The sequence below is a fragment of the Elaeis guineensis genome, chromosome 9 (genome assembly GCF_000442705.2).
Source record: "Elaeis guineensis isolate ETL-2024a chromosome 9, EG11, whole genome shotgun sequence".
NCBI lineage: Eukaryota > Viridiplantae > Streptophyta > Magnoliopsida > Arecales > Arecaceae > Elaeis > Elaeis guineensis.
In genome coordinates, this window is record NC_026001.2 from 12,285,422 (window position 1) to 12,338,653 (window position 53,232).

Consider the following 53,232-nt stretch of genomic DNA (forward strand, 5'->3'; position numbering starts at 1 on the left):
GGGAGGCTAAGTTGGTAGACGAGGTCTCCGGCTCGGGTCCGAGCTAGGTCGGCCAAGAAGGAGGCCAGACATAAGGGCGGCCGTGCGTTGTCTGCGGCACGAGCGGGACGGCGTTGCCGCCGAACTCCAGGCGACGCGGAGCAGCTTCGGTCAGCTTGGAGAAGCTTGCCAAAGCTGAGGAGGACTTGTCGGTCGTCCAGGCCGACGCCGACATAGCGATGGCGGAGGCAGAGTCCGGCGAAGGACACGCTCGGCCGGGCGGAGGAGGAAGCAAGGTCGGCGAAGGGAGTCGGCCAGTCGGGCGGTGGAGGACTTCCGGGCCTCCGACAGTATCGGGAGGAGATGCTCGAGTCAGGCTTCGCCTCGTATCGGTGGGGTACGAGGACGGTCGGGATGCGGTCCGGGCCTTGTACCCAGAGCTGGACCTCAGCAGCATCGTCCCACCGGGGGCCGAGGAGGAAGCCACCGAAGAGATGGCCGACCAACCATCAGGAGGCGTCGTCGTGGCGGAGGAAGCCATCCCGGAGCAGGTGGCGCCGACTGCCAGTCCCCCACCGACCCGAAGGTCCAGCTTCAGCCGTCGACCCAGCGCCGACCATGGCCGACACACCGGTCATCCCCGATCTTCCGTCGGTCGAGGAGATCGACTCAGAAGGATGATCGGGCCTTGCCGACTTTCTTTTGTCTTTTCTGTTTTTGGAACACTTGTAATCGGGCTTCGACCCGACTTTGTAAATCTTACCTTTAACTTTGAATAAAAACTTCTTTCACTTTTTCTTTCGTCTCTTTCTTTCACGTGCATTGCCAAATGTCTTCGTGAGTCGCTAACTTATATAAGTCTCTAACCCATATAGGGTCGGTTAGGACGTTGGCAACTCATGCCGCCACGAAGGTGGAGTAGGTCCCAACTCTGGATCGGCCTTTGATAGTCAAGGTCGTCAGTCGGGCGCGTCTGTTGAGTCGGGAGCCGACCGAATGGTGGCAAGGTTCGGTAGTCGGGTCTCCACTGACGCGTTCAGTCGAATGTCGTCCGGCGCATTCAGTCGGGGGAACGACGATAAGTCGGATCCCGATGCCCTTGCATCGGGTATTCATGCTGCGCCTTTTGATATACGGTGGTAAGCCGAATATCGTCCGGCCGGCCGTGGCTCGGTCGGTAAGTTGTGGATGCGACTAAGGTCGCGTTGTGCGATAGACGGTGGTAAGCCGAATATCCTTCGACCGGCCGTAGCCTGGTCGGGAGTCGCGACGTCGGTCGGTAGGCATTTCGCCTCTCTTTGGTCGGGGCCCGATCGGCTTGTTAGCCGATGGTTTGGCCCGAAAGTTCGACCGTAGAAGGAGTGTCAACTCCCGTCCTTCTGGATGCATCGATCCTTGTAAGGGTCTGATTCATCATCGGCCGTCGAAGGGGTGTCAACTTCCGTTCATATGGGTGCACCGGTCCTCGTAAGGGTCCGATGTACCGTCGACCGTCGAAGGAGTGTCAACTCCCGTTCATATGGGTGTACCGGTCCTTGTAAGGGTCCGATGTACCTCGACCGTCGAAGGAGTGTCAACTCCCGTTCATATGGGTGTACCGGTCCTTGTAAGGGTCCGATGCATTACCGACGATAAGGCCGTCGGTTTCAGGCGGATACCAAGTCCAAGTCGGTATGTCGGGGCTTGGGCTTGGTGAGCTCCGTTCGTTAGTCGAAGAGTTAAAACTCCGAGATTTCAAACCAAGTTCGTATTCCGACTAATAATTACAAAGTTCATTGGTAATACAACTTCAAGTTGTCGCGTTCCAAGTTCGGAGAATGGGTTTCCCTTCAAGGGTCTCCAGTCGGTAGGCTCTCGGACCATAAGTGTCTGCTACCTTGTAGGGCCCTTCCCAATTTGGATCCAACTTCCCTTGATCCAGGGGCTTCGAGACCTCAGCCTTCCTCAGGACTAAGTCACCAGGTCTGAAAAGCTTTGGTCTGACCTTGGCTGAATACGAGCCTCTGTCGGTACGAAGCATCGAATTGGCTCGTTCGTAGCTCGGGGAGGAGGTCTAGGTCGGCCCTCCGACACTCGGAGTTGTCCGGCTCTTGATACCGCTCGACTCTTGAAGATGGCAATCCAATCTCGAGCGGGATCATTGCCTCCGTCCCGTAGGCCAAGCTGAAAGGCGACTCCCCGGTCGGAAGCGGGGGGGTCGTTCGGTAAGCCCACAGAAGGAGCCTAGCTCGTTGACCCAGAGGCCTTTGGCTTCGTTTAGTCGGGTCTTGAGTCTGTGGAGCAAGGTCCGGTTGGTCACCTCGACCTCGCCGTTGGACTGTGGGTGCCCGACTGAAGTCAGTCGGTGCTTGATGTGGAACCTGACGCAGAAGTCTCGGAAGTCCTGGTTGTCGAATTGTCGTCCGTTGTCGGTGATGATCGTATGCGGCAACCCGAACCTGAAGATGATGGACTTTTGGATGAAGTCCTCCATCTTCGCTCGGTGATCTGCGCCAGGGGCTCGGCCTCCACCCATTTGGTGAAGTAGTCATGGCGACAACTATGAACTTCTTTGACCCGACGCTGGGGGAAAAGGGCCGAGAATATCGACCCCCCACTGAGCGAAGGGCCATGGAGCAACAATGGAGCAATTTGACTGGCCGGTTGGTGTTGAATGTTGGCGTACTTTTGATAAGGTTCGCACCTTCGGACCAACTCGACCGCGTCCTTCCTCATGGTAGGCCAGTAGTAGCCCTGTCGTAGGACTTTGTAGGCCAGGGACTTGCCCCCCAAGTGATTCTCGCAAATTCCTTCGTGAACCTCTCAGAGAGCGTAGTCGGTGTCGGTCGGTCCCAAGCACCTAAGCAAGGGGAGGGAGAACGACCTCTTGTAGAGTCGGCCGTCCATGATTACATATTGTGAGGCCGACCATCGGAGTCGCTTGGCCTCCGCAGGATCCTCGGGGCCGATCCCGTCGGTCAGATACCGAACGATCGGATCCATCCAGCTTGGTTCGATTGTCAGCTGCTGTACTTCTTCGACCCGATCGACGCTCGACTGCTCGAGGGTCTCCACGAACGTCCGACCCAAAGAATCGAAAATCGAAGTCGCCAGTCTGGAGAGTGCGTCGGCACGGGCGTTCTCCGATCTGGGGATGTGAAAAATTTCAAAATACCTGAGGCGTGCCACGAGGACCTTTACTTTCTGAAGGTATTTGATCATGGTCGGATCTCGCACTTCGAATTCGCCCTTGACCTGCCCCACGATCAGCTGAGAGTCGGAGAATGCCCGGAGGCATCGACGCCCAGTTCCCTCGCCATCCTCAAGCCAGCGAGGAGTACCTCGTACTCGCTTGGTTGTTGGAGGCCTTGAAGTCGAATCGGAGGGCGTACTCGGTGACCACCCCATCCGAATTCGTGAGCAGGAGCCCAGCCCCGCTCCCCTGAGCGTTTGAAGCTCCGTCGATGTGCAGTACCCAGGTGGAGACCGGGTCTGGCTCGGAGACCGCGTCTCATCCCGAGTCTTCAGCTCCCGACCCTTGGTCGGTTGTCGGGCACTCGACGATGAAGTCGGCCAAGACCTGAGCCTTCAAGGCAGGCCGCGGTCGATACTGAATGTCGAACTCGCTGAGCTTCATCGCCCACTTTGCCAGTCGTCCAGATGTGTCCGGTCGGCGCAATATCGCCCTCAAGGGCTGGTCGGTGAGCACCACTATGGCATGAGCCTGGAAGTATGGACGGAGTCGTTGTGCGGAGACGGTCAGGGTGAAGATCATCTTTTTCGTCTCCGAATATCTGGCTTCGGTGCCGTGAAGCACCTTGCTGATGTAGTAGATGGACTGATGGGTTCGGTTCTCATTTTCTCGGACAAGGACCGAACTGATCGCCTCGGAAGATGTGGCCAAATAGAGATACAAGGTTTCCCCGACCTGCGGCTTTACGAGCAGCGGTGGGGAAGTCAAGTACTTCTTCAGGTCTTCGAAGGCCCGTTGGCATTCATCCGACCAAGAAAAACTATTTGCATGGCGCAAAGTTTTGAAAAATGGGAGGCACCTTTCAGCTGATCGGAAATGAATCGGCTGAGAGCGACGATTTTTTCGTTCAGCTGTTGGACCTCCTTCTTGGTGTTCGGATGACGCATGTCGAGGATTGCCTTTATTTTCTCAGGGTTGGCCTCAATCCCTCTTTGAGAAACGAAGAATCCGAGGAACTTCCCTGAGGTCACCCCGAAAGCGCATTTGGTCGGGTTGAGCTTCATTCGGTGTCGTCGTAGAGTGCGAAAGATCTCCTCGAGATCCCGAACATGATCCGGGACCTGCGCACTCTTCACCAGCATGTCGTCCACGTACACCTCCATGTTGCGCCCGATCTGGGCTTTAAAGACCTTATTGACAAGTCGCTGGTAGGTGCGCCGGCGTTCTTCAGTCCGAAGGGCATCACCCGGTAACAGTAGAGGCCCTTGGGAGTCACGAAGGCGGTATGCTCCTCGTCCTCAGGCGCCATCCAGATCTGGTTGTATCCGGCGAAGGCGTCCATGAAGCTGAGCAGTCGAAATCCGGACGTCGCGTCCACCAGCTGGTCGATCTTGGGAAGTGGGAAGCTGTCTTTCGGGCAGGCTCGGTTGAGGTCGGTATAGTCGATGCAGATCCTCCACTTTCCGTTGGCTTTTTGACCATGACAACATTGGCAAGCCAATCGGGATACGTAGATTCTCGGATGAAGCCCGCTTTGAGTAGCTTGTCCACTTCTTCGTCGATGGCCCTCTGCCTCTCTGGAGCGAAAGACCTTTTCTTCTGCCTCACCGGCCTCATCGTCGGGTCGATGTTGAGTCGGTGGGTTATTGTTTCTGGGGGGATGCCCGACATATCTGCTGCCGACCAAGCAAATATGTCGGCATTGGCCTTCAGCAGCTCCGTCAGTCACCGTCGTTCGGGTCGGGCAGTTGAGACCCGACCCAAACTCTCCGATCCGGATCTTCCGCTATCGGGATCGCCACGAGCTGCTCGACCGACGAACCTCGCTCTTCCTCCTCCCGTTGGTCCAGCTTGTCGATTGTCAGGGAGCCCCTCGACTCGTCGTTTTGAGCGGAGATCTGGAAGCATCGTCGTGCGAGCTGTTGATCCCCGCGCATCTCTCCGACCCCATTTTTGGTCGGGAACCGAATGAGGAGATGGTACGTCGAGACGATCGCTTTGAGGGCATTCAGTCCGGGTCGTCCAAGGATGGCGTTGTAGGCCGAAGGAACTTGGACGACCGCGAAAATTAAGTGGACCGTGCTTTGCCGTGGTTCGGTGCCGGCCATCACGGGCAGGGTAATTTCTCCCTCTGTCGTGACGGCTTCTCCGGCAAAGCCGATCAAGGGCATGGAGACCCTCTTAAGTCGGTCGGTTGACAGTCGCATCCGGAAGAAGGTCGAGTAAAACAAAACATTTATCGAACTTTCATTATCAACAAAAATTCTTTTTACATCATAATTCGCTATTGTTGCCGAAACAACGACAGCATCGTCGTGGGGAGTTTGGATGCCCCAACGTCTTCCTCCGTAAAAGTGATTAAGTCGTCCGGGTGCGGCTTTTTCGTCGGCTCCCCCCCACGGATGTCCCCGGGCCCAGCCGCTTGGAGATCATATTGATGACTCCGACCGTCGGCTGATTAGTCGCCGCTTCCTCAGTCGGCTTGGGTCGTCGATCGGCAATTGGTTGAGTCGGCGGGCCCTTCCGAAATTTATCGAGATACCCCCGGCGAATGAGGGCTTCAATCTCATCCTTGAGCTGGATGCACTGCTCGGTGTTGTGGCCGTGGCCTCGGTGAAATCGGCAATACTTCCGACGGTCGAGGCCCTTTGCCTTCAGAGGTGGAGGCCGTCGCAGGTATTCCTCCCCCTCGATCTCCATTAGAATCTGCGCACGAGGAGCGGAGAGAGGAGTGTAGGAGTCATACCTGGGGCGTGCCGGCCTTGGAGTCTGTTGCCGGGGTGATTTTTGGATTCGTAGGGGTGGTGAGACCCGACTATCGGTCGGGGGCTTGCTGGGTTCGGCGGGTTCCCGACCCTTCCTCCGCTTCTCCTTCGGGCCTCTGGGCTCGGCCAAGCGTCGGTCGGAAGCCCCTTCGTCCGCGCGCATGTACTTGTATGCGCGCTCCAGTAGCTCGGCGTACGTCCGGGGGAGGGTCTTGTCCAGAGAATAGGTGAATCGGGACACCCTCAGCCCCCGTTTCATGGCTGAGATAGCCATGTCTTCGTTGAGGTCTCGGACCTCAAGCGTGGCCGTGTTGAATCGCGCCACGAAGTGTCGGAGTGTCTCATTTTCCCCCTGTTTGAGGGAGAAAAGGCTGTCCGACGTTCGCGGTGGCTTTCGGCTGGTACTGAAGTGGGCCACGAACGAGTGCTCGAGCTGCCCGAAGGAGTGGATACTTTCCGATCGAAGACCGGAGTACCAGGCCCTGGCAGCCTTGCGGAGTGTGGCGGGGAAGCCGATGCAAAAAAGAGCATCGGTTGCCCCCTGGATCGTCATGAGAGCTTTGTAGCTCTCAAGGTGATCGATCGGGTCGGTGGAGCCGTCGTATGGCTCCACGTGCGGCATCTTGAACCGATTGGGAATCGGTTCGTCGAGAACTAGTCGGGAGAGAGGTTGGGCGGTCTGGAAGTCGACGTCGTTCGAAGACTTCTGGCCGTCCACCTGCAACTGCGCAAGCCGGCGGTCGATCTCCTCGAATCGGCGCTCGTAGTCGTCCGCCCGTCGGTGCTGGGAGACCCCAGGAGTGGAGTCTCCAGAAGATTCCGAAGGGGAGGCGGATGGCGTTCGCGGCCGCTTCTCCTTCCTCGCCCGTTCCAGCAGAGAAGGAGAGGGCTGGTGGGACCGTCGGTCATCGCGCCATGGCCGTCCCTCCTCCTCTTCGTGGGATCACTGTTGAGGGCGCTCGCGCGGAGGTGACGGGGACCGGCGCGGTCGTCGACGGCTGCTCCTGGAAGGCATCGGACGGGCCGCCGGCTGTTGCTGGAGGCTCTTGACTGCGTCCGTCAGTATGGTCATCTGCCATATGATGGCCGCGATCTGCGCCTCCGTGGTCACTGCGGGGCGTGGAGAGCTAGGCTCCGCCGCCGACGGTGGCGGGAGGCCTCTTCCCGACGGGAAGAGCGCCTCGCCGACCCGGTGATCCTCGATCGTTGGGCTCTTGTCTTCGTCATCGTCCCCCCTACCTGGTGCGCCAATCTGTTGCGGCCAATCGTCTCGTCGTCCGATCACCGGGGAACGGGCACCTGCAAAAATGAGAAGTCCACACTTACCGGAGGCGGCTCCGACGGGGACCCTCCGACGGTCAAGTCAGAGAGGTGACTGGGCAACAGTGAAATGAAGACAGAGAGCTCAATCGAGGGAGAGAGGGAGAGAGGTGCGAGCCTGTGTTTTTGGAGTCGAGAAGTGGGGGGAGCGGATCCCTTGCACTGTTGCCTTCCCCGATTTATATAGTGGAGCACGGTATGGCGCCGTCATTAATGGCGCAGACAAGTGAGGAATTGTCAACTCACTGTAGACTGTCAGAGTCGTCGTGAAAGTGTCATGTCGCCGTGGGGCTGTCAAATCGCTAGGGTTGACAATGCCCTCGGCGGGATAATGTCCCTAGATGGCCGTGCCGCATGCGGCTGTCAGGACTGACAAGCTCTGGCGGCTGTACGGCGATCGGAGGAGTCGACCGATCTTAGGTCGGTGGCCAGCTGAGTGGCATCGGGGCCCTCCGTTGGTCGGCGAGTCTTACGTGAGTCGGCCATCAAACCTCCGGGTTCAGTTGGTCGGGAAAGGTACGCCCGACATATCACCAGTCGGTGATGGGCCGCTAATTGGCCGGTGATGACGTCCGTCAGTCGGTTGGTCGGTCCCTCCGGCCGTCAGTCGGTCGGTCGGAAGGTCCCTCCGACCGTCAGTCGGTCGGTCGGAAGGTCGGTCCGGCCGTCAGTCGGTCGGTCGGTCCTCCGACCGTCCGTCGGTCAGTCGGTCCCTCCGGCCATTGGTCGGTCGGTGGGTATTCCCCAACAAGTACGTAAGTAAATAACAAGAAAACGGACCCAAAAATCGAGCTGATTTCTGTTGAGAGCTCTGTAATGTGAAGATAAATGATTGACAATAGAGATATATGAAAGTCTTTTGCTCAAGAAAAAATTTTTGGTATTTTGTATGCACAAGCACGAACCATTACAAATTATTGGTATTTTGTATGCACAAGGTTGTTCAAAGCACAACCTTGGCTTGAGTAGAATATAATCATTATGGATAACAACTATTAGAAGAGCTCAGCCTAATCTATTGCACTCAATATCCAGGGTGTTGGCGGAATTATCTTGTTGTTCCCTTCCCTCTCAGATATCCAAGGTGTTAACAAAGAAATTTATAGTCAAAATATATTAAGGAAGAAATTTGTAATCAAAAGATTTGATTTAATTAGCTATGATAATATATCTAATATAAATTTCGTATGCACTCAATATCCCTATAATAAGAAAATTATATGGTTCATCTAAAATTTTTTTTATAAACTTGTATGTAATTGGTAAAATTAAAAAATAATTTTCATTACATGTTATTAGTCAAATCTATCAAATCTAATTGTATGGGTGGCTGAGAAATCGAAGAACGATAGGATTATATTATAAAATTTTAGTGCAAAATCATTGACTTCTGCGGCGAAGCAGCACTACAAGTGGCACCACAGTGACATCAAATGCCATTATAGATCTGCAAAAAATGAATTTGAGAGGAAGAAGTGAACAAAAAGGGGACTTGTAACAATAAAAATAAAAATAAAAAGGGCAGGAAAGTCACATCATACACTTTACACTGCTACGGGTGATATAATTCTTTCCAGGAGTGGAAAAGTGAAATGCCTTGCGGACCCAGTAGCACCCACTTGGTTTTCATTTCTAGAACAAGCACACACGCAATACGCATGTAGGAGGGTCATTCTCCTTGAATTAAAAGCAAAATTAAAATCGAAATCGAAATAATTATAATAATTATATTTTTAATATATTTAATTTAATTTATAATCTAAATCAAAAATAAAATTTAAATTCTAAAACAAAGTAGATATTGGATTTCACGACATTAGGGTGGAAATATAATGACTCCTCCAGGGGAATCTTGCATTTCTGAATGGCTATATTTAAGCCTTCTAATTCTCAGATCATGTGATGGGATATGTCGATGCATAGTGCTAGCCCATCCTGGGTGGAAGCTTGCATGCTCCAGATTCCGCCAAAGAATAAAGAATTAAGAAAAGTAAGAGGTTGCATCTGCACAGTGAGCATGGAGAGGAGAGTCCCATCATGTACATAGAGAAAATTTAGGAATCTTTATATACATTCAGGCATATATGGACAGATTTGCATAAAATAAATTAAATTTAAATTTAAATTTAATTTAATCAAAATTAGATAATAAAAATTTTATTGATGATTTAAATGGTTGGATATGATCTACTATCTCAAAATTACATACACATTAAACATCATATATTTTGAAGATCCCTAACCTATACATCAAGTGATCAAAAAATATATATAATTTAATTTTATTTAGACTGTCTAATTTTTTACTACTTGATGCATAGGTTAAGGGTCTCCAAATTATATAATTTTTTATAAGTAAGTATTTTTGAACTAGTAGATCATATTCAATGACTTAAATCATTGATGTAGGACTCTTGTTATAGAGTTTTGGTTTGATCGGATCTGAGTTCAAATCCAATCAATCTGATCTAGCTAGCTCCTCACACGCGGTGTATATATATATATATATAATACAAAAATATAAGGGGATACAATGTATCATGCAATTTTTTTTTTAAATATAAAACTAAATTACTTAAATTTTTTTTTTTTTGCTTAATATGCTTTTTAAATCTACAAGACATATCATAATAATATCACGGTAATCTTTTGCTCGGGAAAAAATTGTTGGTATTTTATAAAAAAATTATCTGCAATTTTCAGAAGCTTGGCATCCATTCACGCCCTTCACCGGAGGGCCATTCGCAGGTCATTCAGCTATCCCGACTCTTACCCCAAATATCTTTTGACCGGGAGGACGATAGGATACTTTGGAAACGTGGAGGTAAAGGAATCAATTTCGTAATTTCAAGGGGCACAAGATATGACTTTACCACTTCTATTGGAAATCTACAATATGCTTCTGAAAGTCAAATACCTTTTATGGCTTTGCTGGAAAAAAAATTAAATACAAAGAACATGCTAGCAAGAAAAACTAGAAAAAATCTTAGAGGTTGTGTCACAACTCTGATCCAAGATTGCAAGTCAGGGATTGTTGCAACGACTATGCATATTTATAGAGATCTCTCCCGATAAACATGTACATAAATAATTAAATCTTAGTGGAGATAATTTAAATAATTAAAATCAAAATTTTAATTAATCAATAAATCCAATTAATAAATAAAATTTAAAAATTTTACATCATTGAAACTTGAATTAATAATTCTATAAAAGATAATAATAAATTTAAATCTAAGCTATATCGATACCATCGAATCTCTCTTCTAGTGTCATTCCTACAATAATATCCACATCCGCCACCAAATATTTGAATCTAAAAGAAAAGAAAAAATAATGAGCTCGATAGCCCAATAAATAATGAATACCTTAACTAAATACTTTATATAATAACATAAGATATAATAATCAAATGTACATTTTCATGAATTAGTGTAAAGATATAATCAAATTTATTTCAAAACATGAATTCAGTAGAGTCAATATATTTAAAATATTCATATACATAATCATAAATTCTATTTGAAATAAATTATATTCAACTTAATAGCCTTTAACTGTGACCACTCTTATACTTTGTGGCTAGACCCGAAACAGAACAATACTTACACCTTATGGAGTGGGTCGGCCAAATACCATATTTATACTCTTTATATATAGGGGTAGAAATAGAATAATAAGCTTAATCATAAGCAAAGTACTGGTGCATAACTTTCAATTGGCAAGAACTAAAATATAGTTAGATTAAGGGTCCATTTGGTTAGGGTATATTAGATTATAAGATAATTTGATAATTTTTGAGAATCATTTATCTGAAAAAATAATTATGGAGAAAATAACTTTTACAATATTTATTGGTGGAAAAATTACTTCAAAAAATGATACTGAAAAAAGATTACTACGTTTGATTGGAGGTAAATCTACATAAGAATATAACTAAATTTATAAATATATTTTTAATATAAAATAATTTTTTAATACTAGATAGTATTGTCATCTCTAATTAGTTTTTACGTAATGACTATAATCACATAGCCCTTTAGATAATAATATCTCCATCTTTTTTTTTTTTTATAAAAACTTTATTGAATGAATTTAGAAAGATATCAGAATAAATTCAATAATTACATATACAGCTTTATTGAAGATATTTTTGTCAAGTATGAATTACCACCACTTGAAAATTTATCAAATACCAATCCTCCTATGATATTTGTTTTATCTTCTCTCTCTAAAAAATAAGTATGGAACCCACCACTTTTTTACCATCTTTTATTTTTTTTTTATATCAAACATGGTAATCTGATATGGAAATCATTTTTTCATTCCAGATTACCCTCAACCAAATGGCAGTACAAATTTGATATATATCAAACTTCTTTTTTTATAGAATAATATTATTCATAAATCAATCAAAATATACATATATGATATAAGATTCGCAAACAATATAGTAATAGCCTAAGAAATTTTGCTTTCAAATTTCATAACAATTTTTCATTCAAAACATAATTTCAAAAAATCATAAATCACATATAAATCAATTAATATTTATTTGATATTAAAAATAAAAATCTAGAAAAATAAATCATTACTTATTTTGCACGAACAACAAACAAATAAATCCAACTAATCCTAATTTTTTTTGGAATATAATATTAAAATTATAGTTTTATCAAATTTGACTATAATTATTTTAAGAATATAAATCTTAAGTTCTGATATCCTCATAGGACTAGCCAAGTAGTAGCGCCCAATGTCCCAATTGATCCAATCAAGGTGATTTTACCAATCATGGTTAGACTATGATACAGATAGTTCAACAAAGATCAAAGGTGATCAAATCTAATAGTTTCTGACAAGGATCAAGATGGGGATATGTATATTACCGATGACATGGGTCAGACCCTCTCGCTGGGGTCAACCAAAATCATTGAGAGAAGGCCTTTCTCTAAAATCTGAAAAAGCCTATTAGAGAGAGGAACTATGTTGTGAGAGAAAATCTGGAGAGACTAAGAGAAACTAGAGAAAAAAGTAAGGAAAGAGAGAGAAAAAAGAGATAGAGAGTTTCTCTCTTCTTCTTTCTTTTCTTTTTTTTCTTCTTCTCTCCTTCCTTCCCTTGGTTAATTTTTGGCAAAATAGGGGATCACTGATCCCCTTTCTCTTGGAACAAAGGAGTCTAATGCTAGTGGTTGCTATGGCTGGCAATGCACACATGGTGATGAACCTGGAGGCACCCAATGGGCGGTTGGCTATGATGATTAGTACCAAAAAATCAAAAAAAATGATAAAAAATAAAAAAAATTAGAAAGTTGGAGTAGGGGACTTTGGCTCGATGAAAATCGATGATAGTCAGTTGAAATCGAAGCTCCAAAAGATTGAGGAAGAGGAGAGAAGTGTAAATCAAAGAATTTTGGCCTCTTACTGGCTTTCTGGTAATCCTTGAGCTGCGATAGTGATGGAAGTGTTTAGGATGGAGCTTGGGTTTATGCCAATCGGCGATCTCTACTCCTAAGCCAACATCTCCAATGAAGAATTAAAGAGATAGTAGAAGGTGATTTAAAAGAATGGAGGGAGGTGTTGGAGTCCTTATTGACATCAACTTTGTCAAAGAAGTCTGCCCCCCCACCCCCCCCTTTTAGGCCTGAACTAGCCAATCAAATGGACCAAACCCATTCAAATGGGTTGGGTCGTCCCAAGTTGTGTGTCATATCATCAGGCCCAAGAGATAGTTAATCATTATTCTCAACTTGCCCAATCTTCTTTACCATTTGGAAAGGGGCAAAATTCTTTGTACACCATCTATGGTATAGAAAATCTGACGTAGAGTACACCACATTATCTGATTGGTTTACGTAGCATCCGTATGGTATAATATGATGGATGTCACTTCGCATCAAACCAGACATCTGAAGGCTTTAAAAAAATAAAGTAGTGCATTGTTCTATCACGAATATATTTAATATACATCATAATCTACTTTTCAAATTAAACATGATCAAAATACCTTTTCCCCAAATAAAGTATTTTTATTATTTTGAATCTGATTGGATGTTACAAATGCTGCTTTCTTTCTCTTTTCTTCCTCATTTTGTTGAGTTTCTGCCTCCGTATCTAGATATTCAAGGTTTATTCTGGAGCAAAATTATACATCCGAAGCTATTGGCTAGCATGTAGATAATATTATCAATCTAAGCAAGACGTCCCAACCATCAGAAAATAAAATACCATCTATAGATTCTTTATTACAACTTTTTTAATTTCTATATTACAACAACTCCTTTGGTAGGCTAAAATGGAGTTTTTTTTAGTTTAAAGATAGTATATCATATAATTTTTTTAAAAATTATATAATAAGTCAGAATGTCATGATTTCTATCCAGATAATTTTTGATAATATTATGAATCTAAATCAAAATTATAATTATAGATTCATATTATGATATTATAAGTTAAAATTATGACATCTTATGGTAAAATATCTTTTGAAAATAATTTTGATAATATTATGATATTCTATATCAAAATTATGATATTATAGATTAATATTATGATATTTATAGTAAAATATCTTTCAAGTATATTTTTTGATATTTATATGATATCTGAATCAAAATTATGATATTTATATTAAAATTATGACATCTTATAGATAAAATATCTTTAAAAATAATTTTGATAATATTATAATATTTATATAAAATTATAACATTCTAATTAATATTATGATATCCAAAAGATAAAATATCTTAAAATTATATTTTTTGATAATTTTATAATATCTTAAATCAAAATTATGATATTTTATATTAAAATTATAATATCTATAAATAAAATATTTTTTAAAATATTTAGATAATATTATGATATTCTAGATCAAAATTATGACATTCTAATTAATATTATGATATTTATAAATAAAATATATCAAAATTGATATTTTTTATTAATTTTATGATATCTTGGATCAAAATTAGGATATCTATATTAAAATTATGATATCTTATAGATAAAATATTTTTTAAAAATATTTTGATAATTTAGAATATCTAGATCAAAATTATGATGTTTGACGCTAATATTATGATATCTAAAAGATAAAATACTTAAAATTAATATTTTTTAATAATTTTATGATATCTTATATCAAAATTATGATATTTTATGTTAAAATTATGATATTCAAAAGATAAAATATCTCAAAATTATATCTTTTGATAATTTTATTGCATCCTAGATCAAAATTATAACATTATATGTTAAAATTATGATATTATATAGTAAAATATCTTCTAAATATATTTTGATAATATTATAATATTTTAGATTAAAATTATGATATTCTAGATTAAGATTATGACATCTATAGGTAAAAAATCTCAAAATTGATAATTTTTATCAATTTTATTATATCTTAAATAAAATTATGATATTTATATTAAAATTATGATATTTTATGTTAAAATTATAATATCTTATAGATAAAATATTCCTAAAGATAGTTTTATAATAATATTAGACTATTTTAAATTAAAATTATGATATTCAAGATTAATATTATGACATCTAAAAATAAAATACCTTAAAATTGATATTTTTTGATAATTTTTGATAATATTTTGACATCCTAGATCAAAATTATGATATTATAGATTAATATTATACATGTAGAAGATAAAATATCTCAAAATTGATATTTTTTTATAATTTTATAATATTTTAAATCAAAATTATAATATTTTATATTAAAATTATGATATTCTGTATATAAAATATCTTTCAAAGATAGTTTTAATAATATTATGATATTCTAAATAAAATTATGATATTTTAGATTAATATTATGATATCTAGAAAATAAAATATTTCAAAATTGATATTTTTTAATAATTTATAATATTTTAGATCAAAATTATGATATTTGATGTTAAAAGTATGATATTCTATGGTAAAATATCTCATAAAGATAGTTTTGATAATATTATAATATCGTAGATTAAAATTATGATATTTTAAGTTAATATTATATATTTAAAAATAAAATATCTTAAAATTAATATTTTTTAATAATTTTATAATATCTTAAATCAAATTATGATATTCTATATTAAAATTATAATATCTTGTAGATAAAATATCTTTCAAAGATAGTTTTAACAATATTATGATATCTTATATCAAAATTATGATATTTAGATTATAATATTATGATATTTAAAAAATAAAATACTCAAAATTGATATATTTGATAATTTTATGACATCATAGATCAAAATTATGATATTTATGTTAAAATTATGATATTCTTTAGGTAAAATACCTTCTAAAGATAGTTTTGATGATGTTATGATATTTCAATAAAATTATGATATTCTAAGTTAATATTATGACATCTTATTAGTAAAATACTTTAAAATTAATATTTTTTGATAATTTTATAATATTTTAATTAAAATTATAATATTCTATGTTAAAATTATAATATTTTGTAGGTAAAAACCTTCTAAAGATAGTTTTGATAAATTATCACATCCTAAATCAAAATTTTGATATTTTAGATTACTATTAGACATCCAATATATAAAATATCTCAAAATTAATATTTTTTGATAATTTTATAATATCTAAGATCAAAATTATAATATTCTATATTAAAATTATAATATTCTGCAAGTAAAATATTTTTAAAGATAGTTTTGATAATATTCGATATCCTAGATTAAAATTATGATATCTTAGATTAATATTATATTATTTTATAGATAAAAATCCTAAATTTAATATTTTTGATAATTTTATGATATTTTGAATCAAAATTATGATATTTTATATTAAAATTATGATATCCTATAGGTAAAATATCTCTTAAAGATAGTTTATAATATTATGACATTAATATTTGATATTCTAGATTGATATATATAATTATATTTTAAATTATAATATATTTTAAATTAAAATTATGATATTCTAAGTCAAAATTATGATAAATTGTCATATGTTCAAAAAATCTTTATTTATGTATTCTATATATATTTTTTGATTTTAAAGAACCTTCTGTATATATTCTACAGAGATTCCTACAATGATCAGTTGGATGAGGCTTTGTGATAGTTATCTTGAGAATCCATCTTCGTCTAATACACTTTATGCATATAATGAGTTGATGGAGTGCAAAAAGAAGAAGAGTCAGGATGTCACTCTTTGTTACCACTATAGGACCACCATTGATGGATCAAAGGATCTTATTCCTAGCTTATAAGAAAAATTATTTATGGCAAAAAGAAAGTCTAGGAGGAACATGGTAGGAGAGGGTCAAGGATGAAAATAATATGTTATAAAATTTTTACTAAGTTCATAATTTATAAATCGAATATTTTAATTTTATCAAAATATAAATATACTATAACAGATGGTTTAAAAAATTTATTATTTTAATAAAATATAATTTTAAATTTAAAATATATTACATGGACTTATCATAATTATGCAATCTTTCTGCTTTGAAAAAATTTTTGTGCTTGATTTCATAATTTTGATATAGGATGTTATATTTCTATAAATATTATGTTCAAAAAGTATTCTGTATTAAGATATCATAATTTTGATCTATAATATCATAATTTTGACTTAAAATATAAATTTTATATTTAAAGATATTTTTATACTAAAATATTATAATTTTAATCTACAATATGATAATTCTGTATTCGAAAATATTTACTGTGTCAGATGTGATAATTTTAACCTATAATATCATAATTTTGATTCAAGATATCATAATTTATATTTAATGATATTTTTATACTAAATTATAATTATATTATAATATCATAATTTTATATTTTCTGTATCAGAAAGTTATAATTTTAATATAAATTATATAATTTTAACTTATAATAATTTGGATCAAAATTATGATATTGTAGGTTAAACTTATGACATTCTAGTACAGAAAATATTATTGAATATAAAATTATGACATCTTGGATCAAAATTATGATATTATAGATTAAAATTATGATATCTGATATAGTAAATATCTCAAATACAGAATTATAACATCTTAGATTAAACTTCTAATATTATAGATTAAAATTATGATATCTTGACATAAAAATATCATCGAATATAGAATTATAATATTTTAGATCAAAATTATAATATTAATATTAAAATTATGATATTTTGATATAGAAATATCTTCAAATCATAATTATGATATTTAGATCAAAATTATGATATTATAAATTAAAATTATAACATCCTGATATAGAAAATATCATCAAATACAGAATTATGACATTATGGATCAAAACTATGATATCATAAGTTAAAATTATAATATTCTGATATAAAAATATCTATGAATATAGGATTATGATATTCTAATTAAAATTATAAATTGTAAGATAAAATTATGATATTCTGGCAAAAAAGATCTCTGAATGTAGAATTATAATATTCTAATCAAAATTATGATATTATAGATTAAAATTATGAAATCTTAGTAAGAAAATTTCTTAAATGAAGTACTTATAGAAATATGAATCCTATATCAAAATTATAAATTATGTACAAAAATTTTCTAAAGCAGAAGCATTACATAATAACAATGAGTCCATGTAATATATTTATGTTGGATGTATACCTAGAAGTCAATCTTGACTGACGCATATTATATTTCTAGGATATGTTTTTATACTTTATGGGTATTTATATTACCATTCATGTTTTATATGTCCATGAATCATCTAAGGATTAACAAGATGATAACACATATTCTCAAAGAGTTGAGGATTTGAGACATATGTCATTGATGGTTAATTCTTAAATTATTCTGATCATAGGATCATCATGGGGATGTGATTGATCGGATAGACCAGTACACGGATCGCTTCCTTCGGACAGATGAGTCTCGAGTCTGTGATGTAGAACACTGGAGCTAGAGTGCAGTGATTGTTAGAGAATAACTAGCATTGAGCGTGACCAATATGAGAAGTCACATGGATGTCTGCGCACTCGTTAGTGACTTTCTCGATACTAAGTTGTATGACTGATCCTTTGACCTGCGATGCTACATCTGCTCGCAGTGAGGCTGCTGGAGTTTGATACACATAAACATGGATCTCAATGAGCCCTTGTAATGGATGTTGACGATAGTTGATCCCTGTAGGAGTAGGATGTATACCTAGATGAGATCTATCGATCCTAACAGAAGGGAGTAGTCCTATGAGATTTAAGAAGTTGAGTCTTTAAGTCTATGACCATAGCAGTGTGATTAATAAAAAAGAGTTTCATGTGAATCATATATGAACTCGAGCTGATTGAATCTATCATATGATCGATGATGAAGTTTGATGATTCATCATGACCTACCATCTGGTCGGACTTGTGATAGAGGGACTGTATCATGCGTTAACTGCACTTAAATATTCATCACCTTTTATTTTGCTGGATTGTCACTACATATTACTAGATGTACTGATAGATTGTGAGACCCACGAGCATCATCTTGATGATCGATGATCTTTGGGGACAGAGTTGGAATGTTCCATCCATTGAAAAGAGTTTTAATGATATTATGATAGGGATCACAATATATCTCACTATCAGACAGAATAGAATCTATGAGGTCACACACAAAGAGACTTTGACTGATCAGATGGTTGAATTATAATTATGAATCATGATAGTATTTGATTATCAATTTGATTGATAATTGATCCAATACAAAAGTTACATTAAGTAACTCGCTAAAGAGTTATAGTTATAGAAGGATTAATTGGTAATTGAATTACTAATTGACTCAATTTGATTGAACTATGGGCTTGCATCAAGTCTAATTAAAGCCTAATTGGGTTATGAGATAACCAAATAGCATGAGAGATTCATTCCTAATTGAATTAGGATTTGGGTTGGACTCAATTTTTAATTAGACTAGGATCTAAACAAGAATTTTGAGTTTCTATTTGGACTAAAAATTTTTATTTTTATGGGTGCACCAAATTTAATTGGATTAGAATTAATTGAGTTTGACTCAAGCACAAGAGAGAGTCTAAAAGGACTAGGACTCCTTCTCTAATTAGATGATATCTAATCTAAATAGTTTGGACTCCAAATAAATTTAGATTTTTATCTATTTAGGTCTAATCAATTTCTAATATGATTAGGATTAGTTAGGATTTTAATTGATTTAATTCAGCCACCTAAAGAAGAGTCCTAAGATTATTAAACTCTCCCTCCATGCGCCATAAGACAAGCTCCACGCCCAAACCAGATTTGGATGTCAAATAACCCACGCCCTCTCCCTTTTTTTTGCATGTAATAAGCTCTCTTAATGCTCTTTTTCCCATGTGAAATCTGTGGAAAATCAGAGTATTGGGTGGCATAAAAATTCTAGAGTCCTAAGTGGTTTGGACTCTTATCTGCTAACCAAAACCTATCTCCTCTTAGCCTATTTAAATGTGGGTCTTATGGGATGGTTTGTGGGTTGATAAGGATCAAGTTGAGATGCCAAAATCAGAGGAAGATTTGCATGAAAAATTCCAAGGGAGAAGGGCACGGTGAATTACTCTATGGCGTGAGGTAAGGTTGCACTTATCTCTTCTTTATTACAAACAACCAAAGGTTGGTTGTTAGGATACCTTCTCTCCCATCTTTTGTCTATGTTTGGATATGGATTTCTCCTCTTCTCTTTGTCCAAAAGTTGGACAAAATTCTTACATCTCTAGTGTATAGATTTGGTGCATGGTTATAAGAAGAAAAGAGAAGAAAGAGTTCTTCTCATGATCTCTAGCGTAGAGATCATCACCCTCCTCCTCTTCTTCTTCTCTAAGAGTGTCTTGAGAAAAAGAAGATTTTCAATCATCAAGATATTCTCTGTAAGGTAGCTAGCATTCCGGTGAGATCAATAAGCTTCTGATCAGATCGAAGTCTCATGTGGATACTCATAGAGGTCGAATGCTTATGCGGCTATAAAGACCTTCGAAAGACATCCATGATCATCAGTTCGCAGTGAAGATCGACTCATGTCAAGGTATGTTCTTTATTTATTTTTTTTATTTGATTTCTGTATCTAAATCTATCTCACATATGTCAATCTTGTTTATAATTTTAATATTTGATCTTATGCATGCTTAGATTAGATTAGATTTAATCTGAAATTTTTAATTTTTGTTGCATACTCATTTTGAAAAATTTTTACATGCATAAAACCATAAAAATCTAACAGTGGTATCAGAGCCACGTCATATGTATGAATTAGATTTAGATTTAAAATTGTAGAGAAAAATTTCAGATCTAAAAGTTTTTGATGTCGTTCTGACATAAGGTTATTGACATAACTTGTTATGCTAAATGATTGTCCTAGAATGATATTAAAATTTTTAATTAAAATAAAATTTTAGATCTAATTTTTTAAGTATATATGTGATATATATTTTTTGTTTAAATCTAAAAAGAGTTTCGAGATCTATTTTGATTCGTATATATGATATATGAAAGCATGTTTAGGGCTGAAATTTGTTTCTATGATCTAAACTTATTATGTATATGATATATGTTTGTATGTATGATCTAAAAATTATTTCGAGTTCAAAATATACTTTTCATATAAAAATTTAGATCTAAAATTTTTGATTTAAGATCTGAAATTAGTGTTTATGCATGAGGGATTGTCATGGATAGATCAAATTAGGTCATTAATTGATTACATCTAGGATTTCAATTTGATCATATTGGGTCTAAATCAATTTAGCAGTTGATCAAACTGAGTTAAGTATTGATTAAAGTGAGATCAATAGAGCTTTAAGATTATATAATTATTGTTGATCGAATCAATTGACACCATATATAAAATGATTAATCTAAAGACCGAATTGACTCTATGGCTCGAATCTGATTCACCTAAGCTAACATATTCAGATCAATTAACCAATTGGTGTCTAAGATAAGTAATTGAAAGGTATTATTTAATTAATTTATTCACTACCTGATCAATTTATTGATGTCTAAGAAAGTAACGGGGGATCCCCACCAATCTCTTTACCTGACAATTTGAAAGATTGAGTCTCAAATATGGTTACTTTATATTTTGATTTAGCCTATGCTAATTAGATAGTCATGTGATGACTGATTAGATGAGATTTAAATTAAATCTCTCCATAAATATTAAGTCAATGATCTTCCATCATTGTAGAGGTGCATGACATCGGTGGAACCGTAGCACCCACTAGAAATTCAGTTATCGCGTTAGGATTTTCGTTTCTCCACTTAGAGAGTATGAAAGATCTGATAAAATAGTAAGAATCTTTTTATATCTAAAAGTCTCTAGAGTAAATTATAAAAAAAAATAAGTAAAAATATCTAACTAGAATCTTTGCTCTCTCTGTTTATTGTGTCAGCTTCTAACCCTCTAGCTTAAATCTTAGATATCAACGATTAACCAAACTAATTATATAGACTGCCATAAACCTAAGAATCATTTTAATTTTAAAAAATTAAATAATATTCTCTATCAGGTTATTCTAATATTAACAGCCTGTCCAGCCCAAAGTCAACGAGCTATACTTGATGAGTGGATGAATAATGAAATAAAGATAGGTGCTATATGTTGAAGTCCATATTAGATAAACTCCAATGTATGCATGAGCATATTTCACTGCCAACGATACATTGATTCATCTACAAGTATGTGAGGTAATCAGAGTCGCACAGCGCATGTGATGGTGATGGACAGTCAGTCTATAATCATTATTTGATATGATCAAGGATATAAGGAGCTTAAAAAGCTCGACATGATCATGCATAAGAAATTACTTATGGATTTGATCCTGCGATCCCTGATTAGTTTATATGGTTAGTTTATGGTAAACTACCATATGAATGACCATCTTGGAATCTTATCTGAATTGGTCAAAATGTTGCTAATAAAGAAATCTTGAAAAAGTTCAGAGGTAAATATCTGGAGAGTCTAAAGAAATAAAGACACGCCTAGAGTAGGCATATCAAAATTGCTCAATCTATCTTTACGATTTTTCTTCTCCAGTTGAGTTATAGACTCTAGTATTTTTATATAGAGTCTATGGAAGGTAGAGGGCTGAGAAAGTAATCCTTAAATTGGAATAGGGCAAAGTTGCTGCTGTAGCTAAGGGTATCTATCCTTTGTGATTATTGTTTGGATTTAGTTCTTAGAGATAGTCTCTATATTTGCATGGTGATGCATCTATAAACTTAATTGAGCAAGCAGTGAATGTCATTGGATTTGAAAGATCCAGAGTTGAGACAAACTTAAAGTATATGTGGACCTTAGGCTAGGTCGTATAGGAGAAAAATGATTAACAAACTAGAGAAATATGACTTTTGGCTCAATGACTGTTGAGTCATATCTAGTTTGTGCATCATCTTTTTGAGAAAATATGATCAAACTACTCTTATGAAAAGAAAAAGGACTACTGAGATACTTATCCTTGTACACATTTGATGTGTGTAGCTCATGTGATGCCTACTAAAAAAATTATCTCTACTTTGTTACCTTTACGATGATTAGTCATGGTATGGGTAAGTATATGAGATACAAATCTGAGATTTTTGAAAAGTTAAAAATTCAATGTAAAGTAGAGAAGTAAATTGAAAATTTCTATAGGTACTTCGATCAGATTGAGGATGCAATACCAAAAAAGAAAATTTTTAGATTATCTCATAAAAAGGCATAGTTTCATATTGACCCCTCTTATACATTTCAGCTCAACGAGATAAGAAGAGTCATAAATTATATGAGATATGGTCGTCCATAATAAAATTTACTGATTTATTTTATTTCTTTAGGGACATACTTTATTTTTATGAAATTGGTTTCTCTAAATTTTTCTACCACACCGTATGAGATATGAATGGTGAGAACTGAATCTTGATTATTTTGAGATCCAAGGATGTCCAGCCTGTGTAAAGACAGCAGGTGGATATGTTAGAGGATAATCTATAAAGTCATCCTAAAAAATTGGGATACTACTTTCTGATAGGATCACAAAGTGATTGTGACCCGATATACTACCTTTTTAAAAATTATTTAACCAAGATGAAGCAGTGGGAGGAAAGTTAAACTCAAAGAGAGTGTCTGAAAAGCAACGAGCCATAGGACCTAAAGAACCTATTCATGATGAGCCATAGAGTATATTCCTCCTCTACCTATACACATAGTAGGATCTCCTATCCTCTCAAAAGGTATTGGGTATGCTTAACAAAGGATGTAGAAAAAATTATTTCTCATGGGAGATAGAGAATATAGAGATGATTCCAAAACCTACTATAAGGCGATGTTAGATATCGACTCAAGAAGGGATGTGAAATAGCTTTTCTGACTAGATATCTTTTGAAATTTCTATATGGAATAGCTTATAGATTTTACTTCTTGTGATAGAGATCACAAAGTCCGTGATAATCTTGGAGTTAGAACATTGATATGATCAAATTGTTTGATAAAAAATGAAGAATTATGTATTTTCAAAAGGATCAGTGTGAGTGTCCAATACTGACATCGGTTAAAATATGGTTGTATATAGAATTCTCCATGAAAGACATAAAGCAAGCATCTTATATTCTGAGAATATAAAGATCTATAGAGATAGATGTAATTGGATACTTGTGTTTCACAGATAAATATAGAGACTAGATGCTGAAAGGATTCAGCATAAAATCTCAGAGAGGGATCTGCTCCTCTTCGGCATAGATGTGTATCATGTAATATACTTGAACTGATATATTAATACTGTGAATGTCACGAGTAGATATCAGTTGTATCTAGGCTGAGAGCGCTGGGTTGCTGTAAAAAATCCTTAAGTACTTAAGAAGAACTGAGATTTGTTCTTAATTTGGAGAATGATCAAAGCTAGGAGTGGGAGGATACACTAATTAAAATTTATGTCTGTCATTATTGTAGAATATCTACATCATGGGGTGTGTTCTATGTCGATATCTTGAAAGAGTTTCAAATAATCGATCGATAGAAGCTGAGTACACTGTAGATGTGTAGGATGCATTCTGTTCTAATGTTAGTTGCAGAACTAGTTGTCATGCTATCAGATGCTATGACAGAATACTGCAAAGATAATGGCACCATAGCCCTTGCTAAGAAGTCTAAGTCTCACTATATTTTCAAGCACATAGAGTAGCAGAACACGTGACTACCTCAAGTAGAAATACATAGAGGTGCAAAGAGCAAACTCTACATGAGATGTGGATGATCCACTGGTAATTACTTAGCTAGCCTAAGACTAAAGCCTGTCTTTGTAGATGGGGCTTGGTACATGGCAGATTGACTTTAGTGCAAGTGGAAGATTGTTTGATGTATGTCCTAGAAGTCAATCTTGATGACGCATATTATATTTCTAGGATATATTTTTATATTTATGGTATTTATATTATCATTCATATTTTATGTGTCATAAATCATCCAAGGATTAACAAGATGATGACATATATTCTCAAAGAGTTAAAATTTGAGACATATATCATTGATGGTTAATTACTAAATTCTCTGGTCATAGGATCATCATGAGGATGGTGATTGATCCAGATAGATCAGTATATGGATCGCTTTCTTCGAACAGATGAGTCTCGAGTATGTAGTGTAGGACACTGGAGTGAGAGTGCAGGTGGTTGTTAGAGAACAACTAGCATGAGCGTGACCAACACAAAAGTCACATAGATGTCTGCTCATCATTTATATTTTTCGATGCTGCAGTTGTATGACTGATCCTTTGACCTACGGTGCTACAGCTGCTCGCAGTGAAGCTACTGAAGTTTGACTACATATAAAATGGATTCAATGAGCCCTTGTAGTGAATGTTGGTGATAGTTGTCCACTGTAGGAGTAGGATGTACACCTAATGGATCTATTGACCCTAGCAGAAGAAGTAGTCCTATAAAATTTAAGAAGCTGATCTTTAAGTCTATGGCCATAGCAGTATGATTAATGAAAAGAGTTTCATGTGAATCATATATGGACTCGAGCTGATTGAATCTATCATATGATGATGATGAGATTTGATGATTCATCATGACCTGCATCTGGTCGAACTCACGATAGAGGGACTGTATCATACGTTAATTGTACTTAAGATTCATCATCTTTTATTTGCTGGATTGTCACTACATACTGCTAGATGTTACTGATGGATTGTGAGACCACGAGCATCATCTTGATGATTGATGATCCTTGGTGGGCAGAGTTGGAATGGTTCCAACCTATTGAAAAGAGTTTCAATGATATTTTATAGGATCACAATATATCTCACTACCAGACAGAATAGAACCTATGGGGTCACACACAAAGAGCTTTCGACTATCGATGGTTGAATTATGATTATGAATCATGATAGAATTTGATTATCAATTTGATTGATGATTGATCCAATGTAAAAGTTACATTAAGTAACTCGCTAAAGAGTTGTGAGTTATAGGAGAATTAATTGACAATTGGATTACTAATTGCTCAATTGATTGAGCTATGGGCTTGCATCAAGTCTAATTAAATTAGATTTAATTTGACTTGACATAGATTTGATTTGATCAAGCCTAATTGGTTATGAGATAACCAAATAGTATGAAGATTCATTCCTAATTGAATTAAGATTTGGGTTTGACTCAATTTCTAATTAGACTAGGATCTAAACAAGAATATTTGAATTTTTATTTGGACTAAAAATTTTATTTTCATGGGTGCACCAAATCTAATTGGATTAGGATTAAATTGAGTTTGACTTAAGCACCAAGAGAGAGTCCAAAAGGACTAGGACTCCTTCTCTAATTAGGTGATATCTAATCTAAATAGTTTAGCTTCAAATCAGATTTAGATTTTCATCTATTTGGATCTAATCAATTTTTAATATAATTAAAATTGATTAAATTTTAATTAATTTAATTCAGTCACCTAAAGAAGAGTCCTAAGATCATTAAACTCTCCCTCCATGCGCCATAAGACAAGCTCCATGCCCAAACCAGATTTGGATGTCAAATAACCCACGCCCTCTCCTTTCTTTTGCGTGTAATAAGCTCTCTTAATGCTCTTATTCCCATGTGAAACCTGGGTGCAAAATTAGAGTATTGGGTGGCATAAAAATTCTAGAGTCCTAAGTGGTTTGGACTCTTATCTCCTAACCAAAACCTATCTCCTTTAGCCTATTTAAACATGGGCCTTATGGGATGGTTTGTGGGCTGATAAGATCAGGTTGAGATGCCAAAATTAGGGGAAGATTGCATGGAAAATTTCAAGGGAGAAGAGCATGGTGAATTGCTCTATGGCATGAGGTAAGGTTGCACTTATCTCTTCTTTATTACAAACAACCAAAGGTTGATTGTTAGGACACCTTCTCTCCCATCTTTTGTCTATGTTTGGACATGAATTTCTCCTCTTCTCTTTGTCCAAAAGTTGGACAAAATTCTTACATCTCTAGTATAAAGATTTGGTGTATGGGTTATAGGAAGAAAAGAAAGAAATGATTCTTCTCATGATCTCTAGCGTAGAGATCATCATCCTCCTACTTTTCTTCTTCTTCTCTAAGAGTGTCTTGAGAGAAAAAAATATTTTCAATCATCAAGATACGATCTCTGCAAGGGAGCTAGCACTCCGGTGAGATCAATAAGCTTCTGATCAGATAAAGTCTTGTTAGATATCTGTAGAGATCGGATACTTGTGTGGCTCAAGGGACCTTCGAAAGAATCCATAATCATCAGTTCATAGTGAAGATTGACGCATGCTAAGGTATGTTCTTCATTTATTTTTTTTCTATTTGATTTTTATATCTGAATCCTATCTCACATATGTCAGTCCTATTTATGGTTTTAAGATTTGATCTTATGCATGCTTAGATTAAATTAGATTTAATTTAAATTTTTAATTTTCACTGCATACTCATTTTGAAATTTTTTTACAGGCATAAATTGTAAAAATTTAATATTTTAAATTTAAGACATATTTTATTTAAATAATAGATTTTTCAAATCATCTGATACATTATATTTCATATTTTGATCAAATTAAAATATCGATTTATAACTTATGACATCTAATAAGAAATTTATAACATGTTGTTTTTGTCTATGGCCCTCTCCTCTTCCGTTCTTCCTATGCTTCTCTTGTTGCTATAAATCATTTCTTCTATAAGCTAGGAATAAGTTTCTTTGGTCCGTCGATGGTGGCCCTATATGGTAACAAAGAGTGACATCCCGACTCTCCTTCCTCTTGCAATCCATCAACTCATTATATGCATGCAGTGCACAAGATGAAGGTGGATTCTCAAGACAATCATCACATGAACCTTATCCAATTGATCATTGCAGGAATCTCTGTAGGTGTATAGAAGATTTTTGAAGTAAAAAAATATACATACAAAACATAAATACAGATTCTTTAAACATATACTACAATATATCATAATTTTAATCTAAAATATCATAATTATTAATCTAAAATATCATAATATTGTCATAATATCAACCTAGAATACCAAAATTTTCACCTAAGATGACATAATATTGTCAAAACTTTTTTCAAAGGTATTTTATCTATAAGATGTTATAATTTTAATATAGAATACTATAATTTTGATCTAAAATACATAAAATTATCAAAAAATATTAATTTAAAATATTTTACCTATAAATATCATAATATTAACTACGATGTCATAATTTTGATCTAAAATATCATAATATTGTCAAAACTATCTTTGAAAATATTTTACCTATAAAATATCATAATTTTAACATAAATTCATAATTTTAATCTAAATATCATAAAATTATCAAAAATATCAATTTTGAGGTGTTTACCTGTTGAATGTCATAATAGCAATCTAAAATATCAAAATTTTGATCTAAGATATTATAATATTTCAAAACTATCTTCAAGAGATATTTATTTATATCTAATATAGATATCATAATTTTGATCTAAAATATATAAAATTATCAAAAAATATTAATTTTGAATATTTTATCTATAAATATTATAATATTAATCTAAAATATCGTAATTTTAATTGAAAATATTATAATATTATCAAAACTATTTTTAAAGAATTTTATCCAAAAGATATCATAATTTTAACATAAAATATCATAATTTTGATCTAAAATATCATAAAATTATTAAAAAAATATTAATTTTAAGATATTTTATCTTCTACATATCGTAATATTAATTTAAAATATTATAATCATTATAAAAAAATTGATTATTAGTGATGGTCAGACATCATCGCTAATAATAGATATGCCGTCGTAATGATACTAGCAACATAAACAGTCGTTAAAAAACTATCAAAAAAAAGCTCGACATTGAAGGTGTGTATTAGTGATGGTAAAAATATCATCGCTAATAATAAGTATTAGTAATAATAATTAACGATAATTTTCTATCGCTCATAATATTTTTTAAATTTAAATTAAAAAATTAAAAAAATATTAGCGATGATTTTTTCAGTCTCTAATAAGCCATTGCTAATAGTCCTTTAGCGATGGCTTTATCATTGCAATAGCCGTCACTAATAATAATTTTTTTAAAAATAATTTTTAGTAATTATATTTATTAAGATCTATTATAATTTAATTAACAAGTAATTATATTTACTAAAATATGTTATAATTAAATTAATAAGTAACATATATTTATAGATATTATAATAACTAATAATTAACTATCACCATCATAAATAAAAAATTAATATTATATATTACATCAAAATTAAATTGTACAAATAATACTGCTCAAATATCAAATATATTACATCAAAACTAAAAAAAAATCAACGGAGATCCTCCTCCTTCTCCTCTTCCTACTCTTGTACGTCCTCTACAGTAGTAGGTGGATGAGAGTCAGATATTCCAACATTCTGTAATGAAAAAAATAAAATAATATTAATAATTTTAGAACTAAATTAATTAAAACTGTAAAATTAAAATAATTGATGCTCCTCAAGCTTAAACCTTTACAGAGGAATATATTTTGATATACTATTCTGATTCTTGAATGAATTATTTTTATATATTCATTCGATGATACGAAGCTATAGACACCCCCAGTCAGTATTCTATCAGATGGTTAAGTTGAATCTTGATCCTCTGGATACTCTTTCCTCCTACTTGAAGTCTAAATCGATATGGAGGGATGTATTTCGATATATTCTTTTAATTCTTGAATAAATTATTTTTATATATTTTATTCGATGATATGAAGCTATAGTCACTTCCGATCCGTCCATCGGATGGTTAGATTGAATTTTGACCCTCTAGATACCCCTCCCTTCCACCTCAAGCCTAAATCGATACGGAGGGATATATTTCGATATACTTCTTTGATTCTCGAATAGATTATTCTTATACGTCTTATTCGATGATACGGATGTATCTACACCTCCATTCTATCCATCAAATGGGTAGATTGACTTTTGACTCTTAGATCTCCTTCCTCTGACCAAGCCTAATTATATGAAGCTTCTAAATACAAAAATTTAAAATAAATAAAAAATTTATTAATACTGTTGACTTACCTGCTATGATGGCCGTAATAATGAGCTCAGCTGATCACGTAGATGTGGATCCCGAAGAATCTCAATAATTATATTGCGGACGGCATCCCAAAAGCTCTAAGATCGTTGGTAAAAAAGCTTCTATACAACCTCTTCACATGTGCATCACCCTACGTCTGGATCATTGAGGCCTAAGAGGAGGACATTGAAGACCAGCGAGATGTTGGAGGCTCGAAGCTATGCCCAAACTCTATGACTTGGCTCCTACTCACTCCTTGGTGACCCTGAGCCATCTTTCGAGGTCAAAAAGGGGCTAAAAAGATAGATCCTCGCCATGCCATGCTACAATGTACTCCATGTAATCTGTCTATACAGTTTAAAAATTTATTAGTGCTATTATATATATCAGTATATATAAAAATATAATAAATAATTTTTTAAGTTATCGCGATCCATCTAAATCTTGAATCTAAGTAATCATCGATCCTTCTAGACTGATGTGTAGCCTCCCATAACTACAACTACCGTGGTACATGATCCAGCTACTGTGTCTATAATAAATAATAAAATTAATTAATAAAATAAATATATGATCAACTAAATATGAGATTAATATAAATTTAAAATTTTTATCAATCTATCTATTATAACATGTATGCCAACGGAGCCGTCGGTATGCTTGATCAGATCCCACCATCGTCGGAGTAGGTGAGCAGGCTAGAGCTGGTTCAATAGTGGTCAACCTCGAACCCCTACCGTCAAAGGCAGTGGGGCTACTCTTGTCAGAGAGCTCCCTGGAGTGGTTCCATCTCCCAAGAGCACCATCGAATGCAAGGTTTCATACAACAGCAGTACTTGTTCGGAACTTATCGATGACGAGAATGCATTTTTCGTGCACAAATTAAATTCAAATACTATAAATTTAAATAAATTGATAAATCTAAATTTAAATATTAAAAATTAAAAGAGGAGGGATGGATGTGGCGATGGCTCCATCGCCGTCGCTAATACTCACCAGATGGTGTAGGAAAGAAAAAAGGCAGTGCAGGAACTGGGGTGTGGGTCCGGTGGTGCGGGTCCGATGGTGCGGCATTTCGACGATGCGATGGGGGAAGAAGGGGGAGGTGGGGATGGCGGATCCAACGAGGGGTAGGTTGATTTGATGTGAGGACGATCGATCTGCACGGGGAGCAGTGGGGGAAGAAGGGGGGAGGTTGGGGCATCGAGACAGGGGCTCCGATAAGTTTTCGACAATATCGAAGGAAGAACGGGGAGGCGGGAAGAAGGGAGAGGGCGCAGGCTCGAGGATGGCCAATCCGGCATAGGGAATTGGATCTGAGCAGGAGACGGTGGTGCAGGGGTTGGGGTGTGGGAATGGGGGCTCCGACGATGCAGCAGGGGAAGAAGGGGACCGGGAGGTAGGAGAAGAAAGGGGAGGCGGCAGAGAATGAAACCAAGGGTCAAAGAGGGGTGATTTTTAGGACAAAATATTAGTGACAGCTAATTTACATCACTAAAGCCATCGCTAATACTAATTATTTAAAATTAAATTTATAACGATGGCAAAAAAAAAAATCATCACTAATAAGTCTTCACTCTTTTAACGATGGGGTTAATTTCTATCATAATAAGTAGTCAGTAAATATTACTATTAGCGATGGCTTGTTTGCCGTCGCTAATAGTGTCACTATTACACTATTTTTTTATAGTAAATTTTGATTTAGGATATCATAATATTATCATAAAATTATCAAAAAATATTAATTTTGAGATGTTTTACCTTCTAGATATCATAATTTAATGTAGAATATCATAATTTTGATTTAAAATATATAATATTGTTATAACTACCTTTGTGAGATATTTTACTTATAGAATATCGTAAGCTTAACATACAATATCATAATTTGGATCTAAAATATCATAAAATTATCAAAAAATATAATTTTGAGTATTTTATTTTTTGATATCATAATATTAATCTAAAATATCATAATTTTGATCTAGAATATCATAATATTATCAAAATTATCTTTGAAATATCTTACCTATAGGATGTTATAATTTTAAATACAATGTTATAATCTTGATTTAAAATATTATAAAATTATCAAAAAATATTAATTTTAGATATTTTATCTTCTATATATTATAATATTAATTTAGAATATTATAATTTTGATCTAAGATATCATAATATTATCATTAAATTATCAAAAAATATTAATTTTGAGATATTTTATCTTCTAAATTCATAATATTAATTAAAATATTATAATTTAATTTAAAATATTATAATATTATTAAAACTATTTTTAAAAATATTTTACCTATAAGATGTCATTATTTTAACATAAAGTATCATAATTTTAACATAAATATTATAATTTTGATCAAATATCATAAAATTGATAAAAAATATCAATTTTGAGATAGTTTATCTTCAATATTAATCTAGAATATCATAATTTTAATCTAAAATATCATATTATCAAAAATATTTTTGAAAGATATTTTATCTATAGGATATTATAATTTTAACATAGAGTATCATAATTTTGATCCAAAATATCATAAAATTATCAAAAATATTAATTTTGAGATATTTTATCTTTTAGATTTATAATATTAATCTAAAATATCATAATTTTAATTTAAATATCATAATATTATCAAAACTATTTTTAAATATATTTTACCTACAGGATATCATAATTTTAATATAGAATATCATAATTTTGATTTAAAATATTATAAAATTATCAAAAATATTAATTTTGAATATTTTATTTTTTAGATGTTATAATTTTAACATAAAATATCATAATCTAAATATTATAAAATTATTAAAAAATATTAATTTTAAATATTTTATCTTTGGATGTATAATATTAATTTAGAATATCATAATTTTGATCTAAGATTTATAATATTATTAAATTATCTTTGACAGATATTTTATCTATAGATATCATAATTTTAACATAAAATGATATAATTTTGATCTAAGATATTATAAAGTTGATAAAAAATATTAATTTTGAGATATTTTATCTATAAAATATCATAATATTAACTTAGAATATCATAATTTTGATATAGGATGTCATAATATTGTCAAAACTATTTTTAAAAAATATTTTACCTATAAGATGTTATAATTTTGATATAAAATATCAAATTTTGATATAAAATACATAAAATTATCAAAAAAATATTAATTTTGAAATATTTTATTTTTTAAATATTATAAAATTAATTTAAAATATCATAATTTTGATTTATAATATCATTATATTATCAAAACTATCTTTGAGAAGTATTTTATCTATAGAATATCATAATTTTAACATAAAATATTATAATTTTTATCTAAAATATTATAAAATTATCAAAAAATATCAATTTTGAGATATTTTATCTTTTTTATGTCATTTTTATTAATCTAGAATATTATAATTTTGATCTAGGATATCATAATATCATCATAAAATTATCAAAGAATGTCAATTTGAGATATTTTATTTTTTGACGTAATAAATAATATCATAATTTTGATCTAAAATATTATAATATTATCAAAACTATTTTTGAAAGATATTTTACTTAGAATATCATAATTTTAACATAAAATATCATAATTTTGATTCAAATATCATAAAATTGATAAAAAATATTAATTTGAAGATATTTTATCTACAAGATATCATAATATTAATCTAAAATATCTTACATTGAATTAGAATATGATAACATGATCAAAACTATCTTTGAGATATATTTTACCTACTGGATATCATAATTATAATTTTAACATAGAATATCATAATTTTGATGTAAATATTATAAAATTATCAAAAAATATAATTTAAAAATATTTTATCTTTTGGATATCATAATATTTATTTAGAATATCATAATTTTGATATAAGATATCATAATATTATCAAAACTATCTTTAAAAGATATTTTATCTACGAGATGTCATAATTTTAATATAGAATATCATAATTTTGATTCAAATGTCATAAAAATATCAAAAATATTAATTTTGAGATATTTTACTTTTTAGATGTCATAATTTTGATCTATGATGTTATGAAATTATTAAAAAATATCAATTTTGAGATATTTTATCTTTTGAAAATCATAATATTAATCTATAATGTTATAATTTTGATCTAAGATATTATGATATTATCAAAATTATTTTTAAAGATATTTTATCTATAGAACGTCATAATTTTAATGTAGAATATCATAATTTTGATCTAAAATATCATAAAATTGATAAAAAATATTAATTTTAAGATATTTTATCTACAAAATGTCATAATATTAACTTAGAATGTCATAATTTTGATTTAGAATATCATAATATTGTTAAAACTATCTTTGAGAGATATTTTATTTACCGGATCCATAATTATAACATAAAATATTATAATTTTGATGTAGAATATTATAAAATTATCAAATATATCAATTTTGAGGTATTTTATTTTTTATATATCATAATATTAACCTAAAATTATAATTTTGATATAAGATGTCATAATATTATCAAAACTATCTTTAGGAGATGTTTTATCTATAAATATCATAATTTTGATTCAGATATTATAAAAATATCAAAAAGTATATTTAAATATATTTTATCTACAAATATCATAATATTCATCTATAATATCATAATTTTGATCTAGATATCATAATATTGTCAAAACTATCTTCAAATTTACCTACAGGATGTCATAATATTCATCTATAATGTCATAATTTTGATCTAGGATATCATAATATTATCAAAACTATCTTCGAAAGATTTTTACCTATAGGATTCATAATTTTAGCCTACAATATCATTATATAATCTATAATGCCATAACTTTGACTTTGGATATCGTAATATGTCAAAAACCATCCTAGATGAAATCATGACATCCTGACTTATTATATAATTTTTCAAAAATTTATATGATATGCTGTATTTAGAACTAAAAAAGGAACTCCATTTAAGCCTACCAAAAGAGCTACGTACTGTAATGAAGGAACTACGAAAAAGTTGTAATAAAGGATCTACAGATGATATTTTACTTCTTAATAATTGGACATATTGTTGAGATGGATAATATTATCTAAATGCTAGCTAACAGCCTTGGATGCATAATTTTTATTACAGAATAAATCTTGGATATCCAGATGCGGAGGTAGAAGCTCAACAAAATAAAAAAGAAGAGAGAAGAAGAGCAGCATTCGTAATATTCAACCAACGTCAAAATGGTAAAAATACTTCATTTTGGAGAGAAAGGATATTTTGATCTTGTTTAATTTAAAAAGTGGATTATGACGTGCATTAAATATATTTAGCGATAAAATAATGCACTACTCTATTTTCTTTAAGCCTTCAGATGTCCGATGTGATGCAAAGCGACATCCATCATGTCATACCATGCGAGTGCTACGTGAACCAATCAGATAATACGGTGCACTCTACGTTAGATTTTCTACATCATAGGTGGTGTACAAAAATTTCGCTTGAAAAGGGATTTGTTGTTCTCCTGCGAAGTGTTACAACTTCAACCCTCTTTGACAAATCTTTGTATTGATCGAAGAAAATGAAATTTGTCCAATTATACTTATGATGTTTGTGGCACGTAGGTTTGTTGGATGGAAAGAAACATGAGGATTTTTCTTTCTTCTATTGCTTCAGCTGGCCTTCACTCCCAATGAATGGTCAATTCAATGTAATCATATGCCTTTGCTAGATTTGGGTACATCTGGAATCAACAATATTCTTAGTACCGTGCCAACTATTTGATTCTCATGCAGTGGAGATATTCTGTTTTTTTTTTTTTTTTTTTGAGGAAAACGGATCTTCTGAAAATTCTCATCAATTCTTTGCATAATGCTGAATGGCTGGGCATTTTTGTTGCTGAAAGGAGACCGGGAATAACGCTGAAATTTTTCTCTTGTATTGTCACTGTGGGGAGTTCTAAGATCTCCTTCCATTATTTTTTTTTTTTGGTATTTTCTTTGCTCCAGATTTTTTTTATATTCTTCACTTGTAAATATCTTTTATACTCCAAAATGTCCGGCTTCTCTCTTCCCCGATTCATCGGCAGTTCATGTGGGCCTTTTCTCTTCTCCAACGGATCTCTTCTTTTTTTGATGCCGGATGTTCGGCACCGCCTCTCCCCTTGTGGTGAGCCACTCTCCTTTCCTTGGTCACCAGACATCGGGAACCTGCCCCCTCCCCCTTTCTTCCTCTCTCTCTTTGATGTTGGCATCAGATTTTCTTTGACGGGCGATAGACGGCTAAGGAATAGGTGCCCTCTCTCTCCCCTCTCTTTTTTCGCCAGTCCTTTTGGCGATGAACCACCCGCCCTTGGTGTTGAGGCCCTCTCCCCTCTGACGATCGGTCCCTGCTCTCCCTCCCCTCCTCTGGTGTTTTGCAGGATCTTCCCCTCTGATGGTCAACCTCTTTTTTTCTTTTCTTCTATCGATTGGCGTCGGGCCTTTCTCCCTCCCTCTCTTTCTTTCTCTCACGGTCGGCATTGGGCCCACTTCCTCTGTGTCAGTCAGCCCCTTGCTCTCCTTCACCTCTTCCGACCGTCTACTGTCGGATTATTACTGTCAGAATGTCGCAGGGTCCCTCACGTTAAGCCCCTCTCCCTCTTCTTTCTCTGTTGATGCCAAGCTCTCGTGGTTGCGACTGTCGGTGGCTGATCGTGCCTCTCTCTCTCTCTATTTTCTCCCTCTCTCTCTCTGACAGACGATGGAGGGTGGATGACCAGGCTAGTTTCTTCTAGTGGCGGTCCAGTCCTCTCTCTCCCTCTTCATACAGCGACTGGACAAAGGCTGCACCCCTTCCCCTCTCGTTGCGCAGAACGGCCACGTCGGATGGAGGTGTCGAAAGATCGTCCATCCCCCTTCCTCTTCTGGGACATATGGATTCGCTCTTCTTGGCGGTCGGTACTGCTACTTTCTCGTCAATGGTAGGATGGACGAAATTTTTTTTTTTTTTGAAATTCAAAATTGAAGTTTGAATTTCGATTTGATGGAAGTTTTTTTTTTTCGCTCCACGTAAGGTTTCTTTTTTTTTTTTTTATCCTTTCTGTACTCTATTTTTTATAATAAAATATCTTTTAATTAATCAACAAAAGTCGGTTGGCTCTCAGCCTCTCTTTCGATCAGACAAAAAAAAGAAAAAAAATCACCTCAACTGAATCGCCACTTCTCGTATTGAAATCGAGCTTGTACTTGCCACTGCCATATCCACAACAAACTCAAATGGATGCTCAAGTCTTGAAATCATTCTAGAGTCTCAATAGTTGAACATCCGCTGTTCTTTCTTCTTGCGAAGCATACGGACATAGAAAGGATGGTCAGAGATGCTCTAGTGTCAAGAAATCATAAAGATGAAATTAGCTAAACATTAACCATTAGTATGGCCATGATCTTAAAGTGCTTGGTGACCTTACCTAAGAATAAGTACGAGTAGATATTACACATGTGATTGCTGCAAGAGGAAGATCATTTTCAAGTTTTATTACTGCTTGCTAAGCATTCCATTGAATTATTGAGTCAATTAGGTCCATGTGGATGATTGGGCTACAATTTTCAGGATTCGTGGATTGGGCTAGTATGGCCAACAAGATCACAAGGGTGGACCGGCTCGAATTCTATGGGGAGCGAAAAGACCTATATTCATAATTTTAAGGAATTCTCATCCAAGGGCACTTGTGCTACACTATATTAAACTTGCAACAAAATATAAGAGAGGTAGCTAGGGAACTTGAGCGGTGAATCCAGATGACCTCCCTCCTTTCTGATAGATGCTCTGCATGCCAATCCACCTACGCCATCAAACCATGATGGAGTAGTAATAATAAAACAAGATCATATGGATTTAATCTTTCAATAATTTATCAATCACTTGCAGATATGTTGCAAAAATAGGATGAAGTGGGATCATTTTGACCAATAAAATTGAATATCCTCCGTTACTTTTCTTGTTTTTCCAAAACAAGAAAAATATAATCATCCTGACCAATGCGGAACATACACAGTGCTTGAAGAGCAATTCCTGTTGCATCAAATGCTTTAAGACACATTCCTCCAAGATGAAATCCTTAAGATTTAATTGGTAGTTGGGATCTAGTAGGTCCTCCTTGGACTATTTGGGACTGGGATTTAAACTGCAAGAAATGTGTTCATCTACACATCTAAATGGAATGGATTATACAAACTTTTGAGCAAGAGTAATGTTCTATATAGTTGATAGTCCATCAAACCATAATTGGGGATGCCAAAATTGAAAACATGCCAAGGATGAGGAAAAATTATACCCGACACTATATGAGTCATATGGTGATGCATGCCATTAATCAAAGCCATTTGTTCTTGAAGTCACATTCATCAAGCATGCATCTTGATGCACTACTGGAGAAAGTCACGATGGCATGTACACTACATGTAGTGCAGGATATAATTTCTTTAAGGATGACATTAGCCCCAAAAGTATGTAAGCCAGCCATGCCTTCCATGAACCATTCATCAACCATTCCATCCTTATTATTTGGGCCAAAAAAAGAAAATAAACTCTCGACAGTTCCACGGATGTATTTATTTTAGATTGCTTTACTAAATCCAATGCACCAAAAAAAAAAAAAAATGAAGAAGAAGAAGAAGAAGAAAAAACTCCCGTTAATTTGGAGCCTCCATTTCCTCCTTGTCTCTTTAAACCCCAAAAGTTCTTCTTATTATGTCTGGTATTGGAAAAGGAGCTGAAATTTGTGCTGTTTATTTGATTTATGAATATAGCGATCTAATTTCCCCAGTAATCTTCTGTTCTCTATTTATTTATTAATGGCATTCTTTGTTGCATTATTAGTCCCACATCGTTTGCTTGCAAACAAGAGGGGTCTCCGTTCTATATAAAATTAGTTGATGGGCTGACGTGAAATATACTTACCTGGACGGGGTCGATGGGTGATCAAGAAGGCCCGCGGGCTAGGGTAGCGGCCCGCATCGCACTTGGCGGGAGCGCTGCTCTACCATCTCCCCAAGTGGGAGAGTGGACGTCATAATTTGTGGTAGCGGGGGTACGCGTCCGCGCGGCCCCTACCAAATTCTTTTCTTTAAATTTTTACTTCTTTTGCCTTTTTTTTGTTCAAATCTTTCGGACAACGGGATACTGCCTTAAGATGTAATTGCAATGGAACACCGAGATTTTTTAAATTCTTATATATCAAACTAATAATACCTGAAAATTGAAATAATATCAGTTCTGAAGAGCATGACTACATGACTGGATCTGGCCGCTGAGAGAAAACTAAATCGTTCTATATTCTATAAGCAATGTAAGAACAACAATTTGGCAAAAGTTACAGAAGCATTTTAATTAGCAACAGAAATCGAACTTAGGGAGGCATTCATGAGCCCACTTTAACAATGTATTGGCAAAACATGAAGAGAAGCCAAGCATTAGATGCTTCTACAGTATACCAGGACTCGGACTCATCCAGTTTTCTGTCATCTTACAATGGCCTCAAGCTAGGCCTGAAGAGGGCCAGGTCAGCCCAGACCACTCCCAAAAGCTTTGTATCCTCATCTCTAGCCTGGTCCAATGGCAACCCTGCCTGACAGGCCTCAAAGCCAGCCTATGTCCCCCTCAAGTCCTACAGACTACTGAGCATGTCTATTGGCAGCATTAGCATGATCCAAGGTTGTGCTGGTAGGTTAAAATCCTCATGAAATAAATCGCAAAGGAGAACCAGTAAAGAATGGTGAAGGATGGATTTTTTAAGTCATAGCTTGCTGTTGTGCATGTTCCTTTGTTCTCAGGCAAATATACCATTTCTTCGTACATGCTACATTCTGGCTACAAACAAGTTAAGGAAATTCTCTCCAGAGACTGATTTATTATTAGTAGTTGGCCCTTATGAGCAAGTGGCTCAGCTGCATCCATCTTATCTTCCCTTTGGAATTAGAAAATAAAACTTGAAGTGGGGTTATTCCTATTTACAATTGATATTTCCTTTTTTTTTTTCTTATGACGTTTGTGCTTAGCTCATCTCTGGCCAAAGATCCAATGTATCGGTCTCTCCAACCACAACTTTGTTTTTATTTTCAGCCAAAATTCTACTTACCCCAGAATAGTTTATGTTTGCATCCAAACATACTCTTATTATTTTTGCACCATAATAGCTAATATCCAATCAAAAGCTTTACCAGAAATATATCTCACCTCTGCCAAAGATCTAATTTGTCACTCTCTCCTACCACTACTTTTTTTCCTTCCTCATCTTTGACCAATAGTCTTATTATCTTTGTACCATACAAGCTAATATCCAACCAAAATATTTACCGGAACTATTTATGCAAACCTAACGAGGTTGAAGCTGCTAATATCATATGGTTGTCGTTACTCTGCTGACTTCAATATTGGCATGCTGCACTGAAGCTTCTTATAAGCAGACGGACTTTGGTGCCCATTAGGCTCTGCTTATATCTAAGCGTGCCATCTCGTAATCAAAAAGACGCCAAAATCACCTACCATTTGCTTCGAATAATCATGATGTTAATTAGATGATACATATGTTTTTCTTTGCGTTTTCTTAAAGTAGTTTTCAAGGCTGCAATCAAGTTGAGCTTGATCAAGCTTGGTTTGAAATTAATTTGGAGCTTGAATTTTGAGATAAAACTTGATTTATTTACCATTATTTCGAGCTTAATTTTGAACCTAGCTGAACATAAGCCTAATTAAGCAGCTCAATAAGTCTATAGTGAGCTAAATCAACTCAAGCTTGAACGAGGCTCTGTTCAAGCTGGAATAATAACTTGATTCAAGCTTGATGGTTCGAGCATATATTAATAGTTAGCTGATTGAAAAAATAAACAAAATACAGTAATTCAAGCTTTAATCCAATGGCTAATAATCTATATATAATATTAAATATATAAAATATAAATATCTGGAAGCCATATTGAGCCGAGCTTGATTGAGCTAGGTTAATTTTTGGTTTGGCTTGAAAGTAACTTTGGGCCTATTTTTATGGTTCAAGCTTTATTTCTTTAGCTTCAAATTGAGCTTGTTTCGAGCTTTTCTCGGCTGAGCTAGAGTTGCTCTATTTGTTTGATAGCCTAATAGTTTTTGTTCACAATGGGATTTTTATTCATTTTTCTACAAATAAATTCTAGAATTTGTGAAGATCAATCCAGTTAAATATGTTCCGGCTTTGGTGGATGGGGATACAGTGGTTTCTGACTCGTTTGCAATCATATTGGTGAGTAAATGATGGTCCTATGACTTATTGGCTTTTACCTGGTTGCCTTTTAAACACGATGGTGATGGTAACAGTTTGCCTTTGGCTTGGACAGTATTTGGAAGATAAGTATCCTCAATATCCACTGCTGCCACAAGATCTTAAAAAGAAGGCCCTCAATCTCCAGGTAAGGCTTCAATGGCCATGCTATTAGTGCTGCATGCTGCTAGTCTTATAGCATGAAGTAGCATACTAACCTAGTTTAGTTGATACTAAGTATTTGTGGAAAATTGAAGGTAAAACATAAATGATAGCAAGATCAAGATTTTGAAGGTTAAGCTGATACTATTAGGTGACACTTAGTTAAGTCAATGTAAGTATTTAGTTGATACTAAGTATTATGAGGAAGTTAGGTTGTAGGACTGATTATTGCAAAACACTTTGAATGCAGATAGAATGTTTGTATAGTCTTCATCTGCAAAGTCAAGCCATTCAGTTTCCATTATTGAGATTTATTTCAGAAGTGTATAGTCTTTTGTCTGCATAATCAAGCCATATACCTTTTGTTTGCAATTTTGACAAGCACAAATTTCTATAACATATTTTAGGTAGCAAGTATTGTGAGTTCCAGTATCCAGCCTCTTCAGAGTATTACTGTCCTGGTGAGTTAAAAAAAGCTTGATTGCTGCTTTTAAAACTCAGCATTTATTCCCACAATCACCATTATGCTCCTTCGATGCATTTGACCTGAAATTTGGTCTTTCTTTGTGTTGGTAATCACTTTTCAGAGTTGGATAGAGTCAAAGTTCAATACTGATGAGAGACTTAAATGGGCTCAGCACCATATCAATAAAGGCTTCATAGGTTAGTTTAGTTATCAGTAAACATTGTTGTTCCTCTATAACTGATATAGATGTGCTTACTTGTTGAGTGTAATCTGGAATGGACTTACATATGAAATTTGTATTGCTTTTGTCACCACTTTGAACATTGCAGGAAATATAAAGAGAATGGTAGGAATTATTAAAGATCAAAAGCTAAAGATGTCCCTGAACCATTCTTGCTGTTGTAGCAAGAACTACCATTTTTGACCGTCAAGATTTTGTCAAGAAATTACATTCTCTGTTAGGGCTACTAACAAGCACGACACTTCATGTTGTTTTCCCTCCTTGACTCATTAGATTCTATTATCTTTAGGAGACCCTTCTTTCTTACACTTTGCCTCACCTACGTATGTTTATCTGGGTTGGTATGGTGTGCTCTTGCAGCACCAACCTTGCTTTAATACAACTTACCCTGATATAGCTTTTACTATGCTCCTTGTGAGTCTAGTGCTTGCATTATGCTTGTTTGTGCATGAATCTCTGTAGCCAATGCCCTGTTACATTGTTGTTTTGTGCTAGACTAGACTCTAGGAGATCTTGTAGGACCGATGGAATTATCACATCCTTGACAGAGGGAAAATATTTTGAATGATTCCTTTTTTTTTGAAAAATAAAAATAGAAAATTTCAAGCTTAATCTCAAGCTTCTTAGCTTGCTTGTTACAAATAAGGTATGGTTAGAGGAATATATTATCCACTACAAAATCCTAAAACACCATGCTAGCCTTTCATTACATGTTAAGGAATTTTCTGATTCTAGATTTACCTTGATTTCAATGAATTCCTCAACTATTTTATGAAAATAGAGTACTCTGGAACCTTTGAATTTATTAATTAACAAAACTATCTTCTTGCTATCCTTCTTATTATACTTCTCTACTTTAAGATGAAATTCTTGCACCTTTTGTGTTCCTGGCATCAGGCAGAACTGTCATCAGGTGCTGTTGTTCTTACAGTAATCTTGTGAGTCATTGCAATGCGAAGTTTGCTTTTCATAATACTTTGTCTCAGAAAATGTTATGTTAACCTAATGATGTGTCCTTTGTTGTCATTGAATTATCTAGGTTGCCGTTTTAAATATTCGAAAAGAAATTCTTGCTCTATAAGGTCTAAGTGATGCTCATATTGGCTCATTATAACAACAAAGAATCTATGCATCATATAATTTTTGTATATATGTGTGACAATGTTTTTCTCTTGGATTTGGATACTATTGATCACTTTGATTTGAAATCCTATACAAGCAGAAGTGTTGAAATCTTCTTATACAAGCTTCATTGAGATATGGATTTTTGAGAAATGAATCATATCCTTCATTAGGTTTTCCTGGGAAATAGTAGAATTCAGCGAAGAACAATGTCATAGTTCAAGTCTTAATATCAAGAATAAATTATGCAGTTGATAGCACAAAAGTGACCACCTTAGTTCGCTTGGCATTCTTTTTATTCTTGTCGTATAATGTTCTTCTCGACTGCTCTATAGTTGTTTTCAGTGGTCAAATGAGCTTGATTTAGGTCGGACAATTGTGGCTTAGCTTTTATATGTCTGATTTTGTGCTTATTTGTTTGTGTTTCAGCCCTTGAGAAACTGTTAAAAGACCGTGCCGGAAATTATGCTACGGGAGATGAAGTCCAATTGGTATGTCTTCTAAAGATTTTGTTTGCTTTTGCAACATGTTTTAAGAATGAGGTTAACTAGAGGATGAATAAAATCTGTACAACTCGTGTGGAGATTGAAAATACATTCCTATGAACTATATTTTCAAACCTTCCTGTAATCATCCAAAAAATAATGCTCACTATGTTGTTATTTTTTCGAAGTGTCAATTCCCTTAGAATTGCATATGGATCTGAATCCTTCCAGAGACTTAACTGGTAAAATTTAATATTCCCTGGCAATCTCCTTGTAATCATTCCAAAGATAGTAATTGCTCAATATATTGTTGCTATTGTTCAGTCCCAATTCCTTTAGAAACACATTTTGATTTTAATCCTTCAACAGACTTCAATGTGTAACATTTTATGTTGCCTGGAAATTTTAATTTTGGTTTCCATAATCATCTAATTCAAGCCGTGGTGGTCTCCCTTTCTATACTCTTTTACTTTAAGCAGTTAATTGTAATTTTTATTATTTTATTTCTCACCGATGATATTTCATGATGCTAAAAAGATATTTTATTTACTTAATATCTGAAAAATCAAAGCTGTGTTTCTTTGATCGGGTAACCTGACGTCTGTTCCACAAGCGGTTTTTTTCTAAGTTCATGGTCAGCTGAGTTAATGCTTGAAGCCGTTCAACAAAAAACAGTTGACTGTTGTCTGGCTGCAATCGTCAAAACTCCTTCATTAGATGTTAATGATCTATCAAAAGTTGATGTTTCCTGGTGGTTCTATGTGCAGGCAGATGTCTTTTTGGAGCCTCAGATCTATGCAGGGGTAAAGAGACCCAAGAGCCTCAGATCTATCAGGCTGATCAAATGGACCAATGGGCTGGATCATCATAGGTTGTGGATCACTTGCTCTCGACATGGCCAATCTTCTTTACCATTTGGAAAGGGATTTGTTGTTCTCTTGGAGTGTTACATCTTCAACCCTCTTAGGCAAAGCTTTGTATTGATCGGAGGAAATGAAAAAAAATTTATCCAAACTTTTTCAGCCTATTATCCTAAGATATTTGTGGCCATTGCATGTGGGTTTGTTGGAAGGAAAGAAACATAGGCTTCGGCTGGCCTTCACTCACTCAATGAACGGTCAATTCAATGTAATCATAAGCCTTTGCTGGCATTTGGATAGATCCTGAAATCAAAAAGATTCTTAGTACACTGCTAAATATTTGATTCTCATGCAGTGGAGATATTCTGTTTTTTTTTTTTTTTTTTTGAGGGAAAAGAATCTTCTGAAAATTCTTATCAATTCTTTACATAACGCTGAAATGGTTGGGCATTTTTGTTGCTGAGAGGATACCCGGACGAGCGCCGAAATTTTTTCTCTCATATTGTCACTGTGGGGAGTTCTAAGATCTCCTTCCATTAACTTTTATTTTTTTTGGTATTTTCTTTGCTCTATGTTTTTTTTTTCCCCTACTTTTCTTCACTCGTAAACAGCTTTTAATCAATCAACAAAAGCCGGCCGGTTGGCTCTCACTTGCCTCCCTTTCGATTGGACAAAAAAGGCAAAAAAATCACCTTAACTGAATCGCCACATCTCGTATTGAAACCAAGCTTGTACTCGTCACTGCCGTATCCACGACAAACTCAAGTGGATGCTCAAATCTTGAAATCATTCTAGAGTCTCAGTAGTTGAACATCCACTGTTCTTTCTTCTTGCGAAGCATACGGACATAGCAAGAATGGTCGGAGATGCTCTAGTGTCAAAAAATCATAAAGATGAAATTAGCTAAACATTAGCCATTAGTATGGCCATTGTTGAAAGGTGCTAAGGGTCTTAAATCCCAAAAGTTCTTCTTATTACGTCTGGTATTGGAAAAGGAGCTGAAATTTGTGCTGTTTATTTGATTTATGAATATAGCGATCTAATTTCCCCAGTAATCTTCTGTTCTCTATTTATTTATTAATGGCATTCTTTGTTGCATTATTAGTCCCACATCGTTTGCTTGCGAAACAAGAGGGGTCTCCGTTCTATATAAAATTAGTTGATGGGCTGATGTGAAATATACTTACCTGGACGGGGTGATGGGTGATCAAGAAGGCCCGCGGCCTAGGGTAGCGGCCCGCATTGCACTTGGCGGGAGCGCTGCTCTACCATCTCCCCAAGTGGGAGAGTGGACGTCATAATTTGTGGTAGCGGGGGTACGCGTCCGCGCGGCCCCTACCAAATTCTTTTCTTTAAATTTTTTTGTCAAATCTTTCAAGGTTTCTATTTTTCTCTTTGAAAAAAAATAAAACTTTGTCTAAATATGAGAATGATACTGCAATCAGAAGTCAGAACATCAAGGTTATATTCCATGTAATTGCAATGGGGCGCCAAGACTTTTGAAATTCTTTTGCATCAAACTAATTTTTTATGCCTGAAAATTGAAATAATATCAGCTCTTAAGAATATGCTGCTGAGAGAAAACTAAATCTTTCTATAAGCAACGTAAAATATGCTGCTGAGAGAAAACTAAATCATTCTATAAGCAACTTAAGAACAACAATTTGGCAAAATATGCAGAAGCATTTTAATTAGCAACAGTAGCCAACTTCAACAATGTATTGGCAAAACATGAAGAGCATTGGATGCCTATACCCGGAGTCATCCAGTCTTCCGTCCTCTTACGATGGCCTCAACCACACCATTGCCAAATTTAATTGTAGGCTTCAATTTAGGGCCGAAGTTAACCCAAAAGCTTGTAATCCCCATCTCCGGCCTGGCCCAGCGGCAACCCTGTCTGGAGGCTCAAAGCCAGCTCATGTCCATCTCAAGTCCTACCAACTACTTTGCATTTTTATTGGTTTCATTAACATGATCCAAGGTTGTGTTGGTAGCTTATGATCCTCATGAAATAAATCCCAACGGAGAACCAATAATGAATGGTGAAGGCTGGAATTTCTAAGTCATATATTTCTGTTGTGTGTGTTGTGCATCTTCTGGCATAAAACAAGTTAGGGAAATTCTCTCGAGTCTGAGTAATTATCAGTGGTTGGCCTTGTAAAGCAAGTGGCTCAGCCATATCCATCTAATCTAATCTTCTCCTTGGAATTAAAAAATAAAAACTACAATCATTTGACTTGTATGGCCTGTGAGGTGGGGTTACTCCTACTTTCAATTGATATATATATATATATATATATTTTTTTTTTTTTTATATATATATATATATTCGTTTATGACGATAGTGCTTAGCTCATCTCTGGCCAAAGATCCAATGTATCGGTTCTCCGACCACTATTTTTTCCGTCTTCGGCCAAAGCTCTACTTTACCCAGAATAGTTTATGTTTGCAACCAAACATACTCTTATTATTTTTGCACCATAAAGCCTAGTATCCAATCAAAAGCTTTACCAGAAATATAGCTCACATCTGATCAACGATCTAATTTGTCATTCTCTCCTACGGCTAACATTTTCCCTCATCTTTGACCATGAGTCTAATCAGCTTTGCTCTGTAAAAGCTAATATCCAATCAAAGTATTTACCAGAAATAATTCTATATATGTATACCTAACAAGGTTGAAGCTACTAATAAAATATGGCTGTCATTAAAATTTTCCGCTGATGACCACAATGTTGGCACGTTGCACTCTGGCCCCTTTGGCCTCTTAGGTGCCCTAGGCTCCATTTATATAAGCCGGCCCTTTTAGCATCGAAATGGACCCCTTTTTTTACGCCTACCATTTGCTTCGAGTAAAACTCATCCAAAGACATCCCGGCGTCAATGGCGAAGGCAACCGTCCCCTATTTCCCCCCATTACTTCTTCACTCGATCCATGGATTAGATTCCTAGATTTTTTTGGATCTCCTGAGCTCAATTCTCTTCTAATTTTTTCGATTTTCTTTTTTTTTTTTTCCAGGAGATCGCGACGCCGGCAAACCTGACGCTTTACTCATACTGGCGGAGCTCGTGCTCGCAGCGAGTCCGGATCGCTCTCAATCTCAAAGGTTGGATTTTTATATTTTGCGTTCTGATGAAAGCCTAGGCTTTTATGAATTCACCGAGTTTTCTTGATTCGGTATCGGATGATTCCTTTGATTCTGTTTGTAATTAATTATCCTCACCTTTATAGCTCTTCCTCTTTTTCATTCTTTGTGGAGTTGACTTAAATTATAAAATGTTTCTATTTCTGGAAGGATTGGATTATGAGTACAAGGCTGTGAACCTTCTAAAAGACGAGCAATCGAATCCAGGTAAACAATTCTATATGGGCTTGTGTTGATGGATATAATTTACCATAGGACTTGCTATTTTGGGGTTAATTTTGTGGATTTAGTTGTTGCCATTATTTTTGGATCTTATGATGGTAACTAGATGATACATATGTTTTTCTTTGCGTTTGTTAAAGTAGTTTTCAGGGCTGCAATCTAGTTGAGCTTGATCAAGCTTGGTTTGAACTTAATTTGGAGCTTGAATTTTGAGATAAAGCTCGATTTATTTTCCATTATTGGGAGCTTAATTTTGAACCCAGCTGAACACAAGCCTAATTAAGCAGCTCAAGTATTCTAGAGTGAGCTAAAATCAACTCAAGCTTGAACCAAGCTCTGTTCAAGCTGGAATAATAATTTGATTCAAGCTTGATGGTTCGAGCATGTATTAATAGTTGGTTGATTCAAAAAATGAACAAAATACATTAATTCAAGCTTTACTCCAACGGCTAATCATCTATATAATATATATATATATAATATATATATATATATGGAAGCCATATTGAGCTGAGCCTGATTGAGCTAGGTTAATTTTTGGTTTGCCTTGAAATTAACTTTGAGCCTATTTTTATGGTTCAAGTTTGATTTCTTTAGCTTCAGTTCGAGCTTGTTTCGAGCTTTTCTCGGCTGAGATAGAGTTGCTCTATTTGTTTGATAGCCTAATAATTTTATGTTCACAATGGGATTTTTATTCATCTTTCTACATGTAAATTCTAGAATTTGAGAAGATCAATCCAGTTAAATATGTTCCGGCTTTGGTGGATGGGGATACAGTGGTTTCTGACTCGTTTGCAATCGTACTGGTGAGTACATGATAGTCCCATGACTTATTGGCTTTTACCTGCTTGCCTCTTAAACATGGTAGTAATGGTAATGATTTGCCTTTGGCTTGGACAGTATTTGGAAGACAAGTATCCTCAATATCCACTTTTGCCACAAGATCTTAAAAAGAAGGCCCTCAATCTCCAGGTAAGGCTTCAGTGGACATGCTATTAGTGTTGTATGCTGCTAATAGTCTGATAGCATGAAGTAGCATGCTGACCTAGTTTAGTTGATACTAAGTATTTGTGGAAAATTGAAGGTAAACCATAAATGATAGCAAGATCAAGATTATTGAAGGTTAGGCTGATACTATTAGTTGACACTTAGTTTAGTTGATATAAGTATTTAGTTGATACTAAGTATTATTGTGAAGTTAGGTTGTTGGACTGATTATATAAAAACTCTTTGGATGCAGATAGAATGTTCATTGTCTTTTATCTGCAAAATCAAGCCATTTAGTTTCCTTTCTTGAGATTTATTTGTATAGTCTTTTGTCTGCATTATCAAGCTGTATACCTTTTGTTTGCGATTTTGACAAGCACAAATTTCTATAACTTATTTTAGGTAGCAAGTATTGTGAGTTCAAGTATCCAGCCTCTTCAGAATCTTCCTGTCCTGGTGAGTTAAAAGAAGGTTGATTGCTGCTTTCAAAACTCGGTATTTATTCCCACAATCACCATTATGCTCCTTTGATACATTTGACATGAAATTTGGTCTTTCTCTGTGTTGGTAATCACATTGCAGAGTTGGATAAAGTCAAAGTTCAATGCTGATGAGAGACTTAAATGGGCTCAGAACCATATCAATAAAGGCTTCATAGGTTAGTTTAATTATCAGTGAACATTATTGTTCCTCTATAACTGATATAGATGCAGTTACTTGTTGAATGTAATCAGGAATGGACGTACGTATGAAATTTGTATTGCTCTATTGCCACTTTGAACATTGCAGGAAAAATAAAGAGAATGGGAGGAATAATTAAGGTTCAAAAGCTAAAAACATTCCTTATCCATTCTTGCTGTTGTAGCGAGAACTACCATTTTTGACCGTCAAGATTTTGTCAAGACATTGCATGCTCTATTAGGACTACTAACACCCACTTCGAACCTTTTTAAGTGCCAAGAATGACACTTCATGTTATTTTTCCCTCCTTGACCCATTAGATTTTATTCTCTTCATGAGAACCTTTTTTCTTATGGTTTGCACGTCACCTGCATATGTTTATTCTGGATTGGTATGTTGTACTCCTGCAGCACCAACCTTGCTTTAATACGACTTGCCTTCTTGATATAGCTTTTACTATGCTCGTTGTGAGTTTAGTGCTTGCATTCTGCTTTTTTGTGCATCAACCTCTCTAGCCAAATGCACTGTTACATTGTTATTTGTGCTAGAATAGACTCTAGGAGATCTTGTAGGACAGATGGAATTAGCACATCCTTGACAGAGGGAAAACATTTTGAATGATTCCTTTTTCTTTTTAATAAAAATAGAAAACTCACAAGCCTAATCTCAAGCTCCTTAGCTTTCTTGTTACAAATAAGGGATGGTTAGAGGAATTTATTTTTTACTACAAAATCCTACAACAACCATGCTAGCCTTTCACACATGTTAAGGAAATTCATGATTCTAGATCTACCTTGGTTTCAATGAATTCTTTAACTATTTTATTAAAATAGAGTACTCTGGACCCTTTTGGAATATATTAATTAACAAAACTATCTTCTTGTTATCCTTCTCTACTTTAAGATGAACTTCTTGCACCTTTTTGTGTTCCAGGCATCAGGCTGAACCATCATCAGGTGCTGTTGTTTTTACAATAATCTTGCAGGTCACTGTAATGCGAAGTTTGCTTTTCATAATACTTTGTCTCAGAAAAGTTATGTATACCTAGTGATGTGTCACTTTGTTGTAAGTGAATTATCTGGGATGTCGTTTTAAATATGGAAAAGAAATTCTTGCTCTATAAGGTCTGAGCGATGCTCATATTGGCTCTTGGATTTGTATACTATGGATCACTATGATTCGAAGTCCTATACAAGCAGATGTGTTGAAATCTTATACAAGCTTCATTGAGATATGAATTTTTGAGAAATGAATCATATGCTTCATTAGGGTTTTCCTGGGAAATACTAAAATTCAGAGTAGAACAAATGTCATAGTTCAAGTGTTAATATCAAGAATAAATTATGCAGCTGATAGCACAAAAGTGACCACTTTATTTTGCTTGGCGTTCTTTTTATTCTTGTTGCATAATGTTCTTCTCAACTGCTCTATAGTTGTTTTGAGTGGTCAAATGTGTTTGATTTGGGTCTGACAATTGTGGCTTTGCTTTTGTATGTCTGATTTTGTGCCTTTTTGTTTGTGTTTCAGCCCTTGAGAAACTGTTAAAAGACTGTGCTGGAAAATATGCTACAGGAGATGAAGTCCAACTGGTATGTCTTCTAAACATTTTGTTTGCTTTTGCAACATGTTTTAGGAATGAGGTTAACTAGAGGATGAATAAAATCTGTATAATTTGTGTGGAGATTGAAAATACATTCTTATGAACTACATTTGTAAACCTCTCTGTAATCATCCAAACAATAATGCTCACTATGTTGTTATTTTTTGAAGTGCAAATTCCCTTAGAATTGCATATGGATCTGAATCCTTCCAGAGACTTAATCAGTAAAATTTAATATTGCCTGGTAATCTCCTTATAATCATTCCAAAAATATTAATCGCTTACTATGCTGTTGCTATTTTTAAGACCCAATCCCTTTAGAAACACATTTATCTTAATGGTTATTGATCTTAATCCTTCAAGAGACTTCAACGTGTAACATTTTATGTTGCCTGGCAATTTTAATTTTGGTTGCTATAATCATCTAATTTAAGCTGTGGTTGTCTCCTGTTCTATTTACTTTGACTTTAAGCAATTAATTGTATTTTTTATTATTTTATTTCTCACCAATGATCTTTTAAGATACTAAAAAGATATTTTATTTAATTTTTGAAAAACCAAAGCTGCGTTTCTTTGACTGAGTAACCTAATATATGTTCCAAAAGCGGATTTTTCTAACTTCATTGTCAGCTGAGTTAAAGCTTGAAGCTGTTCAACAAAAAACAGTTGACTGTTGTCTGGCTGCAATTGTCAACATTCTCCTTCATTAGATGTTTGCAGTCCCTGCATGGTTGCTGGAAGTAGAAAGGAAGCATCTGTTACCTCTCCCTCCTCAACTTCTCGATCACTAGAGCCATCTTTCTGATGCATTAGTTTCTAATATTTTAATTGACAGACATCCATCTTTGCAATCATATATGGAGCTTGCTAGGCCTTAATTGATCTTTCGGCTTATACTGTGCGGCATTTGTTTACTAATTGTAATAATTCATAAAGGAGCAAAATTTTCCATCAGCATATTATAAAACAAGTTCTTCTGTGTTGAGTAAGCTGCTACACTCATCCATGACTCCTTGCACTGGCAGCGAAGTACAAATTTCAGTTGCCACATGCCTGATTGGTAAGCTCCCCTATACATTAATGATTTATCAAAAATTGATGTTTCTTGGTTGTTCTATGTGCAGGCAGATGTCTTTCTGGAGCCTCAGATCTATGCAGGGGTAAAGCGTTTTCAAATTGACATGGTATTTTTGCTTATACTCTGTATTACTTTGGTTTTACTGAAGAACCATTCGTTGTAAATATGCATTAAAATCTCAATAAATAGTATATATAGATATAGATATATATAGGATTCATCATATCATGATAGTCTTATTTTTTTTGGTGGGAGCAAATCAGGGCTTTTTCTAGGAACACCAAGTTATGCCAGTAGCATTACCTCAATCTGATTGTCTTGGCAATTTCTATTTAGGTGTATCTGCAACTGGTTCTCAGACAAACTCTGTGTTACAAAGAAAACACATGATTATGTTTTTTGATTGAATTTGTCTTAGAGCCTCTATCGTAACTTCGGTGCTTAAGTCAATGTTATGGTTATGTTCAACTTTATGTTTGATATGCATTTAATTGAGAACTCACAACAGCTTGGTGTTTTGCAGTCTCCTTACCCTACTCTTGCCAGACTTCATGAAGCATACTCTGAGCTACCTGCATTCCAAGCTGCACTACCTGATAGACAGCCAGATGCGCCTTCCTCATCCTAAAAGTCACAAAAAAGATGGACCTGTCTGATGGGTTATCAACCATAAAAGGAAAGCCAACCGGTGGATTCTGTGTTGTCTTTGTTGTGTTACTTATATCATGTTACTATTGTCTTTCTAAATAATATGTATCATCCAAAAAGTAGGAGAAACTACTACTCTTGAGTACTACTTTGTTTTTGACTAGTAGAAACTGCTTGCGCCACAAGACCTTGTTAATGTCCGTATGCATGGAAGCCCAGTTTGATGAGTATTCTCAACTAATGATTCAATACCTGAGGCCTTATGTAGGATGCATCGAAATAGCTGATCGCCATCAGTTAATCGACTTTTTACTCTATTTCTTGTTTTCTCTCTGTAGTTGTAGAATGTAAGGTCTGTAGCCAGTTCCATTCATCTGCCAAGTAATCTATTGGCCTTTCTATGAGTCTGGATGGCCATAGACAAGTCCAAGGCAGGGGAAGGGATTTCGCATCGGCACCA

General features: G+C 35.2%; 2 protein-coding genes and 2 non-coding genes across 4 annotated transcripts; all 4 read left to right on the plus strand.

Annotated features, from left to right (window-relative positions):
* The first annotated feature begins 38,734 nt into the window (after positions 1-38,734).
* On the plus strand, positions 38,735-38,894 carry LOC114914550 (U1 spliceosomal RNA). Its single transcript, XR_003801895.2, has one exon. It is a non-coding gene; the product is annotated as a U1 spliceosomal RNA (small nuclear RNA).
* A 2,069-nt stretch (positions 38,895-40,963) lies between these two features.
* On the plus strand, positions 40,964-44,650 carry LOC105051645 (glutathione S-transferase 1-like; the record flags this gene model as incomplete). Its single annotated transcript, XM_073243001.1, has 6 exons — positions 40,964-41,056; positions 41,151-41,222; positions 41,644-41,697; positions 41,824-41,899; positions 43,495-43,556; positions 44,318-44,650. Coding segments are annotated over 6 exons (675 nt in total), but the record flags the coding sequence as incomplete, so codon positions are not given.
* A 939-nt stretch (positions 44,651-45,589) lies between these two features.
* Positions 45,590-45,748, plus strand: LOC114914546 (U1 spliceosomal RNA). The gene has a single exon (XR_003801891.2). It is a non-coding gene; the product is annotated as a U1 spliceosomal RNA (small nuclear RNA).
* A 1,404-nt stretch (positions 45,749-47,152) lies between these two features.
* Positions 47,153-53,009, plus strand: LOC105051555 (glutathione S-transferase zeta class). Its single transcript, XM_010932056.4, has 10 exons — positions 47,153-47,302; positions 47,430-47,517; positions 47,707-47,763; positions 48,499-48,584; positions 48,679-48,750; positions 49,168-49,221; positions 49,348-49,423; positions 50,974-51,035; positions 52,171-52,230; positions 52,648-53,009. The coding sequence occupies exons 1-10, from the start codon at positions 47,294-47,296 to the stop codon at positions 52,750-52,752; spliced, it is 669 nt and encodes a 222-aa protein (XP_010930358.1). The 5' UTR covers positions 47,153-47,293; the 3' UTR covers positions 52,753-53,009.
* Positions 53,010-53,232: the final 223 nt, after the last annotated feature.

Bases quoted from the DNA above. Each gene is read 5' to 3' on its own strand.
- LOC105051555 (XM_010932056.4), top strand. The intron at 47,518-47,706 runs GTTGGATTTTTA...TATTTCTGGAAG, and splicing joins GATCGCTCTCAATCTCAAAG to GATTGGATTATGAGTACAAG. The intron at 47,764-48,498 runs GTAAACAATTCT...TGTAAATTCTAG, and splicing joins AGACGAGCAATCGAATCCAG to AATTTGAGAAGATCAATCCA.